This window comes from Cajanus cajan, chromosome 9 (assembly GCF_000230855.2).
Source record: "Cajanus cajan strain Asha chromosome 9, NIPB_CcT2T_4, whole genome shotgun sequence".
Classification (NCBI taxonomy): domain Eukaryota; kingdom Viridiplantae; phylum Streptophyta; class Magnoliopsida; order Fabales; family Fabaceae; genus Cajanus; species Cajanus cajan.
The window spans coordinates 22730168-22802256 of NC_138525.1; the positions used below are offsets into that span (position 1 = coordinate 22730168).

The 72089-nt window shown below is 33.9% G+C and overlaps 2 protein-coding genes across 5 annotated transcripts; both read right to left on the bottom strand.

The window, feature by feature from the left end:
* Window positions 1-12628: 12628 nt before the first annotated feature.
* Window positions 12629-16254, bottom strand: UBP22 (ubiquitin-specific protease 22). 4 transcript variants are annotated; one of them, XR_002241223.3, is made up of 5 exons: window positions 15134-16254; window positions 14481-14599; window positions 13214-14039; window positions 13042-13138; window positions 12629-12914 (listed from the first exon to the last, which is right to left on the bottom strand). XR_002241223.3 is itself a non-coding variant. In XM_020380844.3 (3 exons), the coding sequence occupies exons 1-3, from the start codon at window positions 15895-15897 to the stop codon at window positions 13264-13266; spliced, it is 1659 nt and encodes a 552-aa protein (XP_020236433.1). In that variant the 5' UTR covers window positions 15898-16253; the 3' UTR covers window positions 12629-13263. The 4 variants fall into 4 exon arrangements, 1 of the variants encoding a protein (XP_020236433.1); XR_002241221.3 differs by having other exon boundaries at window positions 12629-13138; XR_002241222.3 differs by having other exon boundaries at window positions 13042-14039; window positions 15134-16253.
* A 10991-nt stretch (window positions 16255-27245) lies between these two features.
* Window positions 27246-40789, bottom strand: LOC109816001 (sister chromatid cohesion protein PDS5 homolog C). The gene is made up of 14 exons (XM_020380846.3): window positions 40425-40789; window positions 36995-37198; window positions 36719-36900; window positions 36002-36128; window positions 35698-35895; window positions 35551-35598; window positions 34391-35452; window positions 34162-34269; window positions 30700-30773; window positions 29356-29410; window positions 29052-29138; window positions 28929-28972; window positions 28243-28314; window positions 27246-28166 (listed from the first exon to the last, which is right to left on the bottom strand). The coding sequence occupies exons 1-14, from the start codon at window positions 40530-40532 to the stop codon at window positions 27629-27631; spliced, it is 2907 nt and encodes a 968-aa protein (XP_020236435.1). The 5' UTR covers window positions 40533-40789; the 3' UTR covers window positions 27246-27628.
* Between the last annotated feature and the right edge of the window lie 31300 nt (window positions 40790-72089).

The following is a 72089-nucleotide window of genomic DNA, read 5'->3' on the forward strand; positions in this document are numbered from 1 at the left end:
ATATGGAGTGTTTTAATATCAATTGTAATACATTGTCCAACACATGCTTGACATATGGATACAATTAATCAAATAATTTAGGCATGAATCATACTGCATAATATGATTGTTGAAGACAAACGGTTGACATATGTTGATAATTCTGAATACGATAATATTAATAATGGCATTGACAACTAAAGTATATAATAGCAATCATATTCCTGATTTTGCAACATATTTGCAAAGGAGAGCACATGTTTTTGAAAAGCAAATGCATCAATAACTTCAAGTAAATTTGGTGGAAAATATTTGAGAATGATTTGGATGTGAGAATAAGAAAATTTTGTTTTAATTATATTATTATGTATTTCTCTTAATTTTAATTGATTGTTATAAATAAAATGAACTTGTAAGATTTTTTATTTTGACATATTGATTATTTAAAAATTATAATATTAATAAAGTAATTTAAACTAAAAAGGTAAGTAAAAAATATACATGTGAAAGCTTAATTTTGGGACCTATAAAAGCAAGTGAAGAACTTTGTTAAGAACTATTTTCATTGGAAGAAAATTTTGTTTGAATTTTGAAAGAAGGATGTGGCACCGTAAGGTATTAGCCTACATATGTATATAATATTTTTTATAAATCTTGTATATAATAGGTCACATAAATAAGCTTTTAAGTCAAGTCGTAAAAGAATATTTGTAACATGTATACACTTCAAACTCAAACATAGTAATTTTGTTGTATGTCCAACTCAGGCTTGTTGTAGTCAAGCATGACCTATTTCTACTTAATGATAAAGGGATAATCTACATAAATTTACAGATTAGTTATAGAATATGTTAGAAGAGGTATATATATCTTATGTTTCATTTAGTATAAACTAAATAAGAGAAAAAATAAGGAGAAAAAGAATAAATAGTTAGGAACTAAGCATGTGGTATTATTTGATAGTGTGAAAAACGTGCATGGGATTTCTTTTTATTTACACAAAAAATCTATAGTAATAGCTAGCATTCACTAACATTGATACTCAATTATGAGTAAAACATAATCGATCTTCACTAATATTTTACACATAAAACCACTTACGAAGGCTTGATTATTTTTTCTTTTTGGTTAATTCAATTAAATTAAAACAATTGATTATTTTTATTTAATTGATTAAATAAAATATAATCAATTATTTTATTTAAAAATTATTTTTTAAAATATTTTATAATTTTATATTTTAATTCTTTTCTATTTTTCATAAACCAGATATTCCTATTTATTTTTATTATATTTCTCATTTATTTTCGTTCACTTATTTTTTTATTTGTCATATATTCCCTCTGGTTCTAAATATAAGCAACACAAAAATAATTCGTGTTAAATGATTTTTTTTGTTTATTATTAAGAAGTATTCCCCTCAAGAGTTTGACAAACACCGAATAGGCAAACATTCCCAGCAAGTCAATTTTTTTGTATTGTAAGAGTTAAGATTTGAACATTTATCACTTGGTTAAGCAATGTGAATCATCCTCCATTCACGCCAATCTAAGTTGGTTAAGAAAGCTAGTTAATATCATTTAATTGCACTAATCCAATTTGTAACAACTTAGACATAGTAGAATGAGAGAGGTTTAGAGATTTGTACAAGTGAAATTGTACAATTGAGGATGACTTAAATGAATTAATTTGTACTTACTATACTAACAAAATATATATACTTTTTGGTAGTTCATCACTTAAGAACTCCAAAATCAAGTATGTTTGGCTTGGAGCAATTTACGAATAGTGACCTTTTGAAAAGTTTTTCAAAAAGTGTGTGAGTGAGAACAATGCTTAAAAGTCGTTTGTTGATTTGTGGGGTCAGTCGATAATCTTAAAAGCAGACGGACATCTCAGAAAGGGCTACTCATGAAAGATTTTGACCGATGAAGGATTCTGACAAATGAGGAGTTGTGTGATAGAATGGAACCACTAAGACATCAAATATGGGGAGTGTTACACAATTTAAAAAAAAAATAACTTAATTTCCTAAATTGTGCTAACTTGGAGCTTGATATTAAGAATAAAAAAATCTTTGAAAATATCATCCCAATTAAACAAATGAGTATATTGTAGTTAGTAACATTAAATAGAGTGAATTTAATTGAGATTTGCTTATATTTAATACCAACAAACATAAATTTTTTGTTGCTTATATTCACAATCGAAGTAACATTTCCTTTCAATGTATAAAACACACATTTAGTATCAAATCTTTTATCAAAAGTCAACAATGTATGACATGGTTGATAGGTAACCTTCTCTCTTAAGCATGTGGTCACAAGTTTGATCCTTAATTGATGTGTATGGAAAAATATTTATTAGAAGATTCAAATTTTTTTAAATAAATCTCAATATCACATAGAATTAGTACTTAGAAGACATTTGTGATGGAATCATGCTTAGGAAGGCAAGAGGTGACAACCTAAAAGATTCAAGAGGAGTGGGCTAGGCATGGAGGTTTGGGGCAGTCAAGGCCCAATGGGCCCGATGGGCTTGGAAGGCCCAAGTCAAGTTTCTCATGGGCCTATCTTGTTATGATCATTCTTATTATGTTTTTGTTAGTATAGTTTCCATATATTTTGGTCTTGTATTTTGGACCACATAGAGTAGCATTTTTGGGTTGTAGGCTTATTGGGCCTAGTTTTGGGCTTCATGGGCCTTTGGGCTTTTGGTACCCAATATTGGGCTCATTTTCATTCTTGTAATTTTTCCTTTTCATTGTATTTGTTTGGCCAATGTATTTAGGCCATTAGAATAGGAAAATACAAGGAATACTTAAGTAGACGAATTAGGTTAAATTAGGTTTAATTTGGAAGCCATTTAAGTTGCATTTGAATCACATGTTCTTCACCACTAGTGGCTGAACATGTGCTTGCTCAAATCAACCCTAAATGCTATCTAAATTAAATCTAAATGCAAAGGCTCACCTAAACTCACGGCCAAGCACATGTGGATTTAAATTTGAATTCAAATTTCAATTTGAATTCAAATTTAAGGTGCCAACTTGTGTAGCCTTGGTTAGGCGCCAATGCTTCTCCAATTCCGTGGCTACTTAAGTGAATTCTTCACCTTGTAAATACACTTTTGAATATATGAAATTTGTGAGCAATTTTCTTCCAAATTTCCTCAAGAGTCACCGAGAGCATCACCTTCAAACCCTAGGAAAAATCACCTTAGTTCCTACCTTTTGAAGTAAGCTTTCCTTTGTTCATTAAGCTTGGATGCTTCCATCCATAGTTTAGGTAACCTTTGTCTGAAAACTTCCTTCATTCAAGTGACTTTCAATCCGGTTCTACATCTTCAAAGAAGAGGTCCAAGCCTAGGCGAATCCAAGGAGGAGAACACCTTCCACTTCTCCTATTTTTGCCATCAATTTTGGTATCAAGAGCAAGGTTCTTCTTGAAGATAAGTGTTTCTTGAGTTTGTCCGTTTGTTTTTGTGTTTGTGGTGTTCTTGTTTGTCTTTGTTTGAGTTTCTTTCGGATCTATAAGTTTTTGAAAACATTCTATTCATAGATCCATTGGTTGATTGTATTTTGAATTTCTTTCCACAATCAATATATTTAGGACCTATTTGCTTGTGCGTTTTTGTATTTGTTTGAGTCTCTCATTTCCTAAGCATGTGTCCGTGATTGGACTTCATTACATTGCATTAGATTTTGTTTTTGAATCCTTGTTTTGTCTTAGAAAGTTATTTGTAGTTCTTATATGTTGATAATTCCTAGAATAGCTTGTTTAGCCTAATTTTTCTTTTGTGTTGTGTGTCTACTATTGGTCACGGTTTTGCTTATAATCTTTGTGCCTACCTATATGTGCTTTTCTTTTACCTATTTGAGTTCATAATTTGCTATTAGTTCTAGCAAATTTCTTAGTGTTAAGTTTCCATTGTGTACTTAAGTTTTCAAATCACTTTCTTTAATTCTCGTGAATCAACTTTGTGTAACTTGAAAATTTTAAGTGAATCATCTTCTTCTAGTGCACTATTTGTTTTGGATTCAAATTTTAAAAGTTTTGTAGCTGGAAAACAGATAAATACAGATCATTATCATTCAAAATAGTTATAAATAAATAAAAAAAGAATCCAATCTAAAGCCTAAAACTAGTGCACTAGTTCATCAATTTTCACTTGAAATTTTTCAATCTAGTAGTTTCGGTTTCTTTATTTTGGAATTGTGAAAATTTTGAAACCAAAAGGCAAGTATCTTCTCTGGAATATACATTTGAATTCAGAAAAAGAAAATAATAAAAAAAATATATAAAGCATATTTAGAAAGCAAAAGCCGAGAAGAACAAGTAAGACAATTCACTTGAATTCCATGAAATTTTTGGACTACTAGTTTGTTTGTACTTGTTCAATTACTTCCAAAAAATTTTTGTTTTGTTAATCTACTCTAGTTCCTATATAGGAACCTTCCTAATTAAGTGCTAGCCTTCTTTGGAGTCTTATTTTTCAGCTTTCATTTTTGGCTATCTTTGAGTCTTGTCTTAAACACATTATTCTTCAATTTTTGGTATAAGCTTGTTAAATTGTGCTTTTGTTGCTTGTCTTGTTTTCTTTGACTAAAAATTCTATGCTGGAAGTAGCCTCAAATCCTTGCCTAAGGACCAAACATTGACTCAACAAAAAGTAGGAAAAGAATTGGTTACAAAAGACTTACAAATTTGACCTAATTAAGTGACCAAAATTTCCTAAACCTACCTTCACAAGAGTGATCTCTCCCTTAACCTTGTGAGCAGCCTACATTCATCACTTTGTTTTGTTCATTGTGCAGGGTCCAGGAGCAACTAAAATCAAGGATTAGTGGCAGATTGGAACACTTAAACAAGTGTTGAAAAATTTGGACAGCAAATTCGTCACTAATTGGTCACTAAAGCCGCCACAAATTGTTTCTAGTGTAGTTTTTTAAATTTTTGCAATTTCTCTTGTATTTTAAATCAATTTGTAAAGCTTGGAGGGAGTATTAAGAAGCTGGTCAGGTATATCTAACCCTTGGTAGCTCACTCACGTGTAGTACTAGTGGAAGTGGCTTGGAAATTTCATATGTTTCAAGCTTCCACTTAGGGCAAAACGACTAGTTGCTTAATCTTGCTTCCTTTGAGTTGTTTGATCTTTAATTGTTTTGTTTTACTGTCCTAATTCGTCTAGCATTGTGTAGAATTACTTGTCCACGTTTAGATAGTTTCAAAAACAATTGTGAAAAGCATACAACATAAAAATCTTTGTGAAAATTTTTGTGGAATTGAAAATACCACAAGGGAGTTTAGTGATTTCCACTTGAAAAGGCTTGGTTATTAAGTGGCTCTTAGTAGCTCACCTCCCTTGATAGTGCAACTTGTACACTTAGACTTCCAAGTGTTATTTTTGTTCCTAGAAAAGACCAAAAATATTTTTGTCTCTTTTGCATAGCATATAAACTTCTTATTGCTTTATCATGAGTCATATTTCTCAAAGTGATAGTGATCTTGAATCTCCTAAAAGTTTTTCTAGAATTGTTAAGGAGGTTGAGGCACTAAAACTATGGAGACAACAAGAGGTACTTCAAAAAGAAAGAGAAAAGATTGAAAGAGAAGTACAACTTATTGCTCTTGAGGAAGAGATAAACAAAATTAAGCAACAAGAAGAAAAAATTTTGGAAAAACTTAAAAAGAGAAAAAGTCAAAAGAGTTCCACTAAGAGTTCCAATGGCTCCACAAGCCAAGAGGATAGGGGTAGTATGAATGTAGATGAATATTATCAACCCATACCTAGAAGAGTCATTAAGAAACCCAAAGTTAGGGAATCAAGAGTTGATCTCCCTTACTTTCATGGAAAAGAAGATGTGGATGCCTACTTGGATTGGGAAATGAAAGTGGAGCAAATCTTCACTTGTCATCAAGTAGGTGAAGAAAGAAAAGTTCCCTTGGCCACCTTAGTTTTCCAAGGACAAGCTATGTATTGGTGGACAACCTTGGTTAGAGAAAGGCGACTTCATAATGACCCTCCTATTGCTTATTGGAATGAATTGAGGAGTGCTATGAGAAGAAGGCACATACCTTCTTATTATAGTAGGGAGCTTATGGATAAGCTCCAAAGACTCCAACAAAAGAATATGAGTGTGGAGGAGTATAGGCAAAAGATGGAGTTGTATCTAATGAGGGCTGGAATAAGGGAGGAAGAAAGATTAACAATTGCAAGATTCATGAGTGGTCTCAACTTTGATATAAGAGATAGAGTTGAATTACTCCCTTATAGGGACCTTGATGACTTGGTCCAACTTTGTATAAGGGTTGAGCAACAATTTCTTCAGAAAATCTTTTAAAAATACCAACTCTAAATCTTATAACAAGGAAGAACACAAGAGGGAGGGAAGTTCATTTAAAAATTTTGCTAAAGAAAACCCCTCTAAAACTCAAGAACTTGACAAAGATGAGGAAAAGAAAAAGGTCACCTCACACACTAGTTCAAAAACAAGTGAGATCAAATGCTTTAAGTGTCTAGGGAGAGGACACATTACCTCTCAATGCCCCACCAAAAAGACCATGATCTTAAGGGGTAAAGACATTTATAGTGAAGAATCTTCATCATCTTCCTCTTCTAGTGAGAGTGAAGATCAAACTAGTGATCATGCAACAGAAAAGCTATATCCTATTAATGGTGATCTTCTGATGGTCAAAAGGCTTCTTGGAAGCCAACCTTGTTCCACTTCATTATCACAAAGAGAGAACATCTTTCACACAAGATGTTTAGTTTCTAAAAGACCTTGTTCTCTCATTGTTGATAGTGGATCATGTTCTAATTGTTGTAGTACAAGGTTGGTCAACAAGTTAGCTCTTACCACCATTCCCCACCCTCAACCTTATAAACTTCATTGGCTCAATGAAGGTGAGGAATTGGAGGTAAATCAAAAAGTGAAGGTCAAGTTTTCTATAGGAGAATACAAAGATAAATTTTTATGTGATGTGATTCCTATGGAAGCTTGTCATATTTTTCTAGGTAGGCCATGGCAATTTGATAAACATACTATACATGATGGCCTTACTAACAAAATATCCTTCACTCATAAAAATAAAGAAATTGTTTTTAATCCTTTAACACCACCCCAAGTGTTTGAAGATCAAAAACAAATGAAAAGAAAAAGAAATAAAGAAAGAAAAGAAAGTAAATTAGGAAAGAGTGTGGATGAAGGGGACTCCACTAAGGCCTTTGCAACCAAGGAGAGTTATTTTATTACCAAACAAGACTGGAAAAGAACTCTCTTTATTCATAAAATTCTTGACTCTTATCCTAATGCTGCCACTAATCTACAAGTTGAAAATGAGGAACAAAATAAATTTCAAGCAAAGAATTTTCAACTTCGAGATATAGTGAAGAAGGAGTGGACTATTTCTAGTTTTACTCCTTATACTACTTCCTTGGAGGTGCACAAGGGAGGAAGTATTTCTGTGGTCTTAAAAAAGCACCCAATTTTTTGTTTACATTGTTTGGTGGATACAACTTTTAATAATCTATATTCTATGTTTGCTCTTATCGGAAGATCTTACTCTTTTGAACTTAATATAATTCCTTCCCTACAAGACAAATTTAGCTTATGTGATTATAAGTATCCAATAAACAATCAAATCCAAAATTGTTTAGGAAGTTTTCTAGTTATCTTTTCTTTATACTCTAGGAAAAGCCTAGGTTACCATTTAGGGTACTTTAGGCAAGATGTTGTAGTTTTTAAGAATCACTCTTTTCATTGTCTTAACCATAGTGTCATTACATTTTTAGAATTTCATTCTAGGTTATACTTAGAAGATGATCCTATTTCTACTTTTAGGGAGTCTAATTTTGATAGCTTAATTTTCTTTCTTAGGTTAGATAGAAGGACTCCTCTTAGGATCCATAATCCATTTTCTTATCATGAAAATTTTACCTCTTATACTTGGCATATTGTGTATGTAGGTGATAATTCTTATTCCATACATCCTCGAGATTTGAGGACAAATTCTTTTCAAGAGGGAGGGGATGATGGAATCATGCTTAGGAAGGCAAGAGGTGACAACCTAAAAGATCCAAGAGGAGTGGGCTAGGTATGGAGGTTTGGGCCAGTCAAGGCCTAATGGGCTCGATGGGCTTGGAAGGCCCAAGTCAAGTTTCTCATAGGCCTATCTTGTTATGATCATTCTTATTATGTTTTTGTTAGTATAGTTTCCATATATTTTGGTCTTGTATTTTGGACCACATAGAGTAGCATTTTTGGGCAGTAGGCTTATTGGGCATAGTTTTGGGCTTCATGGGTCTTTGGACTTTTGGTACCCAATATTGGGCTCATTTTCATTCTTGTAATTTTTCCTTTTCATTGTATTTGTTTGGCCAATGTATTTAGGCCATTAGAATAGGAAAATACAAGGAATACTTAAGTAGACGAATTAGGTTAAATTAGGTTTAATTTGGAAGCCATTTAAGTTGCATTTGAGTCACATGTTCTTCACCACTAGTGGCTGAACATGTGCTTGCTCAAATCAACCCTAAATTCTATCTAAATTAAATCTAAATGCAAAGGCTCACCTAAACTCACGGCCAAGCACATGTGGATTTAAATTTGAATTCAAATTTCAATTTGAATTCAAATTTAAGGCGCCAACTTGTGTAGCCTTGTTTAGGCGCCAATGCTTCTCCAATTCCGTGGCTACTTAAGTGAATTCTTCACCTTGTAAATACACTTTTGAATATATGAAATTTGTGAGCAATTTTCTGCCAAATTTCCTCAAGAGTCACCGAGAGCATCACCTTCAAACCCTAGGAAAAATCACCTTAGTTCCTACCTTTTGAAGTGAGTTTTCCTTTGTTCCTTAAGCTTGGATGCTTCCATCCATAGTTTAGGTAACCTTTGTCCGAAAACTTCCTTCATTCAAGTGACTTTCAATCTGGTTCTACATCTTCAAATAAGAGGTCCAAGCCTAGGCGAATCCAAGGAAGAGAACACCTTCCACTTCTCCAATTTTTACCATCAATTTGTTTCAAAGAATGATATTGTATTCCCAATAAATCATAACTTCTAATAAGAGATCAGGTTATAGAAAATAACTTTCAATAATTTCATAAGAATATCACTTACTCAATCCTCCACCATGCGAATAAAACACCCCTACTTATAGAAATATCACTATCTCGAGAATAAAAGATATCCTCAAATGTTATTACTCAACTTCACATTTTTTGAGAATAGAGAAAAATAATCCGAAACAAACACCCATTATCTTTCAACTAAGGAATATCTTGTCTCAAATGAAAATTTTTATTTATTGAAGATAACCGATAAAAAAATTTAACAAAAAAATTCACTTCTTTAAGTATTAGGTGGTGGTTCACCTAACTTGGTTCCCAGTATTTTTTTAATCACTTTTTCCCAGAATTGTCTTATGTTTGGTTTCATTAATAATAATATATTTTCCGGTCATGTTGTTACCGGTTATAACGGGCTCATAATATGAGGTAAGCATTAATAAATTTGTAGAAATAGGGAATCCACCCAAATTGTTCTTTTTAATATATTATTATGTTCAATCCTATGGGATAGAAAACGTCATATTATAAAATATATAAAAAATTGTTTTATGCACATACCTTTAAATTTGTATTATGATATATATATATATATATATATATATATATATATATATATATATTCGTTCAAGAAAACTTCAAAGTTATACAAAAATCAATTTGAGTAAGATACCTAGATACCAAATCATATAAAATGTGTAATTTTATTATTCATTCATGATCGTACAAATCATTATTTAACATACGAAATGTTACTTCAAAAAAAAAACATACGAAATGTAATTAAAGAACTAATTTATGTGATAAAAAATTAATCAATGATTAAAAATAAAAAAAAATATATTAAAAGAACTTAAAAATTTAATTCGTAAGTTGAAGGACAAAAATTTATTTAATCCTTTAAGAAAATATCGAATAGCATAAATACTAAAATGTGTAAGACTTATTGTTTTGTTTTGAAACAGTGTAAGATCCTCTAAGCATATAATTCTTGATCTGATCCATTTGGACTTTCTTGAAAGAAATGGATGAAAACTTGCAAAGGTGGTGGATAAAATCTTTTCTTTAGGAATTATTTCTTGGACTTTTTTCTTTGCCTTATTTCAGTAAAAGGAAAGAAGAATCTTCGAAGTGCACTAAATTCACCACTAGAGTAGTACCATGATTTATCCCAAAGTGCTGAGGATAAAGCAGTAAAAACCCTTGTGATTCACTCACCTAACACTCAAAACACTCTTGAATAACCCAACATGACTCATTTGTCGTTTATTCACTCTATCCTTGAAAGGTGAAAGAAATAAATGTACTATAAATTATTATTATTATTATTATTATGAGCAAGAGACATTTCAAGAGAGATAGGCAGTTTTAACAAGAGCTATACTACTGATGGTTGTCTTACCATAGTAATCAAGATCAAAACATTAGTTTGTAATTCTTTCAATTTAATTTTGATTATTTATATATAGTTGTATGGTCAAAATTTAACCGTATTTATTTAGTAATTTTGGTTAGTGCCTTGGTCACTTTAATATCATAGGCAAATTAGTAACTCACTAGAACGAATTGTACGAGGTACTGGATTAAAATCTCTTGTACCCGGTAAAAAAAAAAATAGATTCTCTGAATTTAAATAATCATGCATATTTATGAGTTGAAACCATCGGATGAAAATGGAGTATTCACATTTGGAATACATGTTTTAAGTTAGAAAAGGTTATAATAACACCGGTATAAGTTTTACTAAATATTATACCGCTCAATAACTTTAAATTAATTATGAATTTTGTAAACTCAACTGTTAAATTGAAAGTTCATATCACTTTATATGTGTATATTAAATTTTGTTAAAATCGAACAACAACTTAAAAGTTATTAAAGTGTTCGTGTTTTAGTATATTTTGAAATGAATACATTATGTCAATTTTGTTTTATAAGAATGAAGTATCAAATCATGTTGGATTAATATAAAATTTTGTATATATGATATAAGAGATATGAACCTTCAATCTAATGGTTAGGTTTGTAAAATTCACATTTAATATTAAAGTTATATTTATGAAAATAAGATGAATTGTTTGATATTCGTTCAATGGTCGTGATTATCTGAATGCGTGAATTTCCAACCTGGAAATCCCATTCTAAAAAATAATCGAAAATTAATTGTTGGCAGAATTAATATTTATGCTACCCATCTACACTACCTGATTCCACAGAATATTGATAATAGTTGCCAATTTTATAGGTTAAAACCTGGAATCCTCTTTCACACGGCATTTGTTATGCCCCAAAACACATCCTTTATAATATTTTTGGTCCATATCCTAACACCCATCTAAAGATCTAAGTTGTTAATTTGTTGTACTCTTTTGACTAACGAGTATGAAGTGGAAGTAATAATAGCTAAGGACACTGAATAATGGATAGTCCCAACGGTGGAGGGCCACTTTTAAATCAAATCATACATTTAAAAGAAATAAATAATAAAAAAAAAGAGTATATTATCACTCCTGAACCCTCGGCTATCAAGTATCAACTATACCCTATCTGCCTAGAAGATTATCACTACTTTATCTTTTTGTGGGATGCCTCACCATTTCTTCATCTTTAAGCGTGTTCTTAAACTTTATATCTTTCTTTTTATATATTTACTTTTTATTTTTATGTTTTAGGGTGGCCCCATTTGAAGGAACCGGAAATGAATTCATACAGGTACAAACCCCATCATGTAACCAGATTTTTTTCTTTTATATATTATGTAATATTTGTTCCCTGCCTTCGTTATTGTAATAATAAGCACCTATCCTAAAATGGTTTTTTTTTTTTTAATTATATTATTGATTTGAAATATCACTAATTTTATTAATGATTAATCTTCATAAGAGAAACATGAATCTCTTTTTTTAATTACATTTTTTTCATATAAAAGATTCAAACTTAAAATCTTGTTTAAAAAAATTAAATTCAGTACCACTTAGACTAACAACCATATTTTCTTCCTATTTTAAAATTTTACTCTATGTACCAACATCCACATCTTCCTGGTATAGACAAGGGGATACCAAATTATTATTACTAAGAAGATACATGTTCAGAACTTTAAAAACCATCAAATCCTGAATTATAATCAAAAGTTAACTTATATGCACTGTTTGTAAATTATTTTTACAAACATCCATTAAGATTTAACCACTATCACATTATCATATTCAATAATGAATAATGTGATTGATAAGATAAACTCCTATGCAAAAATATTTCACATTATCAATGTATATAAATTAAAGTCAATGGTATATGTCAAATAACGGTGGATGATAAAATACTAGAGTCGGATATAGTAAGTGAAATCCATTTTCACCCTTTGATTCCAAATTTATCTTGCACGTTTGAATGTCTAAATTTGTAAAAACATATAGAGAGAGAGGCATGTTGTCATCTTATTATCAATTAACTACTTTCTTGAGATGAATCTAAGATATTATTAATCACATATCAGCATTTTTCACTCAATCAGCAAACATAACTTCGAGTTAGAGCGATAATATTCCTCACATCACCTTTAAAAGAATAAACATGTCTTGAACAAAACCCTTGTCTATTGTGCACCAAAGAAGCAACCCATTAAAGTAATTCGAATTCTCACAATAAAAGGCAGACATAATGCAATGTGCACATAGGACATGAGTATTATTACACTGTCCTTGTTAGACACAGGAATTAGAAACAGTCATCCACTTAATCTACTTTTTGCCCTTGCCTTTCTTTTTCTCCATACTTCAGTTGGTGGAGACAGAAGAGTAACAATGGTTGTTGAACAACTTTTGTTAGCATCAGTTGAAAAGAGTTATGTACATGACTACCTGCGATTAAAGAATTTGAGTAAGCATGTTGTGAAAAGTTGAGTCACTTCTAGCTCCTTGATCTTTGTTTCAATGCTGCCAATGACATAACCACATGAAAATATTTAATTAGAAACAAATTAGCAACCTGGCTTCTTGTTCCCAGATCCAATTTTTAACAGTCTGAACTTTTAAGATTCATATTTCAAATCCATCTTGTTGACTGAAAATGTGATTCTTCAAACCTGAGGGAAAATCAGAAAAAAAATAAGTTCCCTCTCTGAGCATCAAGCTGGCTTTCAATGCTATAGAAAACATACATTGTAATTCACTCTTTGATTGTCATGTACTCCCTTTAATATACTCCTCTCTAGCAACATCCAGAAATAGGATGAAATAGTTCTCTTCCAGGGGAATTTGGCACATGATTAAGGTCTTCATACGCTTTATCCTGCATAGTTTTTTGCACATAGAAAATCATGTAACACTGTGAAGCTCTGACTGTTGCCTCGTCAACCTCGGTTATCCAAGCATCATCACATCTGTACCATTGATTCCTTAAACGCACGAAAGAAACATAATGACCAGACTCAAGCGTCCCCGAATGTGTCACCACAGCAAAAATCTCAAACTCAGAAAACATATCTGATTCATCACCCCCAAAAGTATAAATCCTGTTCCCATATCTGGCTCTGAGGATTGAGGAGGACAAATATGGAGCCATGTCTAAGGAAAATGGGAAGTGTAGGTAGCGGTCTATTTTTCTAGAACACTTCTTAACAAACGAGTGCTCAAATCGTTTTACGTGCAAACTAAGTACTAAAGGAAGCTTTCTAATGGACATTTGCTTCAATGAGTCCTGCCTTTCCTGACAATTCTGGCAGTACAGTTTCTGGTCTGACCCCAACTTCTCTGGCCTAGTGAACAAATCTAAACAACCCGAAAGTGTAGACATTCCGCCATCCTCATTCTGTTTGGTAAACTTTTTACCCTTTTCTGTTGAAGACACATGAGTGTCCAAGTTAAGGGAAATGTCCACACAAGGGTCATAGGTTGTTGAGGTGAATCCACATGCCATACAGGTAACATCTGATCTCAATAACCCATAGAACACCCTATGAGCAATGCATTGACAGTCTCCATTGCCTGTATAAAACAATAACCATGCATCATGCATTTGAATAAAACATAACAACTGAATAATATGTTTCTTAGTTACAATGTTTCCCATACAGCAAAAACTTTGGAATGAACATTTGTGGTTAAAGTCCATGTTTTCATGGGTTAAACTTCCAAGAACTGCTAGGGTCAGTCTAGTGGTGAAGTATTGGAGGTAGTATGCATAAGATCTTTGATCACGGTTACTGTCATTGTAATAACTACTGATTGAAAAAAAGAAGAAAAAAAAAAAAAAAAAAAAAAAGAGAGACTAAATTTTCAGATAGCCGCATTATTATTATTATTATTATTTCAGATAACATGTGTCATTATGAAAACAGCTACAGCTATAATTATAACACAAAGCAGCATTGTGCATATAGGACAACAAAATTGCAGGAAAAACACCAAATCTCAACATTTAATTACCTTTGCTTCCATTCCTTGTTTTGCCCTCTTTCTCATGGATTGCATCTAACATTGAAATGAAAAACTCGTGAGCATCCTGCTGCTCATAACTTGCTAAATTCGCTGAATGCTGCCACCAGCTTGAAACAAAAACAAAAAGTTTCACCATTCAAAAGAAACAAGAATTTGAGCACCAAAGTAACACAATGGGTGGGTCTAATCCCAAGCCATGAAAAAGTTTTTGGTTTCAATTGGTGCTGCTCTGGCTAACTTGCAACTAGATTCATACAACAGACTATCAACTTAAAACTTATCATGAAAAACTTCAAGTTAAAACTGTCACAGAAGCCTTCACTGGAGAACATGTTACTTTTGCAAATTCAGTCAGACCAAATCGAATATTTCAGAATAATTGACCAGACATGGAATCAATGAATTTCCTTTTTCCTATACTTACTCAAACAAATGCATCTCCAGTTGGTTGACTATCATAAAACTCAAAACCAAGCAATTCACAAATGAACCAAATTTTTTTTTATCACGAACATTTTAATCAAACAAAGCTGAAGCAGATCATTAGTAGTCCCCTCTAATAAATAACATCCACTATTTTTCACGAGACAAAGTCTAAAATGCAAGAGTATGTATGAGTATGACACAGAGCAGTATCAGACCTGTAGAGAAACTGAGCAGGACTATACGGATTTCGATCCCCCGAATACACAGCTGAAAAAATAGCGTTAACATCACAGAGCAAACACATCAGATCCGAGATTCTTCTCTGATGACAAGTTTCCAAACGGTGTCCACCACTCAGGAAATAGTCCCTGAAAGGAGGTGCATGTAACAATGCTTGCAGCACAGAATTCATGAAACACGTGCTACCGAGATTGTTCAATCCTCTCAACCCCATAGGATAACACGATTTAGCTCTCAGATCTTTGGTGGAAACTCTACACTTAGATTTTTGCAAATCCAATCCAACCCCAGAAACCAATCTCCTCCTCTTGATCAACCTCTGGCCAATGCTTTCATTCCCAGTGGCACCACCTGCCACCCCCATTGAGTGCTTAGACATCACAACTTGGTCAAAATCAGGGTCATACAATTGATCACGGCACACCCCACAATAAAGTTCAGCCCTTTCAATGTCCACAAAAACAGCATGACCAGTTTCTGATTGAGGATGCAAAAGGGTATGATCCAAACACGAGAATGAAGAACAAATCAGGCATAAATAGAGCCTCCCTTCACACCCATTACAGAAACTGCATCTGGGTACCTTTGTGTTGGGTTTCTTCACACTGGTTTTCCCAATTGGAGAGGTCACTAGGAACTTTTGAATGACTTTGTAACCATTGAAACCATGCTTGAGTTTGTACTCAGCAAGGTGCTGGCAGGATTCTGGGTTTGTGTAGGAAGGGTTTCTTAGAAACATAACGGTGCACGGTTTCAACGAAGGTTAATTGAATGCTTGCAAACAAAATTAAAAAGAAAAAATTATGATTGTTGCGGAAACTCAAGTGTTGTTGTTAGTATCTTTCTGAATGATGTGATCGGAAAAGAATGAATGAAGATGAAAAAACAAAGACAACAACAACTATTAAACTTGAAAGAAAGAAAAAGTAAAAATTAAACATGCACTTTCATTAGTTATTGGTTTTCCTGAGGAGGAGATGATCTTGATTCATAATACAAAAACAATTAAAAAATAAAAGACAAAGCATGATTCAATACATAAACAGATGCTTGCTTTAGAGTATGAAGAGAAGACCAAGCAAAAAGTATGGACACTAAGTCATTGGTCATATAATATAGTAATTATTTTTATATAACACATAACAATCTTTTTGAAATCTATAAGAATTATAATGTTAGATAAACATTTTTATAAAATATTTAATTTAATATAATTATATATCTAAAAATTTTATTTATAATTATTATTTAAATAAAAATAATGTTATACTAATTATTTTATATATTAATTATTTTATTTTATTTTAGTTATTAAAACTAAAAAAGTATATTTTGTGTTTCTATAAAAAAAATATTGTTATTATTTTAAATTAAAAAAAAGGACAGTTATTTTTTTAAAAAAAAGATAACTATTTTTAAATTAGATAATTATTTTTTTTATTTTTTTTATTTTATCTTTCAATGTATATATTAAAAAAATTAAAATACAACGTATAAATATACTTAATCTTTAAAAAATAACCATTAAAACAAAGAAAGTATTTTCTTTATACATTGTTATAAATAATAATAATAATAATAATATAAATTTAAATTTAAAATTTTATATATATTATTTGAATAAAGTTGAGATTATCATATAATAATATGATATAAAAAGAAAATAATAATAGCAATAAAACACACAAATAATGTAATAATAAAAAAAAATTATCATTATTTTAGATCAAGATGTGTACTGTAGATAACCAGGACATTAAACTTGTGATGAATTAATGTAATAATAATGTGAAATTACTTTATCCAAATTCCTGTTATAATGTGTTCCATGAAAATTTCAGTAATGATAAATATTTAGTTTAATTTAGAAGGAATATAAAAATGAAACTCTAGAGGAATCTGAGGCGGTGGTGGACGATTGAGAGAGTTGCGTGTCTTTGCTTCCTAATTTTAGGGTAAAAATTTGTTGGTCATCTTATTTGTGGCTGTGGGCCATTTCTTTCTTTTGTTTTTTGTCACGTGTCTCCTCGCCTATTGTTGGTATTTGGGTTGGATCAATTTAAGGCCCAAATTTACAATTTAGTAAGAGAGTTGGTAAATTTATCGGTAATATGGTTATTTAAAAAATAATTTTCCATTGTTCACTTATTTAACAAATTAATAAAATATAAATTTATTATAATATTAATATTAATTATAAAATCTAATAAAAATTATATTAACTGATAATACAATATGTAAGTTAGTTAAAAAATAGTCTAATTCTTAGATATAAAATATTGCACATTAAATTTTATAACTTAATTAAGAAAGTTATTTCATATTTCTAATTTTAATTATAGAAAACAAATATATTATACACATATAATATAATTTTCATATATACAAAATTTTATGACTAATTATTTATATACAAAATAAACTTTTTTTATACATCAAAAATACATTATTCATAATAAATAACTAGTATTTTAACTTGTGCAATACATAGACATGTTTATTATGTATAATATAATTAAAATTTATAATTAATTATATAAAAAATATCATATGAATATATAAATTATATTTAAAATAAGTGTATATAAATATTTTAGATTTATAATAAAAAAATTATTGTAAAAAAATATTTTTTATTTGTTGATAATTTACTTTAATATATTAATATTTAATTAATAAATAATTATGATAGATAAAACTTGAATTAGATAAGAGGTTAAAAAAATTCTAACAAATTCTCTTGTCAAAAAAAAGTCCTTAAAATATTTTCATGAAAATAGAAGTTAGTGTTTAATATATAGGAGTTGATTAAGCATGAATCTCTATTTTGGACGAGAGTGTTTTTATGTAATTTTCTTTAATGAAAGAGTTTATAGAGATATTTTTAACTTCTTATCTAATTCAATTTTTATTTGTTATAATTATTTATGAATTAAGTATTAATATTTTTAATTAAATTATCAATGAATAAAAATATTTTTTATAATAAAAATTATTTATCATAAATTTAAAATATAATTTATATATATAAGTACTTATTTATATTAATTTTAAATATAATTTATATTTTAAAATATAATACTATATATATAATTATAAATTTTAATTATATAATAAATATTTAATATATACATTACACATATTAAAATTCTAGTTTATAAAGATAAAAATAAAAAAAATGCAAAAACATGTATTCACATTAATTCTTACTTACTCTGCATCTAATTTAACACTTAACAAACACACACATTTATGCTAATGTAATCATGGATATCAAAGATACTCTCAATTGTGAATGGCAAGTCCAAATATTTCACACCTTAAGAGAAGCAAACAAAATTGTTGACTTCTTAGCTAAGCATGGACCACAGAGAATGCTATGTTAAAAATCTGCAATGACCAGCCTCAAGGTGTCCTCCATGACATTTTAGCAGATGCTAGCGGAACTTGGTTCCATTGGGTGTAGTTTTTCTTTTTTTTTGCCAATGTAAAAAATGTGATTTTCTTTTATCTTTATGTTATAAAAGAATATATATAAAATTACTTGTGACAAAAATATTATGATTTTGGTAAATTTTATTAAGTATATTTGCATTTTTCTCTTCATAATATATGAGAAAAGAAATATGAGTTAATCCAAATCTTTAAAGTTTATATTGAATGTGAACCAATATTGTAAGAGGGAATAGAAAATAAATATTTATTTTATATAATTAAAATTTATAATAATTTTTTGGTTAAATACTTACTTTGATCTCTTATAATATTTAAAATTTTAATTTTGTTCCATTTTAATTTTTTATTTCAATTTGGTCCCTAATAATTTAAATTACTGTAATGTCAGACCTTCCATCCAAATTTCTTAAACGGAGTTAACTGTTAGCCACCTGGAACCAGAACGGCCCGTTCTGCTTGCACATGTGATGTGTTAATTTTGCATCTGGAACGGCCCGTTCCAGATACAAAGTTAACACACAACGAATGCAAGAAGAACGGGTCGTTTTGATTTCAGAACGGGTCGTTCCGTTCTATTTCCAGAATGTCAAACACAAACGGTCAATGATTATAGTTCACGCCCATGATTCTAAATCACGGTTGTGAATCGTGCAAGGAAAAAAAACTCAAGGTACAAAGCATTTCAAACACTGGATTTGGTAATATTGTCAATGTGGGATTTATAACTTCAATTGCTAAACATTTGAGCTATACACCATTTTTGAACCAATTGTAGGATATAGGAGCTCCTAGAAGTATTAGTTATAAGAGTTAATCACTTATACACTACCAGTGTAAAGTTTTTTTACACCGACAACCAATCATATCTTTTGATAGTGTTATGTCATATGCTTATTTAATGAAATAAAAATAAAATAAAATAATTTAAAAGATATGATTGGTTGCCAGTGTAAAAAACTTTACACTGGCAGTGTATGAATGATTAACTCTGATTATAATATTTGTTATGCAATGCAGTATATCACTAAGGACAATGGTGGCAGGTTTTATTTCAGTTAGTCAAACTGGAGTGAAGCATTTACTACCAAATCGAAACTATAAAGTCAAGAATGAAACGACTCAGTAATTTCTTTGAACTTTCTTAGTATATATTATGTTATGAATTTTTGTTTTCAGTCTCTGAACCATATTTCAGTCTTTGAATTTATGTTATGTTATAAATTTTTGCTTTTAATCTTTGAACCACATTGTTGTATTTTGTTGAACGCACGTATGTGGTTAGCGTTCTGGAACGACCCGTTCTGAATCCAAAACGGCCCATTCTAAAACCAGAACGACCTGTTCTGTTTGCACTCATTGTGTGTTAACTAATGCATCTGGAACGGGCCGTTCCAGATGCAAAATTAACACACCACGAGTGCAAGCAAAACGGGCCGTTCTGGTTTCAGAACGGGTCATTCTAGTTCCAGATGCATTAAAGAAATTTGGCATCCACCTATGTATCTACGTGGCATCCACGTGACCAACAGTTAATTCCGTTTAAGAAATTTGGACGAAAGATCTGACATTGCAGTAATTTAAATTATTAGAGACCAAATTGAAACCAAAAATTAAAGTGAGACTAAATTAAAACTTTAAAATATTATAAGGGATCAAATTAGGTATTTAACCTAATTTTTTTAAAATATATAAATTATAATAAATTTTTAACACATAAATTATATTTTTATCTTATGATAAATAATTTAAATTGTGATACATTTTTTAACTAATGATTATTTTAACAATTAAAATTTAATTTAAAAGTTAGAAAAAATTAGGGGTTAAGAAAAATAATGTTGTCATTAAAAAGAAGGATATACCTATTTTAATTTATATATGGAGAATATATTTAATAATGTAAATATGTTTATCTTGAAAGGAACCATGCATAATAAAGTTTTTCTTTCGTAATGATTGTTATCTCTCTTTTTTTTCTTTCAAATTAATCCTTACATTACATTTTGCTTAAATTTTAAGTAAATTATATAGATTTCAATTAATGTTGGTCATCTAAGTTGTTTATTAATTTACTTATTTTGTGTACAATGACATTTGTTTGAAATCTCGATTTCACTTCATAGATTTATTTTATTTTATCTTTTATGAAAAATATTTTGTAATATAAATTTTTAAATTAAAGAAATAAGTATCGGTTGAAAGTTGAATTATTATTTTAAGTATGTTCCAATTATTTTAATAAAATTTTAAATGTCATTATAACTTCAATTTTTATTATTTTTTTATATTTTGAAAATGTGTAAGCAAATCATTTTTTTGTTATATTTTTACAATTAAGTCTCTACTTATTGTAACATTTTATAGTCAAATAAATAATAATAATAATAATAATAATAATAATACAAAATGATTTGCATATTATTTTAATACAGACAAATTAATCATATCAAGTATCAAATTTTTGTACTAATTTATTCCGTTTAATAACTTTTTTAAGAATTCTTATTTAATTCATAAAAATTAAATGTTATATCAATGGGTTAAAATAATTGACACACATTATTCAATCCATTGAACTAAACTCCTATAATACTTTTTGTATATGAAATTGATTAATTAAACTCTTCAACTGAAAGTCCATATAAAGTAAATTAAATTAATAATTTTAATGCAAATAAAATAACTAATTATATTTCATTTATCTATTTTATTAACATATAATATATTATTCAAAATATAAATAAATATCGATTGTCAAAAGAACATATAATCAAATATTGAATATAAACAAGGTCAATCGTTAAAATCTATTTTAATTTTTTTCTATAAAATATAGGATTGATTAGAAAATTTTAAATAATAAAATCAAAGCCGAACCAACACAAGTTTAAAGAAAATATTAAAATGAGATTTTTTTAAAATTATTAATAATATTTTTTATTAAAAAAATTATTTTAAATATAAGCCTTAAAAAATAATTATATTTATATATTTTTTAGATATGAACTTTTTAGAGTGAATTTTTAATAATAAAAAAAGTAATTTTTGAATTATAGGCTTTGAAAAAATTATTTTAAAATAATTTTTTTTGAAGGGAACTCAAAGTAAGGGTCTTACTAGTTTCATGTTTGGGCTGATTTTGAATAAAACTAACTTAATATTTAATTTATATTATATAAATATACAACATGATTTAAGAGTATCTCCAATGCAAAGTATTTGTGATGTATATCTTATTTTACTTTAAATGGGATTCAACATGTCATATTATTTTTAAGCAACTCACTAAGTTTTTACAAATTTTGCTCCAATGATGGGATCTTATTAGCAACTCATACTTTTATAATTTTCTTATTTACATTTCACTTCTTGACAACTTAAAAAATTAATGTAACTATTATAATTAATATTAATTTCATTAAACATAATAAATAATTTTTTAATTTATGAAAGTGATTTTTGTTCTAAGCAACGTTTTTTTATCTAAGAGATGTTGCTTATTTTCAAGCAATTTTCTATGTCATGTCATCACACACTAATAAGAGTTGATAATAAGTATTGTTGCTTATTAATAAGATAAAGTACAAGCACTCTACATTGAAAATGCTCTAACCTAATTAATAAGATAATAGTAAAAAAAAATTTGGAATCAAGTCTAAGCTTTTTTAAGAAAAATCAATATAATTTAGGATAAATTTTGTAGCCTTTAATTGATTTTTAATTATATTAAGAAATATCATACTTAGAATGTGAGACCCTTCCCTCTTTTCCCATTCTTCACTTCCACTCACTCTTTTCTCACTCAACTCTCGTTCACTCACTTTCTTCTTCTTGTTGTCCCAAGGTGGTGGTACTGAGTAAGTGATTTGAAGCTTTTCTTCCCTCCGTGTTTGCTCACGATTGTTCTTCACCGTCCTTTCAAGCCCTTCTTCAACCTTCTTCTCCGTTTCTCTTCCCGGAAGCTCAAAATCTTTGCCCCGAGGTAAGGGAAGCTGGTTTATCTTGCTGATTGTTTGAGAGTGAGCTTGAGACTCACTTGTTGATGGACTCTTTTCGGATTTGAAGGTTGTTTGTTAAAAATGGAGTTTTAAGGTTTTGGGGTTTTGGGTGAAAATTTAGTTTTACTTTGATTGTGGTTGCATGTTGAAAAAGCTGGCATTTTTGAACTGTTTGATGAAAATGTAGTACTTTGGCTGGATTTCATGTGGGTTTTCTGATTGATTTCGCAGGTTTTGGTGAAGATTTTCGAAACTTGGTGAGTTGCTGCTGAGTTTCGCGCTGAGTGCCGTTCTTCGCGCCGGGCGTGTGACCACCAGGGGACTCCATTTGGCCAAGCTCGCTGGGCGAAATGATGAGTGCGTCGGGCGCGTTTGAGAATGTGGGTCTCTGGCTGGCCCGCGTTGGGCGTGACTTGGACCGCGCTGGGCGCGATACTAGTTGCAGCATGTTTTGGGGCTTTTAGTTCTACGCTGAGCGCGACCCTTGTCGCGCTGGGCGTGAGACTCCTTGGGAGTCTCTGCCTTGTGGGCGCTGGGCACAATTTGATTTGCGCTGGGCGCGAGACCTTGGGGAGATCTCTGCCTTCCCCACGCTAGGCGCGGGTTTGGGAACGCCGGGCGCATGAGACTCCTTAGAGTCTCTGCCTGGGATGCGCTGGGCGCAATAGGTATTGCGCCAGGCGCGTGTGAGCCTTGGGCTCTCTGGCTGGGTCCTGCTGGGCGCGGGTACGCTTGCGCCGGGCGCGCTGGCCCCCTGGTGCTCTCTGGTTGTACCGCGCTGGGCGCAACCATGAGTACGCCGAGTGCGGAGATGAGATTTCACTATATGCTGTTAAATGTTGTTTTAAGCTGTATTTGATGATATTGCTGTGTTATGATGTGTTGTGTGCTGTTATAGCCGCTATGTCGGTGTTGTTATTAGCCACTATTGTAGTGTTGTTATAGCCGCTATGTCGGTGCTGTTATTAGCCATTATTGTGGTGCTATTATAGCCGCTATGTTGGTGCTGTTATTAGCCACTATTGTGGTGCTGTTATTAGCCACTATTGTGGTGCTGTTATAGCCGTTATGTCGGTGCCGTTGTTGCTGAATGTTGTGATGTGCTGAGCTGGTTGGTCTGCTGATAGCTGTAGTTGTTTACAATTCATATTTTACCTATGTATGCTGAATTTTTTTTCACTAGCTTACCCTTTGTTGTTTCCATGTGGTTTGGACTGCTATGATCATACTATGTATGGGAGCAGGGCAGGGTTAGGTTGGTGCTTTGCTGAAGAAGGTCTGCAACTGGCAGATGAAGTTTTATTTTTTTTTATGTTTTTAGCTACTTAGTTAGCAACTGATGAATGTATTGTGTTTTGTACACTCTAACTCTAACCGGATTGGGACCTTGTATATAAATATATTCTAGATCCTATATTATATACTCGTTCTTTTCTGTCTGGTGTTTCCGGTGTGCGGTGCTGTGTGTAGTGACCAGCCGGGTCATTACATAGAAATAAACTTATCTATGAGAGGAAAACTAATTGATATAAAGTTGTATTAGTGACTTTGAATTTGATTTTTAAGTATGCAATTGCATTAAACTGAAAAATACATGTTGTCTAAAAAATAATTTTTAAATTAACTTTTACTTTGAATACAATTTTTTAATTGAGTTTCTTTCTAATTAAGAAGGTCAATTGTCAAAATAAATAATAAAAAAGAAAAATTCTAAATGGAAGATATAAAAAATACAATAAAAACATCTTGTGGAGACACCAACATTCTTCAAAGCTCCTCTAATGAGATTTTTTTTTACAAAAGTGGCCTCAAACAAGTTTTAATATACCTAAGTGGCCCTTGTAAGGTACATAAAAATCTTCATGAGGCCACTTTTGTAATTCCATGATGGAGGTGAAATGGATAACCAAAAAGGTATCTCATTTAGAGATAAAAATACTTAGGTCACAAAACTTGTATCCTAGGAAGGATTGTACGAATTTTATTGATAAAAAATTCTTCAAGATTATATAGATGAAAGAGATAGGTTGTGACCAAGGTACTTTATTAAGGAGAGAATTTTGCAGGATTTTGGCTCCCCTAGAAGGATGTTGTGATCGTTAAGTTATTGGGAAAAAAATTAAAATATGATTCCTTATGATGCGTGCTCGATTAAAAAGCATTTGGAAACTAAATAAAATAATTTAGAACAAAATAAAAGTTTTCAAAATATCCACAGAAAAATCCATGAGTAATTTAGAACAATCCGTACGAAATCATGAAAATCTCCCTTATTTTTTTTTTTTTTATGTTTCTTCTCCTTTATTTCTTCACACCTTTTCCCCTTTCTTGGTTACATCATTAACAAAATAAAGATTTTATTCCAATAATACTATTCAAGCTCTCGCTTCATCTTTCTCTCATTCTCAACCCTATCCACAAGACTCACCCCAAACTAGACTTAGACTCTTAGTCACAAGTTACGCCGCAAGTTGGAGGACTTCATGGACATGGAGGACTACCTCAATGATGAGGACAAGTTTGATATCACCTAAAGGTTGAGTATTTTCCTCTCCAAAATAGACAATTAAATAGAAAAAAGCCTAGTAAGGAGGAATGAGTTGAAACGCTAAAATAAGATGAGTTGAAAATCCTGCTTATGCTTACATACTTACTTTAACAAATGTTTGTTTGTTAAGCTACTTGTTTCTAGTGATAGCCCACTTTTTTTGTAGGAAATTAGAGACTGTCCATCAACATTTCATGTGTTGTATCTTAGAGACTTACATGAGAGTTTGTAGATAAGTCCTTTAAGATTTATTCCATGCCTCAAAAATTCAAATCAATTCATGTTCTCAACATTTATGGACAACATTATGTCTAGTCCTAGCTTATTCCTAAACAAAAGAACTTTGTTTCTATTTGCAAGCCTTAAAAAATTGACTTAGAGGACTTGAAGATAACAAGTCTGCAACTAGGATATTCATGGATCATATTTTTAAGAATTAAAACTAAATTGAACTATTCATTTTATAAAAGTGGATCAATTAATTGATTCATTTTTATAAAGTGGATCAAATTGGTTTTTAAAAATATAGATCAATTTTTTTAAAAAAACAAGATTAGTTTGGTGTAGTGTAGTGCAGTTATCCACTTTTTACTCATGTGGATCATTTTTTTAAAAAAATCGAACCGATCCATTTTTACAAAATGGGTAAAAATGGATCAAGTAGCCAAATTGATTTTATAAAGTGAATAGTTTAAATTTTTTTCTCTAAATGGATCGATTTTTTTAATATGAACCGAATCAATTTGAATTTTTTGCAAACTCTTATCTCTAACATCACCCTTGGAGAAAAAAAATTATGTGTGGAATGGTTTTGAATATGACATGGATATGTAAGAATGACTTGTTTTCTATCAAAAATGGATGTTGGATTTTACTATTCTAAACCAATGGAAGATTTCTAGTCATAGATATTTAAAAGAATATGGGAATAGTTGATATTATTTTCAATGGATCAAAAGATATCATTACTATGACTGATTTTCCAACTTTAACTTCTATTAAAATGAGTTGTCATATATCATTCTCAGTAAGTGAATACGTAATGAGTATAGTGATTTAAAATGTTAGATAATTTATTAAGGTATATCCTTATGATCTGTTTGGATAAAATATCTCTACAAACTCTTATAAAAAAAATTAAATTAAATTAAATTATCAATATAGTAAAACTAACTTATACATAAGTTAACAAATGTTCAACAAGTTAATAAATTTTTTTTTAGTAAAAATCGAACTCAATACTAAAAAATACAACAATCAGGCACTTTACTAAATCAAATAAGCTAAATTACTTGCTTTTAAAAAAGTTAATAAGAGAAATTTATACAAATTATCTTTTTGTATAAATTAATTTTAACGTGAAAAAAATTATTTCAGTTTTTGACATATCTTCTTTTTTCTACTTATATCTAAACAGTCTTCAACCAAAATTAAGTCCAACATGACGCAAAAGAACACAACTAATTCTCAAGTTGTTCGGAAGGTTGATCCCCATGGCTGTCTCTCATATCACATTGCTAACCCTTAGGCTTCAATTAGGCCGATCGTGTCTAAAGGGATTGATACGATATCAAAGATGCCCTTACAAACTTTGGTTTAGCCCTTAAAATTTGCAATTGAATTTCCTAAATCCCGTTTTTTAAATTTACTCGCCCTCCACTTGCGATTCGTTAGCAACTGCATTTCATTGATAATTGTCTATTGTTTATCCACTATACCGAATTTTTTATATTCAAAAAGGTTAATTGAAGTAACATTGCAATTTACCTTGGCCCTAATTTCGCAAGCATGCACTCAAATGATCCATAAGCATAATCACAACCTAGACCTGAGCACCCCTAATAATCTAACACGTTTCCTTGAAAAATTTTAAATTAACCGCTTCCTAAAACAATCTTATCAATTGCTCTCGCATTAGCCTAATGGCATATTTACTTCAATTTAGCTAGTACACAGAGCTAGACACCTAGCCCATAAAAAGATAGAAGGCATGGTTTTGAAAAGAAAAAATAAACTAAACTTCCCTTGCTGTACTAATATAGCACTGTGATTTCCATTTACTATGACATGAACATCAGAACCAAATAAATCGGGCCAAGTTATCCTCCACGGCTAGTGCCCCAACTCTAATGTATACTGCTTAGCGCACATTATCATACAAGACTGTAGGAAAGTATTGTCAACCTGTCATTATCAGGAAGAACCAAAATATTTTTTGAAGGTTGCTAACCAAATGTTCTCTTCAACCACCATAAAATAAAATCCACCTAGAAAGGGGAGAAATGAACAGTTGATACTAGCTTTACTAGCACTAAACTAGCCTGACTACAGATAAAAATGCTACCAATAATTAGGGGATTAGCACAAGTTTAAATAGAGGGCACAGACAGAAAGGAATATCCAAAATGTTGATGAGCAGAAAATGAGCAAGCAGCCAAGGAATGAACAGTGAGAGTAAATATGAACTTCTAGTTTCTTCCACGTTTCTTTCCACTCTTGACCTCACTTCCAGCCTTGGATGAACTTGATGTCTTACCCTTTGTGTATTCTAACTCTTTCATAGAATCCTCGGACTGCTCGATCTCTGAATCGGCTGTTTTCAACAAATTAGATTTCACCTTGCCCATGCCATTAGTATTAGACTTCCCACTACTTTTGGTAGATTTTGCTTTGGAGGATGAAGCAGTCTTAGAAGTTTCTTGCTTGGATTTTCCAGTTTTCGAAGTTTCTTGCTTAGACTTGGCAGAGGATTTTGGTGTGCTAACATCATCCTTCGATTTGCTTATCTTGGAACTATCCATGTTCTTCGATTTTCTTTTTTGTGAAGCATCAATAGATTTACTGCCACCACTTTTCGGAGAATGATCCTTAGATTTTCTACTAACTTCATCCTCAGATTTCACAGAAGTCTTGGAATCTTTTGATTTACGACTAGCTTTGCTGCCATCTTTGGACTTGCCAGACTTCACGGATACACCTTTTGATTTACTGGAAGAGGCTCCTCCACTGCAAGAAATTAAAGTAAAAAATTGAGACATCAAACAAAGAATGAAACAGATATCAAGTCATGTCATTCACAAACCTTTTAGAAGAACCCCTCTTTCCTTCCTTTTTAAATTCACCAGCACTTGTTTTCCCTTTCTTTTTAGGCAGCCTGATATAATCATAGAAAAATGTAAACTAAACGGAGGCAAAACTCAAAATTGAAGATAATATAAAAAGCGCAACTAGAAAGCAAGGCCAATAAATACAGAAACAAATAGATCATATCCAATTGAATCTTTTTTTGACAGCAAACCCAAATTCTAAATCAATGCACTACACTTAAAATTTTGAAATATTTCAGGTATGGTCAATGATACTTTAGCACTCATCATTCGTCACCACATTCACCTGAAAATACACAGCAAGACTTCTACATACTAGTGCTGTTTCCCACACACAGACACTTCAATAGGCACATAGAATGGCTATGCCATAATATACAGCACAGCAACACCACAACAGAACTAACAAATTGAAAACCAACTTCAGATCATTTGTTCAAAACTATGACACAGGAAAAATCATAAGAAAAAACCATATTTTTAAATTCACGACGCACAAACAAAAACATATTTGCATATACAGTAATAAAATCAACCAACCGACCATGGATAAATGCCAACACTGTTCACAAGAGGGTAACATTGGACAATTAAGATAATTTTTCAAACAATAAAACAGAAGAGACATCTATAACAAATGGCATCAACAAGTGGCACATACAAATCAGCAGAAGCAACAGGACTTGTGTGATCAGTTCCTTCTCCCTGTTAAAAGAAATAATTGTCATTAATATAGATAGATGTAGGCAAAATTTAATATACAATATTCAAGACAGAGACTCACCCTGTCCGAATCAACACCAGTTCCAATGAAATCCCATCTTTCTTCTTTAAGAACTAGTATTTCCTCATCACCATCATCATAAACAATCTAAAATAGAGAGAATTGTCAGAAGAGAATAAAAAGGCTGGTGGTAGTGGCAAATTAAACAAAAAAAAATAAAAATTAAGCCATCTTTGTTTGCTATAGAACAGAAAACACATTACTATTCAAATGAGTAAAACAATATAACAAGTCAAAATTTTACTGTAATACATATATGAAAGGATGGGATGATAGAGAGATTATAGTATATCTTCCAAATCACCTGGTGCCTCTTATGGGGAGAAGGATAATAATAACTGACAACACCTTCATAAAACCTACAAAAGACTGTGTGTCAACAAGAATACATAATTTATATACTTACAATGTACTTCACAAGCGAAGAAAGAAAAAAAAAAAAAAAAAAAAAAAAAAAAGCAGTATGCAGAAAGAATATGCATGTGTGATATAGAGTTAAAAGCCAATAGAAAAAGCATATCCCCAGGTTCAATGCTTCTATTTAAATATATCTTTCCAAAATCTCCACCATTCACCCAAAAGCTTTTTTACAGCAAAGTTCACTGAGAGCAACATAAACAATTCATCGCAAGTAATATTGGTCTAAATACAATAAAGCATAGATAACAGATTAATAAGAAGTTCAAACAGGAAAAATACAAAATAAGCCAGAAAGGGATATGTTGAGCTCAAACCAATGAACCATGGTAACTTGTCCAAAAATTTAAAAATGAATATTTATTAAAGCAATTAATCCTAGATAAACCCAAACGTGCTTCAGCAGTATAACAGAATCAGATCACAAAGCAACAGCTACAACAAAGATATAGGCTTGATACAATGCAAAAAATTCAAGTACACAGAAAAGATGCTCAAAACTAAAACATACTCAAAAACCTAAGACATGTTTAACAAAAATTCCCAAATATCACAGCTTTTCTTAAAGACAGAATAATTATTAATTTAAGGTATATGGGAGGCAAGCTTGGCCAAGAAAGAATGAAATAGAGGCTAAGAAACAGAGTGCACAGATAGAAAAAGGACAAGCTGCACTGAAGAAATGCAGGCTTCTGGGCATAACAATGAAGAGTGCAAAACAGGTGTAAGCTGCAGCATATTGCCAAAAGGAGTAGAGGGCTATTGGAATCAACAAAAGGTAGCTATGCAACTCTATACAAAAGACAGAAGATGGACAGGTTTGTGCAAACTTTCTATGGCACTCTGATAAGGATATGTGTAAGAAAGAGGCTGCTAGCCCTAAAAAGGAACACTGCATGCAACGGGTCTGGGATACCTAAAAAATAATCCTTTAAGAAAGTTGAAAACACAGTGATGGCTCCACTATCAATTACTCTTGTCTGGGATATCAATGATAATGTAATTGGCACACAAGTTAACAGTATTCCAGATCATAGAATTATAAGATCATGCAACCACACATACCAAAGGAAAGAAACAGCTTGAGCAACCAGGTATGCAGAATGTGTAAATCACAAGCAAAATGCCTGACAATATATATAAATAACACTCCCTGTCCCTGATCTCTGCTTAACCAAAAATCTTGGTCACAGCATGTAACAAAATAAAAAAATAAAAACGATGTACTTACATTTCATCGTCTGGCCACCAAACTTTAACCCGTTTACCAACAAGGTCTCCATCATATTTAATGGTATCAGGCATCTGAGATAGCAGTGAGAATATTAGCAATCAAAGCGAGACACTACAATTAGCAAGAAATAGCCTTATCATGTGCTTTAGAACTACATAACAAAAATGAAGATTTCCAACATATAAGATACAAATAAGTGTAAAGATAATAATTACTTCCTATGCCATAATAATGGAGAGGAAAACCAGAAGAAAGCCAATATGGTGCAAAAAGAAATATATATATATGAAACATTGAATGACAATGTTTCAACAAATCAGTAGTTCATTTAAAAGACTCCCAACAGGGTTGTTCATATTGAAGAAATCTGTTAGGTGTCCATCAGTATTACATATTAAATCAGAGAGTTTACACAGAGGCAGTTTGGGTTGGGATGAGATAAATCAAGGCATGTTACCTACAAATAAGAAGAGGAACTCAGAAGGAGGGAAATCTTATCATTTGTGAGAGAATTGGAGCCTTTGGGCATTGGGAGGTGCAGACAATCAAATTTCTGCAAGTTAGGCAGTGTATTAAGGGAGTGATCCCTTATTCCTTCTTAGTAAAGATACCAGATTTCTATCAAATATCAAGTGATCAAAGTTCCAGTCATAGAGCTGTGTAGAAATTATTTGTGAAAATGGTTGCAAGATTTTATGGGAAGGAGGCTTATTTGGCTGATCAAATTAGATCGGAATTTTAGAACCACTAGACTACACAAGGAGGAGAAAGTATTGTGGGTTGCTTGCTCATTGAGAGAAGCACTCCAATGGTGATGTTCCTGGAAAGAACAACCAGAAGGCTACATGGTTGAACTTTGAAAAGGCTGTGCTCACGCAGTCACAATCAGAGATTTGGGATAGCTGTCTTCAAGATTCAGAGGAGGAAAACTAAGTGAACATGGAGTTCTAGGCATCAAGAGCCAAGAAAAAAATTATGGCTGTAGAAGAGTGGATGGACCAGGAAAAGAACCAATAACAGCAAGAATAGAAGAATTGGAAGGTGAAAAAGAGACCAGAGAACGAGGAAATTGATGAGGAACACACTATCATCGCAAGAACCACCAGAATCATCTTCAGTCATCAGAGGGGATGGGTCATCAGTACCACTGGAGTTTTGAGTCATGTCCCTTGGATAAGTTTCCTGCCCTGGAACAACTGTGCAACACTAGTAAGAGATGGGAAAAGAGAGGAATACCAGCATACAAGGCAAAACTGCAGCAGAGATTATTTCTCTTCAAGGGTAGGTGTCATGGATGATGGTGCCAAAACTGGATGAGAGCATTGAAAATGGAAGTACAAGCTAGAACCTTGGAGAGGTGGGTCTCCTGCAGGCCAGGCAACCCTGATGCCACACATACCACAGGATTTAGGCTTGCCAGCAAAAGGGGGCACCAGCAGCAAGGAAGTTGTGGGCATTAGTGGATCTAGTTGATGTTGCTTCATAAATGAAGTCAAGGGTTAAATCCTAAAACTCCATAATAGCAACATAGCTCATGAACCCACACAAGGAAATGCAGAAATGAGATCCAGTTCATTGAAAAACACATTCCAGCTAGAACTGCAACACTCAAACTCGGTCAGAGGTGGACAGGTCTCCAAATTGAAGCACAAAAAGTGTCAACTAGAAGGGCTTCTGAAATAGAGAAGGGATGGAAGGGGCAGATTGGAATTACACAATCTAGACCAATCTTTTGACCAAATAGATCAGGGCTTGGTGGTTGAATCAAGTTTCAAATGGTGAATCAGAATTTATCATGAATCATAAGATTCATGGTCAATAATAAAAAAGTGCACATACACCTTAAAAAACATCAAAACAAAAATTCATGATTAATAACTAAAGAACATAAACGTAGGAGCTTTTTAACATAGAGAAACATATCAATAGCAAAAACACATATAGTGTCAAAGGAGAAACACACAAGTAGCAGACAGATGCCAGAACCCACAGTAAAATTGTGTGAGAAGAAAAACACACAAAGCAGAGGGAGAGACGGAGAGGCAAAGAAGATAACAAGAAATGAAGCAAAAGAGACACATAAGAATGGGGCACCCTGGATCTGATTGGAGGGAATGAATCAGCTGATTCCCCTTTCTACTAGTTTTTTGAGGTTAAAAAACTAGTATTTTAGGGTTTACAGAAGCAGGCATAAACCATCCCACTTAGATGTGTTACCCAGTTGTGGTAGAACCATTCAATTCAGCCTCAGAATCATAATTCCTGCAATTCAGGCATTTCATCATGAAATTCAAGCACCAAAGCAAAGCAAGTCACCAGCCACCAAAATAGTATCAAATCACACAAATCATATCATGAATCGTATTGAATCACACAAATCGTATCATGAATTGTATTATACCGATAACAGGGGACCAGGCAATAGTGAATAGCAGTGTGTGGCTAGTCGGTGCTGTATCAGTAACAAAGTGAAGGGGCAAACCCTAAAGTGCCATAACAACAACATAGTTCATGAAACCACACAACCCAGGGGCCAGGGGACCCAACCACGGAAGTTGATTCTCTCCAACCAAACACTCATTGGCCAAACTGAACAAAGTAAAGCAAAGGAATGGACCTTAGTGATGAAGGATGAGAGAAAACAGAAGAGGCTGAGCTCTTCTTTCTAAATTCAAGGATCAAGCCCAATTAATTCAAGAGAAGAATAATGATTCTGAAAAGGGAAGTTTCTGATATTAGTAGACTGGGCCCAATAGAATGAAGTCAAGCAACAGAACCTTGTCAAACTTGCAGTTGACGCCCTGTTTTATGGGCAAAAATCCTGCAAGTATCACTGTTTTACTGACAAAAATACTGCCAAAAGTAGAGCACCAAAGGAGAATGAAAGAACTCTCAGAGTCAAAACTATTTTAAGACTAAAGTGGTAGGATTTGGCTTGGAAATCCTGCTTCAAACAACCAAAACACAGAAGGGGCTTCATTTCACAAGCCACAAGCTGTTCACCTTGAGGAAGGTGAAACTTTAGGGAGGGTATTGTAGGTTCCTTCTAGCATTGGATACTTGTTATCATTTATAATTTGTAAATGAGGGAGTTAGTTGAGATGATTAGAAGAATTAATGTATGTTGCCTATAAATAAGAAAAGGGGTCGCGAGAGAGGGATATCCTGTAATTTGTGAGATAATTGGGGCATTGGGAGGGGGGTTGTGAGAGAGGGATATCTTGTAATTTATGAAATAATTGGAGCATTGGAAGCTGCATAGCCTTGGTGTTCTGCAAGTTAGGCATCATATTAAAGGGAGAAACCCCTTATTCTTTCTAGTAAAGATGTTGAATTTCTATTGCAATCCAGCATACAAACCATATAGCTGACTAAAAGATTTTCCAAAAGGACAAGTGTCCAACTGAATACAACATAAAATTCTTTATAATTGTCATAACACAGGAACAGGTTACATACATTTTCTTTTCCTGGAGTACGTTTCCTCTTCAAATTTGTCTTAGGAGTCTCCTCCAAATGGTTGTCTTTAGTTGATTTTGTGGCAGACTTCGGTGAAGAGACCATTTCCTGAATAACTTACAATAATATCATGAATTTTTGAAAAATATACAAGCAAAACAAATATCATGTCTGAATAATATGAATAAATAGTAGCAATGGAAAAGTTTTAGAGTAAACTCAAAATTACCATATCTTCATCCATAGCAGAAGATTTTGCTAGACCCTTTCCAGTGGTAACTTTTCCCCGCCCCTTTTTTTTCTTGTCCTCCAACTGTGTAGAAGACGAACCAACACCAACCTTGTTTCTATCTTCGGCTTTCTTAGCTGGGTGCTTTTTTCCATCTGGTGGATCACTAGTAGCCTCACTTCCTCTTTTAACTGTATTTACCACAGTAGTTTTTTTCACAGAGGTATGACCGGTTCCCTTTTTGGCTGATGGTCTCAAAGGCTTTGCTTCTGAATCACTTTTTCCGTCAGAAACCTTTTTTGAAACAATTTCTGCACCTGTGTCCACTTCTTTTGCAGAGTTTTCCATCTTCTTTGACCGCCCACGTTTCTTTGAGCGATCTTCATTGTGTATGCTTTCACTTGGTGACGGAGAAGCAACAGCATCAGATTCACCATCACCTGCTTTGGGTGATGAAATCTTAGCATCATTCTCTTTGTCATTCTCTGAAGGACCTACAGCCTCAACGCAATCATCCTCATGAGGAGAATTGGGAACTTCCTTTCGATCACTTTCAGAGTCAATCATTTTCTCAGCTTCCTTCTTGTTAGCAAGATTTGAACCCTTAGAAGGCTCCGACAATTTTGAATAACTAGGTTTCCTTCCTCTTCTCTTGGTGGATTTTTCTGGCTTTTGTTCACTATTGCCAATTTTGTCATCATTATTGTCAATTTTTTCATTATTATCAACTCTTTCATCATTATTGTCAACTTTTTCATCATTGTTGTCAACTTTTTCTTCATTATTGTCAACTTTTTCTTCATTATTGTCGACTTTTTCTTCATTATTGTCGACTTTTTCGGTGTCCACATCATTGGGCTCCTCACTACATGATATATTAATACCTTCAGACTGAGCAGGACAATCAGTATCATCATGCTTCTTTAAGGACTTCGGATCTACCATAGCATCATCTTCTCCAGCTTGTGCAATGCCATTACTCATGACTGACTTAGGAGACATGTCACCAACAGAATTATCCTGTTGAGGTGGTGCAGCTTCTTTCAAATTCTCTCTGTCCACCTGATCAAGCAGAATAAAAATGTTACAGTATCCAATGTCTGAGGATAAAAACAGAACAAAGGAAAAACAAAAGGATAAAAGGATAAAAAATAACACACCTGAACCGATTCCTCCACTGGCTCTTTCCCTGATTTGTTTGCATCTTCCTGGACCAAAAGCAAAGTTGATCACAAGTTATCTCATGAAAGTTTTCCAAGCCAAGCAAATATTTACAAACAGGACATGTTGACAACAAGAATAATTACCACGTGATCACTAGTAACACATGCATCATTTTGCTCCAAGCTACCAGATGTATCTTGGCATATTGAAGCAAGAACATTACTATAATCATCCAAGGAAATACCCAAGGTATTCACTGCTTGCCTTAAATAAGGTCTAAGCCTGGTTGCACAACTTTCAAGAACATTCTCCCCCAACCTTCGAGCAATTGGCAAAACATCCTGAATTGTGAAGATAGAGACAATGGCAACAATAAGAGATTGAGTAAGAAAATGGTTCGATTTTGAAATTACAATTGACTAAAGAGAACCAATTGCAAACTTAAACCTCATTGTCTTTCTTTACACTTGCTAAGATTGGAGAGAGCAAGTCCAAGGATATATCTTCACTTTCCTCTAGAACAAGGATCATTATAGTTTCCATTGATGAAAAAACATTCTTTGGATGATGATCCCTGAAAGTTACAAACAGACCTGGTTAGAACCATGTCCACAGATTTTGCTTCTAACTGGCTAAAGAAATCAGAAATGCTTTTGTATATATGCAACAAAGATATGGAAGAAAACAATTTCTTAAATCAACACAAGAGTACAAGGTATTAAGCAGAAAAAAGAAAGTAAATAAATGTTAATTCCATATAAATAAATATTAGCTAAAACATGTCAACCACCACTTCTAATATTAATTCTATATATTAACTTCAAACAATTAACAAAAGCTTTTCACCTAATTTGGCCCACTAGAATCAAATGTCTAATCAATTTGTAAAAAAAAATAAAGTTACCTCTAATATTTTTCACACTATGCAAAGAATATAATGACACGTGCAATAAAATTGCAAACCAGTTACAACAAATGAAAGAGAGACAAACCATGGGAGGAACATTATGATCAATATTTAGAACCAAGAATGATATCATTCATCAGAATTCAGAACCAAGTTGAACTTCAGCCCTAATAATATACATTTAAAGTAACTGCTCACTCAATATAACTCATGGTTAAAGCTGATATAATGCTGGGCTTGTATGCAGCAGCTCTTACCTTATTGCCTTAAAGAAATGCTGAAACATCTCCAAAATCAGATCATCACATTCAAGATCCAGCATTACCACACATGACCTAACTTTGGAAACTGTCTCGAGAATTACAGTCCTTTTGGTATATGATTGGCTTAACTTATCATGTAGATTTTCAAATGAAGATACAATTAATCGAAAGACCTCCTGGAAGAAAATTATATCCAAAAGTCAACAGATATACTTTGTAAACATAATGATAGAAATCAATTAACTTATAGTAGAATATGGTTGTATGCACCTTCATTTGGTCATCATCATAAGGTGCTTCAGGTGCAGTGATTCTTGTTATCTCACTTATGCAAGAGGCAACTGCAACTTTGACATCAACATCAGGATGCCCTAAAAGTGTATCAGCAATTAATGCTTTCAATGACGGTGAGAGAGCATTTTGCATAGATTTGCTAGGGGATTGTTCAACCCTTGATAGGCAACTCTCAACCCGCTGCATTTCCAAGACAAAAAAAGAACAAAGAAAGTAAGATCAAGGAAATGTGATCAATATTTTGGCCGTTAATAAGGTTAAGAGTACATCTTGAGATTTCTATAAATTTTACCAAAGACATTCTTGAGCTAACATTTACTTCAAACTCATGTAGTACTCAAAAAGAGTTACTAGTTGACAACAAAAATTCAACATAGCTTTTCACATACTTGGACTAATTGTTAAAACTACCTCAATAAAACATATATACAGCATCAATTGCTCATGGAAATTATGAATGTAAAGAACAAGTGACAAAAATCTCAAACTCGATGTCTAAGACAAGTACTGTACTAGGCATTCAGAACAAACACAATTAACAAAAAATAACCAGTGAGAGAAACACAAGTAGTTACATGAAACTTCAAATTTAAATGATATATTTCACAAGAGGGGGATTTCATCAGAAGGCAAGTAAAATGAGGCTCTTTGATAGATGTGAACAGCCTGTTGTATCATTAAACAGTAGCCACTGATGGCCATATTTTGCATCATTTCTTTTTTCTTCATATGGAGGAATCAATTCACAAAGTATGCTCACTCTCACAAGTCCACAACAATAGTAAAAAATTTAACTTATAACCTAATATCAAATAAGAAAGAATCCATTTACTCCAAGAGTAACTTCTGGTAGAATTACTCCACTCAATAACTCATTGTCTACATTGAATCTCAAAGGTCCAACTATTAAATTAAAAGTTTTTACTGAATAGATCAAGTCTATAAATTTTTGCAGCAAAGTTTGAAAATCATATCATACTTGTTATATAGATTCAAATTAACATACAAAATGCTTTTTTGAATGCATGTTATTTTACATTAATGTAACAAAATATCAAATAATTTGCAAATTTGTAAAAATTTGTAGAGTTGACCTATTCATTAAAAACTAAATAAAATTGTTAAAATTCAATGTAGATCATGAGTTATTGAATGGAGTAACACTAGTTACTCTCGGAGTAAGTGGATTCTTTCCCATATTAAACTATCTACACTCTACACCAAGAAAATCAATTTAACCTAATGATTAATGAATATAATTGCCCCATATTTTTTCCATGTGATATCTAATTTATATATTTATATATTGCTAACAATTTATAGCAATGATATCTAATTTCCAGGAGGATTCAAGGCTTTTTAGTGCTCATTAATTATTTGTATATTATTCTTATTTTTATTTTAATTTGTCTTTGGAGAGCTTGTTATCTCCCACTTATTGTATATTTCTATCTTCTCCCAGAAACAAATCTAGTTCAGCTTTAATCATAAACATATTTACAACAAATGCAGTTATAGCTTAAAAACCACAGTCCATGCCAGGCTGTATCTTCAGTATCTTGATCATCAATGCTGACAATCAATTAAAAAACCTGAGTGAACTCAAGATCAGCTTTCAATTCAAATTTTCCACCTATACCACTTGCTTAAAACAGCCTAGTTTAGTAAATGCTGGCCAGCATCCAAAAATAATTTGCAATTTCTTAAGAAAACATAGACAATCATGAAGACTAATGTTGAATAAGGTTATCAATAACGGATAACGGTCTATGGCGGTAAACCAAAAATCCGCCATAAACATATGGCGAATGGCGTGGTGGCTTATGGCAGACGCCATGGCGGACAAAAATAATACATATATATATATATATATATTAAAAACAAAACCAAAAATTAAAAAAAAAAATAGACTTTTAGGATGCATGACTTTAGTGTTGGGTGCTTACTACTTACCATTGTGCTATAAGTGAAACAAAATTGGGAACAACTTTGTAGGTTTAATATAGAAAACAACATAACAGAACATGATAATGAAATTCTAAAATATACATAACTAAATTCCAAAATTTTGAAAAACTGAGAACAAAAACATTGAACAGATGAAGAACAAGAAAGATCACATAAAATAAGAGAGAGAAAGAGATGATGAACATCTGAAGAAATGAAAAATAGATGGAAAAAAACAGAAAAATAAAGAATGGAAGGAAGAAGAAAAAACAAAGAGAAAACAGAACTCTTATGGGTCACTGGATTTGTTGGCCGGAAAACTTTATGGAGCTTAGGCCGCTAGGGTTTAGGTCGCTGGAGGCTGGTGGCCTAAGAAGGCTCACCATGGTTGTTTGTTCGCAATTTAGGAGCTTCACAAGAGAAGATGAGAAAAAAAAAAAAAAAAAAAAAAGAGGATGAGGAGGAATTCCGCCATGAGCGCATGGCGGATATGGCGGGTTCCATGGTGGATATGGTGGGTTCCATGGTGGATATGGTGGACGCCGCTATATAACAGGAAATAACGGATAGCGAATGGCGGAGGGGTTCAAAAACGCCACGTTATACCTTTATGGCAGCGCCATAAAGGTTATTTGATGACATTTGAAGACAACCCATCCCAGCAAATTGCAGGCTTAATCTTATTGCAATTAAACCTCAGCTCATTTACAAATCAAATCATGTATCAAACCCGTTTAGAATCAAATTAGTTTAAGAATCCAATGGACTTACATCATCTCGTGTGTCACCAAAGAGGATTTTACAAAAAGTATATGAATCACATAGGAGGATCAAAAATGGGTATCAACCATTACGAATTCACTACCTAATTGATGTGATCAATGATTTAAAAAATGGCCACAGTTTCCTACAATATCAAGGAGGCAACAAAACACCGAGATCCCAATTTAAAAACCATGGAAGTGATGCAGTTGAGGCGTCACTATTGAAGATTAACAAACAAGCAATTCTCATATTAAAAATCAAAGAGTTCCAAACAGTTTCCGAATAGAGGATTCGGAAACAAATTATTCTGAAATTAAAAATCAAGGAGTTCCAATCATTTTACAAATTGAGGATGCACAAACAAATTATTCTCAAATTAACAAGTAGCGAGTTCCAAACAGTTTTTGAATCACGTGTAAGCAAGGATAAAAAGACGGTATATACCATTCCCAAAACATAGATATTCTCCAATACCTAATAAAAATGATGCAGTTAGGGCAAAAACAACGTCAACAAATCCATGCAGAAACACGCGACTCATAATCGATCCACGGAACCCTCGGGAAAAGCCTCGTGCATCAAATAAACGAACAAACAGTGCAAAAAAATAATGGAAAAATGAAAACGCAGCACGAAAACATGCATTCCACAAAAAAAAAATAAAAAAATAAAAAAATAGAGAACATGTGCTTACATCCAGAAGTTGAAGTAGTTCTTCGACGGAGGAAGGAGGATCTACGAGCTTGTTTCCAGCTTCTAGAAGTTGCTCTTCGAGCTCTTGCTCCTTATCCGCCGAAGCCATAGATGCGTCGTTTCGAGAGTCTTCCGTTGCAGATCTTGTGCCCTCTCACTCCATCAAAACCCTAGAAATCCTCCAATCGAAGCAGATTCAACACAGTTTAACCCTAAATGCTGGTTTTCTCAAGCACAATTCAAAACATTAGGGTTCTCTTCGTTTTCTCTCTTCTTTCTGTTTGTTCCGTTCTAATGCAGAGAGACGGAGCCAGCGAGAGACAGAAGAGTAAAGTGAGTTTTCTGGGAAAATTTTCCTCACTAAAATGAAAAATCAAATTCCAAATGTGCATTTATATTATAAATTATTAAATGAATTCAAGTTTGATATTTAATATCTTATTAAATTTATTAAGAGATGGCCTTTAATATTATTTTTAAATGTCATTTTTAACATTTAATATAATGTTAATTATGGCATTAAATTTAAATATATTAAAATTGGCATTTAAAAAACTATTATAGTATTTTTTTTTCTTTCCATTTTGTTGTGATTTTAATTTGGGCGCTTCAAATAAGAATGAAAATTTTAGAATCCATGATTTTAATTTTGGTTTTGAAATCCGTCGTTTGGATTTTCATGGCTTCGGGTCCACGTGCCTTTCGCCTGACCGTGGATATTGTCTCTTACCATTTAATAATTATTATTATTATTATTGGTAAGAGAAAAAAAACCCGAACCAAAATAATAGTCGTAAAAATTAAAAAATTGAGATTTAAGAATAGATATCCATATAGATTTTTATATAAAGGGTAAGTAATTTTAAAATTATGAAAACTAAATATAAATTATAAAATACGTAATATGAATTAGAGATAAAAGTGGATGTAAGAATCAAAAATTAAAATTTTTACCAAAAATATTAAAAGAAAGTTATAGAAAAAGTATTGTCTTTATATATTATTGTTATTATTATTAAATATTTTACATGGAAAATGTTAGTCATCTTCATTTCGACATGGAAATAATTAGTCTAATAATATTTGGTGCGACAGAATAATCCATGGAGAAATCTATGGTGACACAACTAGTTTGGTAAAATAAAAAATAAAAAAGTTCGCTGTGAAAATAAAACCTGATAATAATTTAAGCAAACTCTTTTAATTTTGGTTCCAATTAGAAAAAATCATACGTATAATCATGAATGTGATCATTAATAATTTATTTTTACATCTTGAATTTATTATGAAACTATTTATGAATTATCTATTTATCTTCTATGAAAATAAATGTATTTATTAAATAACAAATTTTATAAGTCTCTCATGTTCGATTCTGATTTAGATTAAAATTATATGCCTGACCGACAGAAATCACCCATGTTTTATGAATATAAATTAATCTTTTAATTATTACTTTTGAACACTATTTAAACTATATTTATGAAAAATATCATTAGTTAAAAAATTATTTTTTTTAATATTTTAATAATATTATTAAATATAATTATCATTTATATTATTTAATTTTATGAGTATTTTTAATTTAAGATATAACATTATTAATTACAATTATATATAAATACGTAGATAATGTCTAAATTCATTTCAACTTTGATGGAGAATACTCGATTTGACTGGCTATGGATATGAGTAAAATTTAAAATATTAAATTGGGAACGGGGACGGATATATATTTACTCATCTCATCCCTATCTCTATCGTTGTCCTGTCCCTACTCCCGATTTAATACTCATCATCGATTTGATTATTTTAAAAAAATTTAATATTTAATTATATGTGATTATTTATTATGATGTGAAATATTTGTGGTTGTTTAATTATTAAGAAGTCTCTCAATTAAAATATAAGATAGACAAACAATTCAATTACAATTATAATATAATAGAAAGATAAGCTAAAAATATTATGTATATTTTTTGCAAAATAATTAATTAATTAATTTTGTACAGGTATGGGTACGAGTATGGGTATATCCGATACTCGACGGGGACGGAGATGGGACGAAAATTACATACCCAACAGGTACGAAGACGGGGACGAGGATGAATTTGAATCGTAGGGACGGGGACGGACATCATGAAACTTGTACCCGACCCGTCTTGTTACCATGTCTAGGAGAGAGAATGAGTGACTAGGAGAGAGAAATGAATTTTATTTTTTTAATTAATTAAAATATGTTTTCTTAATTTGATAAAATATATTAATTATAATTTTTTTAAAAAAAACATACACTCTAATTAATTTGGAGATATATGAATATTAATTGAAAAAATATTATTATAAGGCAGTTATATAAACAAATGTATAAATTGGACAAATTTATTGTTATAAATTAAATTAACTACTTTTTTAAAGAAAAATTAATTACTTTTTATTAATCTTAATGAATTAAGTAATTGAGTTTTATATATAGAAACAAGAGTAAGTCTACATAGATTAATTAACTTCATTCCATAAGTGATGTTTTATATCAATTTTAAACAATTTAACCATTGAATTAAAAATTTATAATCCATAAATTAACTCTGCAAATTTTAAAAAAAATATTATTTGATATTTTGTTTCATTAATTCAAATCAACATATAAAATATTTTCATGTTTACTTGTCAACTTGAATTAATAAAATGCAATATCAAATAGTTTTTTAATTTTTTAAAAAATTTGTAAACTTAACTTATGTATTAAAACTTTTAATTTAATAATTTAATTTTAAGATTTGTTGTAGAATACGAGTTATTAAGTAAATAAATTTAAGTAAATTTACTGTTCAAATACATAAATCCCTTTTTCATATATATGATAAAGGCTCAATCATGTAAAGAAGATATATATCTAATAAAAAATAGTCATTCACCTGACCAAGAATTAGATAAATTTGTACACGATTTTTTCATGTTAAGCGGTGTATTAGATTGAGATTTTGAAAGAAAATTTTAGCATGAAAGAGTTAATCACCTATACACTGTCAGTGTAAAGTTTTTTTACATCGGCAACTAATTATATCTTTTAATTATGTCATATCACTATTAAAAGTAAATGTCTTTATAGTGACATGGCACAATTAAAAAATATAATTGGTTGCCAGTGTAAAAAAACTTTACACTGACAGTGTATAGGTGATTAGCTCAGCATGAAAATGTCTTGTGAATTTTAAAAAACTTTGTAAGAATGTCATAACTTTTAGAATTTTTTTAAAAAGACTTTTAAAACTTGGATTTTAATTAAGACTTCGTAATTTTGATTTTAATAGATTTTGATGAATTTATATTATAATATTTCAAAGGATTTTATGGATTTCATAAGAAAACATGGATTTGCAATACTATAAGATTTAATAATAAAAAAATACAACACAAATAATAAAGAAAAGTAAAATTAATATAATTTATTTCTCGACAAATAATTATTTTCATCTTTTGATAAATAATTAACTTTAATATTCTCCTAACTAACATTTATTTACATATATAAAGTTATATTAAATCTTCATACATTGACATATCTCTTTTATGCACTTGAGTCTAAACAATATATTTAAAATTATGGTCTTCAATCTTCATTATTTAGTAGTATCGAATATGAGAATTTATTCACTAATTCAATTGAAAATTCGTTAAATCAACATTCTTTGCAAATAAAGTTATGTAGTGTTACATGCTAATACAAATTTAACTTGTGTCTTGAATAAAAATAGAGGTTCTGACTTAAAAATTGTGAAGTGTGATTTAAAAATATTCAATATTATTTCAATCATATTTATTAAGGATGCATAATGTAAATTGAAAACTTAATTTTTATTTTAAGGGTCATTATCATGACCTACAAAGTCTTTTTAATATATGTTCCAAAATTTTATATTTCAATATTAAACTTTATTAAAAATAAACGGTTAAATTTTAATTATTAGTTTTTTTACAATAAATAATATTTTAATAATATAAAATTTATTTTAAATATTTAATAATTAAAAATAAAAATTGATGAATTATATATCAATTGATAGATTAAAAAAAAGAAAAGAGAAAAAGAAGAAGAGATGAATGAGATGGATGAATAAAAAGAAAAAATAAAAAAAGATAGAGAAGAAAGAGAGAGAAACAAGAAAGGTGAGAGAGGATGAGGAAAAAAAATAATATGAGACGATGAAGAAGAAGAGATAAATGACATAAATGAATAAAAAGTAAATGAGAAAAATAAGAAGAAAAAAAAAAAGAACCAAGAATTATGAGAGAGAATGAAATAAAAAAATGAGGGAGAAACAAAAAAGGCGAGAGAAAATATTTAAGAGACAAAAAAAAAGAAAGAAAGAATATAAATAGAAGGGAGAAAAAAGTCATGTAAAATTATAAAAGTTTTAGAGAAATTGTTTGATAAGTAAATTACATGTAAATTATATTAAAAAGTCTCACAAATCCCAGTATTCAAAATAATTCATTGAAATCTCTATATTTTTAAATATCAATGGATTTTTTTAAGTAAAAAAGTTTTAATTGAATATCCCAAAATTTTGATGAACTCCTAAAGAAATTATGATTGTCTTAATTGAATACCATCAAATTTTGACAAACTCTTAAAAATATCCGGATTATGTTGATTAAATATCACGTGACTTTTTAATATTAAAAAAATATTAATTGAATACCACAAAACTTTTTTATAATAAAAAAATATTTTAAAATTCATTAAAATTTTAATCCAATACACTAACTAAATATTGGTTCAATGTATTTTAACTAAATTTAAACAAACTAATTGAGTTATATTTTCATTTTATTTTTATTTGATAATAATAATGAGACATCTCATTTATTGTGTTCTTTTGTTTAAATATAATAAACTCTTTAAAATATCATTCTGAAGGAAAAAAAAAACTCTTTGAAATAATAGTCTTATATCGTCATTTAAATGTGATAAAATCTTTAAAATAACAATTTTATATTACATGACATCAAATACCAAAAACAAAATATTATATGACTTTATCTTTAAATTTTATTAGATAGTGAAATATTATTTTAAACATGACATTTTTCTACTCTTAAAAGCGTTTATTGTGAAATTATAAAGAAAATATTTTTTAAGATGATATAAAACAAACTTTTTTACCTATAACATAAAAAGATTTACATATCTTAAATTATTGAATAAAAACTTTAATTTTAATATATATAAAGCAAAGAAGTTCTTTCATTATATTTTTCCATTTTTCTCTCTTCAATTAATCTCATTTATCTTTTTAACTTATATATATTTATTAAGTGTCCACTATTCATTTAAAATTAATTGTTACATCTGAAAATTAATTTCATGCAATTTACTAAGCAATCAATCTTTTTTCTTTTATAATCGTTCATTTATTGTGGTATTGATTCTCTATTATAAATACGTATAATTAAGTAATCAAACTATCATTCTTCTCTTCACATAATCTTATTACTAAAAAAAAAACTATTCATACACGTGTGATATTTGACAATGAAATCTATGGTAAATCTTTGCACAAGAGGGCTACCACTTCCCAAAAGCACATGTTTTTGTAAAGGATAATTTCTTTCATTCTTGTCCTTTATATGAAAGAGTTCATAGCTTCTATGTAAATAAGACCCAAAATTGATATTTTTCTAACTCATTGAGTTAACTCTGTTGTCGCTTTTTTTCTCTACTAATTTTCTACATCGTTACACTGTGTCTACCTCATCAACATGTGGGGACCCCTTTAAGCTCAAAGCTTTTGAGGCCTTAAGCATTTTATTTTGTTTTGTTTTATTATTTTACCTTTTAATTCAATGTAATTATTTTTCATGATTTTGGTGAGAATCATATTTTGTTGTCTTCTAAAATGTGACTTGATTGATGGAGTATGATTTTTTTAAATTTAAATCTATTAGTGGTTTTTGATTAACAATTTTTATTTAGATTTTGTTGAGGTGATTTAGTTACAATCAACAATTGGTAACATGGTCTAATATTACGTTGATAATATTAAGATAATGGTTTCTCATTGATTAATCCATTCATTTATTGATCTTTTTTATTACAACAAATCAAAAGTTCAAGGTGAAGGTCTAAAAATGAGCAACTATATTATTGTTTTATTTCATTTTCGTTTACTTATTAAAAAATATTTATTTTATTCATATATTATAATGTAGTTGTTTGTCTATACTTATCTAATTGTTAGAGTTAAAACATGTTGCTTAACAAACAACTTTTTGGTATACTTTTGAACAACCTAATCAATATAGTTCATTAGACAATAAAATATTAAAATTCAATAATATGGAATAACCTTATAAGTGATTTTCATGATGAATTGCCCAAAAAATGGTATTAAAAGATACATGTCAATTGTGAATAAAAAAAATGTAAGAAGGATAATAATGAAATAAGTATGAGGACATCCTTTTTTTCGTTTTGCCCAGAACACCAAAAACTCAAGACCAAACCTATGCTTAACCTCATATAATTAATCAACTCTCACATGACATTTAGTCTAAACAAAAAACACAACCACGAAACAATAAGAAGAGTGAGGATGTATCTTACATATGTATAAGCTCATATAAGACATATAGACAGTGGCAGACCTATATTATAGTGAAGGTAGGCAGATGCATCCCCTCACTTTAATTAAATTATTAGTATATGTTTAAAAATATTGTTTTACACACCTAAATTTATATATTGAACCTATTGATGATTGTTTTTGACATTTATATTCTCTTTTATTTTGTATATGTAATGATGATTATTATTAGTTTATACTTTTTAAGAAAAATTGTTTCCATTAACCTAGGGTGTTGGATCTGTCACTAATATGGATAACATACTAACACACTAAACAACCACAACTTATATCAATACAGGCCATTCAATCCTCAATATTTATAATACTTTATTCAATACATTAAACTCAAAATCATTCACATCATCATTCAATAACTCATGCAACTCAATTTGCTAGCTTTATATGTATGTAGATTGTAGTACCAATCTCCAACATTCCCAAAGGCACTTTAATACAAGGTAGCCTAATCAATTTTCGGTTTAATCGGCTAGCTTGAATTAATTTTAAGAGCACATGGACCAGATCACCACACACTAGGTGACCCTCTTAACCCACTCTCCTAGGAAAGATCATCAAGATCTAGTTGGAGTATTATAGTTAGTCATGATTACCCCCATACTCCTTAGAGGTTCCCTATCATAACGCCCCTAAGGTTAAGGTAGAAAATCATAGAGACTTTTCTTGTATAGATTCACACCACCTCCCAATAAATCAATTCATGAATGCATGGACTCCCATACAACATCATCAAACACAATAAATAATGTAATGTTTAGTGCTAACATCATCAACTTGTCATACCTCTATGTATAGATTTCTCTACAATATACCAAATCTCTGTCTAGATTTCACCACTACCAAGCCGTTACTTATTTCTTCATCTCGTCATCAATATCACTTTTTTACTCTTACTATCTCTATCATCATTCTTACTCATCCTCTTTAATTACTTAATTATGGTTGTTCTCAATCCTTTTCTTTCTACTATTTTCCATTATTATCACTTTCATTTCTCTCTTCTTCTTAATTATTTACCTATGATTATTCACTTTCTTTATCTATTCTTTTAATTCTTAATTTTATCACCCCCTCGTAGGCTCCTCCGTTAATTATTGTCTTCTAAGACTCACCCTCTTTCTCTCTTAGCGACATTACCTTAACGAGACCAAACTCACACCCAATGCGAAGAGGTTAGAAACCTCACTGTCACATTTGCACCTGGGGTGGCTACTCCCACACCTAGTGTTGAGGGAAACAAGAACCCTTCTTATGTTCTCACTCTTGATGTAACCCTGACCATGCCCAACGTCATCCCCTTAGAAAATCAACGTCAAATTGCGCCAAGTGAGACACTCTTTGCCCAATGCCAAGAGGTCAAAGACCTCTTTGTAGCTCCCATTCTTGACATTGGCCCTCTCCACGCCTAGCATGAAGAACTGCACTTACCACATTTGGTGCTACCACAGATCCTACATTTCACAGATTACAACTCAAGGTTACCTAACCTTTTAAATCCTTTTTTAAGGCTTATTATTTTGGATTCATTCGATTAATCATTCTCAATTCACTAACAAAATACTTATTTGACAACGGTTATCACCAAATCATCTAATTCATGCAAAATCTTCAAATCATACATCCAACCATAACCCTCAAATATTCCAACACATGGCATATCATAACTTAACATCATAATTCATGAAAATCAATATCGTATATACTCAAACAACAACAATAATCTCATATCAACAACAAATTCACCATACACATACAATTATAAATCCTAAGGAGGCTTAGGGGTTGCCTCTCACTACTCATAACCCTTATATGTGCCCATAGTGAGTCATTCTCACTCCCCTCTTACCTTAAGGGAGGATCTTTGAGACAGAAGCATGCTTCTCCGCCACCTTAGTAGCTATTTTTCACGCTCCTAAAGTTTCCCCTCTAGGATTTATTTTGCAAGCATTCATAGGGTTTAACACTAATGCAAAAAAACTGACATAACCCGTTTTCTCTTATTTTAATAAGACTCTATGATGGCATATTGCCCGTAAATGTCTTATTATAAGGGCAATGTCAAAAAGGATGTAACATGAATGAGCTTGTGATAAAGGTAGAATGCTTAAGCTTTTTTTGAGTTATAGGTTAATTTTTTAGTCCATTTTTTTGTATACTTTTTCATTGTAAATATTTTCTTAATTTTGACCTTGTATTTTTTTGGGTCAATTAGTATAGAAATTTATTTTCTTATATTTTTATTTTATTTTAAGGGATGTAAATAGTATTTTAGGGGGAGTAACAAAAAAATAAGATATGTGCATATTGAGCTTGAATGCTCCATGAGAAATTGGATGGGTGTGTGGTCCATGTAGGTGGACATCTAATTTGTGGACAAGGAGTTATCATGGTTATTCAAATTCCAACAAGTCACATGTGTCATACTTAATCACACTTTTAGCACATACCCTATTTGGCCTTTCTAAATTTAGAATGTTGACATTAGATACACTTCTTGCATCTTGCCATGTGACATATTTATATTGGCTCTTTCAAATCTAGGATAGTAACATTTTTAGGAGAAAAATTCAAATTTCAAATTATAACTAGAATTAATAGTTTTGAATATAAGTTAACCTAACCTAAATCTTGGAGCATTTCTTTATTATGATCTTTTATCAAGAAATTTCTCCTTGCAGTAAGTTCTTCACCTCTTGCTTATCTTCCTATTGGAGTGACACATTATTCTCTTGTCTCTTCCACCATATTTGTTTCACCTTTGAAACTTGATCCAGTGATTGGAAAGTTAGTATTGCTTTTATCTTTCTTGTTGCTTAATTACTTATCCTGTAGTCTTTTTTTTCTTTTCTTTTCTTTTCCCAATACTTTCCTGGTATTTCCATGAAGTGGATTTTTAGCCATACTAGTTTCCTTACATTTGCACTTGTACTCCTTTAATTGTTACTCCTCCACTTCTTTAATATAAAAAATAATAATACGATTTTACGTATATAAAAAATTAGTTATTTATATTAAAATTTATTAATTAATCTCATAATATTTTTTTTTAAAATTGTCATTATTTTAAATGTAAAAAAAAGTAGTACAATTGAAAAGGCATATATTAAAAAATATATTTTATGGAAAATATTATTAAATAAAATAAAAATAGTTAAAATTTGTTTATTTTAAGAATTAAAAATATATATTTTTTCTTCTTATAATAAAGAAGAAAGAGAATGTTACATCAAGAATCTATTTAAATGCAAATTTATAAACATTTTGGAGGACCTCTAGATAAACTCTTAAAAGTATTTTTAACTTGTATTCAAATAAAATTTAAATACATAGTGAAATTGCGATTATTCATCACTGTTTTTGTTTGTTGTATACATTCTGATCTTACGCTGTTTAACCTCCTTTTGCCATTGTTTCCCACACTTTCCTTATTATTTTGTCCCATCTTGACTTTCTTCATACTTAACTGCGCTTAAGGAGATTTTTTTTTCCTCCATGGATTAAGTCTTTGGAATCCTCTATCCATCATTGTAAACCTTGCACCAATTTTTTCTTAAAATGTTGGTATGTATGATAAAATGATCAATTTTTGTATGTGTTCTTACCGGGGATCCGCTGTAGAGATGGTCCACTGGGTAAGATCGGTGAGCCTCCTTCGTTGGTACGTTGGTTGCTCCAAGATGGGGGTGGTACCTCCAAAAGAGACTCCGATGCTAAAGTTAGTGTTTGTGGGTGTATGAGTCTCGTATAAGTAATGCACGTACCTTTGTGTGAATTAGGGTTTCGTTGGGCCTTGAGCCTAAGATCAGTTATGACCTATTCAGGTAACGGACCTCGTCTTAGCCGAGGTCTCCCAGCGCGTGTCCGAGGTGCGTATCCGAGGTCGTTCTGCACGGTGATGCCGAGCTAGAGCTCAACTTTACGGTACGGATAGTACACTAGCCCCCCGAGCTCTAAAGACCGTGGGTCAAGGAGTTAATGCCGAGCTTGGAGGGGAGCCGTGACTCTTCGCGTACGCTTCCTTGATATACTGCCATGTGTCGAAACTGTCACCTTGTTCCCATAACGCGTGGCCGGCGCGTTAATGGGAAGTGACGGTTACGCAATGATGACTTGTGCTCGTCATAATGGGGCTTATTAAATGTGTCGTCAGTTGTGTTCCCTGGCCGACACGTGTCCTGGCCGTTTTGAATTTTGGAGGTTTGTTTTCTCTCTCTCGCGCCTCTTCCCCTCTCACTTTACTCTTTTCCTTTGTCTTGTTCCTGACGCCTCTTCGTTTCTCTGCTCCATTCCCCGTCTTCACCTTTCTTGGTTCCATTCCCCGTCTTAGCCGCTTTTACCCTCATCTTCCGAGCTTCATCTTTATCCTCGGGCAAGGTTCCCAACTTCAAGTAGTTCCAAATACCTGTCATCCACCCTAGTTCTTCGCTGTTGCTGGCGTTGACGATCTTATCGTCCAAGCTGGGCGAATGCAAGATTTCTTGGATAATGGTTTGATGTTGTCCAGGGCACTTGGTACTAGCGAGCTTTGATAGGAGGTCGACTCTAGTATTTTGTTCTCACGGTACATGCTGTATAGTGAACTCGTCGAAGGATGAGATCTGGTGTGATGCGACGTGGAAGTACCGCTGTAGAAGAACATCCTTAGCTTGGTACGTCCCGCTGAGCTGTTCCACCATGAGTTTTGAGTCGCTGTTGCAACTCACTATTCGTGCCCCGAGGTCGCGAGCTAGCCTCAGTCCTGCGAGGAGCGCCTCATATTCCGCCTGGTTATTGGTCACTTTGAAGTTGAACTTAAGGGATTTCTCCAAAGTGACTTGATTTGGCCCTTCCAAGAAGATACCTGCACCACCACCTTTAGAGTTGGAAGACCCATCAACATGCAAGGTCCATACTTGTGGTTCATTGGCCGAGGTCGGGGTCAGTTCGGCTACGAAGTCAGCCAAGCATTGAGCTTTCAGAGCTCCGCGACTCTCATACTGGATGCCAAACTCAGACAACTCGACTGACCACGCTATCATCCGCCTAGCGAGCCCTGGTTTTCTCAGGATTTGCTTGATTGGGTAGTCGGTTTTGACTATTACCTGGTGACTCTGAAAGTAAGGCCGGAGATGCCGAGCTGCGATGATGAGTGCTAGCGCAAGCTTTTCAATCGTCTGGTATCGTTTCTCGGTGTCCTAGAGGACTCGGCTGATGAAATAGACCGGTGTCTGGATTTTTTGGTGCTCTTGTACGATAACTGCGCTGATCACGCCTTTTGCTACTGCCAGATATAATAGGAGGTTGGCCTGGTGGTCCGACCTCTGAAGGATTGGTGGGGTCGTGAGGAAGGTTTTGAAGCTTCGGAAAGCTTCCTCGCACTGTTCCATCCACTCGAAGTTTTTTGGCTTCCGTAGCAGGGTGAAGATTGGGCCTGCCTTCTCCGCCAACCTGGGGATAAATCGGGAGAGGGAGACCAACCTTCCAGCGAGACGCTGGACGTCCTTCACAGTTTGGGGGCTTTGCATCTGAATGATGGCTTTACATTTCTCTGGGATGGCTTCAATCCCCCTGCTGGTGATCATGAAGCCAAGGAACTTACCCCCCTGGACGCCGAAGACGCACTTCTCTAGGTTGAGACGCATGTTGTGCTTCCTGATCTAGCTGAACACCTCGGACAGATCGGCAGCATGAGCTTCGGCTGAGGTGGTCTTGACCATCATGTCATCGACGTAGACCTCCATGTTTCGCCCGATCTGATGATGGAAAACCTTGTCCATCAGCCGCTAGTAGGTGGCTCCTGCGTTTTTGAGGCTGAAGGGCATCACTCTGTAACAGTAATTGGTGTGGTCGGTGATGAACAACGTATGTACCTCGTCTGGTGGGTACATCATGATCTGGTTGAACCCGGAGTAAGCATCAAGGAAACTAAGAAGGGCGTGTCCGGATGCTCCGTCAACCAGCCTGTCGATGCTCGACAAGGGGTATAAGTCCTTGGGCATGCTTTGTTTAAGTCGGTGTAGTCGACGCACATGCGCCACTTCCTCGATCTCTTCTTTACCAGAACCACATTTGCCAGCCATGTGGTGTTCCTGACCTCACGGATGAAGCCGGCGTTTAGCAACTTTTGCGTCTCGGTGATGATGGCCTCCCGCCTTTCGCCACCGACCTTACGCTTCCTCTAAGCCACGGGCTTCGCCTCCTTGTGAATTGCTAACCTGTGACAAATGAAGTTAGCGTCTATACCTGGCATGTCGGCAGTAGACCATGCAAAGAGGTCGGCGTTCTTGAGGATTTCAGCTTCAAGTTGTTGCTGTAACTCCGGGCTCAACTGCCTACTAATTTTCATGCACTGCCCGGAGAGTTTTCCGATCTGGAGGTCATCGAGCTCATCGATGGGACTCGATCGCTCATCATGGGAGTCGGACCTCGGATCGAGGTCAATGATGTCCACGTGGGTGATGTGAGCCACTGTTGGGGAATCACTCTGGCAACGCTCGTCGGATGAAGAAACCTTCAGGCTTTCGGCGTAGCACTGCCGAGCTGTCTTCCGGTTTGCCTTGACAGAGATGATCTTGCCGTCACTCCCTGGGAACTTCATGGTGAGATGTGGGGTAGACACCACTGCTCCGAGTTGGTTAAGCGTCGGTCGTCCAATGATGATGTTGTAGGACGTGTTGGCCTCGACAAGGAGATATCGGACCATGATCCTCCTTGTGGCGGGAGAGGTTCCGAAGGTTGTCAGCAGGTTCACATATCCTCGAGTGTGTACTCGCTCTCCTGCAAAACCGACTAGGGGCTCTGTGTGAGGTCAGATGAGAGAGTGAGGGATATCTAACCTGAGGAACGTTGGCCAATACAGGACGTCAGCCGAGCTCCCTTGGTCAATTAACGTCTTGTGGACCTCCCAATTGACTACCTCCACGGCGATGACCATTGGGTCATCCTGGTTGGGGCTGACGTCAACGTAGTCTTCGTTAGTGAAGGTGATTGGCGGGGAGCTTTGATGCGAGGCCGAGGTAGCCGAGTGGACTTTGTTGATGCTGCGCAAATGTCATTTCCGCGCCGAGCTGCTAGAGCCTCCCCCTGCGAAGCCACCTGCAATTGTGTTGATGATGCCCCGCAAGGGGCTGACCCTATTTCCTAGCTTACGTCGGCCTGCACTGCACCACCGGTGTTTTGCTGAGAACTAGAGGGTTGTTCTGTGCGGGCTCCTGAACCACGACCTCTGCCCCGTGCTCGTTCATTGTAGCCTCCTCTGTGGCCTTGCTGTCCTGGACGTACTGGCCGTGGTGTCCCACCTGAATGAGTTCCTCAATACAGTCTCGGAGTGTGCGGCACTCTTCAGTGGTGTGATCGTGGTTTCTGTGATATCTGCAGTGCTTGGATTTGTCCGCACTATTGGGAGTGTGGCCTGGTGGTGGCAGAGTGAGCAGGTTTCTATTATTGGCCTCCTCCAAGATGTGAACTCGGGGCGTATTCAGGGGAGTGTAGAAGTCGTATCTCCCCCCTTGTTTGTCCTAGCAGTTTTCTTGAACTGGCTGTTGTTGTTGACTTTCACTTTGTCCTTGTGACCATTGTCCGGTTTCGCTTGTGACTTTCCGTGAACCTGATCACAAAAAGAGGAGTGTTCTTCCATCTGTATGTACCCAGCAGCACGGGCACGGAGCTCGTCCATGTCGCGAGGAGCTTCACGACATAGGCTGTCGACAAAGGTCCGGGCTTGAGTGCCATGAGCATGGCGTGTAGGGCGACCTCGGGATTCAAATTTCGAATTTTCACCGAGATGCCGGTAAAGCGTTCCATGAACGTCCGGAGTGGTTCGTCGTCGCTCTGTCTGAGACTGGCCAGGGCAGCTGACGTTATGTGATGAGGTCGGCTTGTTGCGTACTGTGCCGTGAACTGTCTGACTAGAGTGCCGAAGCTGTCGATCGACTCGGCAGGTAGCTGGGTATACCAGTTGAGTGCAGCCCCCTTGAGCGAGGTCGAAAAAACCCTACACAGAATAGTGTCCTCATTAGTGTAAAGGTTTACCTGTGTAGTATACAGGTCGATGTGCTCTTCCGGATCCGTTGTGTCGTCGTAACGGTCGATGTGGAGAGGCTTCCATCCGAAGGAGAGAGGCGTTTCCATGATGCCATCCGCAAAAGGATGACGGCGGAAGGTCGTTGGATTTCCCGGGACGTGGGCAAGAGCGTTGCTGACATCGTGGGCCGACCTGTTCGTCGGTGCGTGGGACCGATGTGTGGCAGGCCTGGGAGTCGGTACCCTAGTTGCTGCCGGTGGTTGAGAAACCGAGTGCCCCTCTTCCTCGTGTAGGTTACTCAGTTGAGGGGGTTGATCAGAGGGCGCCGAGGGAGCTGAGCACGAATACACTCATTCTCGGCGCGTAGCGTCGCTAGGTCAACTTCATTGGCGGTACGCATCGTTGCTAGGTCAGTTTCGTGCTTGGCACGCATGCTTTGCAGATCGGCGTGTGTTGCTGCGGCATCTGCTCGACCTGTTCGATCAGTCTCCTCAATGTTGCTTCGTTGTCCATGCTGGTTGCGTGATCTAGGTCGTCTGTTGCGTGTCTGCTATGGCTTCTGGTGAAAACCATAAGCGTGGCCGATAAGAGATGTCTTGATCGGCCCCACGGTGGGCGCCAAATGTTCTTACCGGGGATCCGATGTAGAGATGGTCCGCTGGGTAAGATCGGTGAGCCTCCTTCGTTGGTACGTTGGTTGCTCCAAGATGGGGGTGGTACCTGCAAAAGAGACTTCGATGCTAAAGTTAGTGTTTGTGGGTGTATGAGTCTCGTATAAGTAATGCACGTACCTTTGTGTGAATTAGGATTTCGTTGAGCCTTGGGCCTGGGATTAGTTATGACCTATTCAGGTAACGGACCTCGTCTTAGCCAAGGTCTCCCAGCGCGTGTCCGAGGTGCGTATTCGAGGTCGTTCTGCGCTGTGATGCCGAGCTAGAGCTCGACTTTACGATACTCGGCTTTACGGTACGAATAGTACAATATGAATATTAAATCTCTGAAGAATAAGTGAATATCTAATTTGACTTTGGAAAAACCAATTAACTTAATTTAGTTATTAAATAAAAAAAAGTCATCAAATAGTACGTCCTTTAAGATTTCAAATGTGAAACACTTTATTTATTTATTTTTTAATGTTAACATTTATAGAGTTGAATTTGAGTTAATAATATTTTAAGGATTCATTTGGTACATGTTTTTTTTTAATAATATTTTTAGGAGTTAATTAATTATGAACAAAAAAATAAAAGAAAATAGTTGAAGGATTAAAATACTTTTACGTTTACCAACATGTCCTTCATTAAAGTATAATTGAGATAAGATTCCTTAAACAAAATTTTAAATTTGAATTTTATGGATAGATTAAACATATGATTAAAAGAAAAGATTCTATTAAAAATGATTAACTAAATTTCACATCGAAAATTAGTCTTCCACATAATTAGTGGATACTTCATATTTACAAAATAAAACAGTGATTAAAAAAAGCTATTTGATTATTTTTCTTTAATCTAATAATATGTCAGTTAATTATTTTTATCGATTATATTGAGCGTTTATTTTTAAAATAATTTAAAATTTAGTAAGGGCATGTGCCTCCTTACAATATAATGTAAATCCATCTAAAAATTTTATCACCACACGTTAAAGGATTAATTCAGTGATAAATTAAATTTCAACGGGACTCATTCAATATCATTAAAATAAAATAAAATAATGATAATTTAAATATAAGTAATTGATTTAGTCAACAATCTTGGTCATCCCATAACTTTAACAAACCAAATTTTTTATATTACTCTTTTTTTTTTCTAGCTTGTTTGTCACCCATAAATTGTTCCAACAGTACTGAACAAATATATTATGATTTTATGCATGTTAGGGCATGGCATAGTCACCACGCTTGTCAATAAAAAATAATTGATGTCATTTACAACTATCACTCATTTGACGAGTGCAACCACGTTGTGTTGAATTTTAAATACCAAAAATCATTAATTAGTTTAATTAGTAGTTTGACACGAAAGAGTTATATCTCTTTAAAATAAAATAGAAAATAGAAAATACTATCATGACAAATGTAAACCTTTGTGAATCAAAAGGATGGTGACGTAACACTAGAAAGTCACCATATGCACAATTGCCAAGTGGCATATATATGCATTCCTTACAAGTTGCAATCGTACTCTATATATATATATATATATTTTTTTTTTAAAAAAAAAAAAATCAAATTAACATATGTAATTTTGGTCATTTAATAAATTTGAATTATCATTTAAAAAGGTAATTTCTTTATTTATTTTCCTTCTAACAAAATTTTATGATAAAATGATATCAATATTTGTAAATAAAAAATATTGCTCCATGAGAGTGATACAATTAGTTAAGTCCTTTTATTCTTTTTAATAAACATTTGAGATCAAATATCTTTATGTTTTATATTCTTTTGTATAGATTTGTGTTCACAATGAGATAAGTGGTCCATAATTTTATTGAAATTCTTAATGATGTTAGTGATTGACTGAAGTTGTAAAAGAAAAACAAAAAAAAATTCTTAATTTTTAATTTTTAAAGTTCTATATTTCCTTATGAAAGTAATAGTGTGTTTGACAGAGAAGAAAAAATAGATGAATATTAGAATTGAGAGAAATAGAGAAAAGAGAAATATGTAAAAAAAATAAAGTTAGAATTTGATTGTTTGATTAAAGAGAAATAAATGAAAAATAATATTATGTATGTTTAGTAAGATAGAAAAAATAGGTAAGAAATAAAATAAATAAAAAAAGAGAAGAGATAAATAAATAAATAAATAATATAGTAAAAATAAAATATATTTTAAAATTATTTTTTATTTTAATTATTTTAAAAAAATTATATAACTAAATAATATTTTCAAATAAAATAAATAAATAATTAAAAATAAGTAAATAAGTTAAAAGTAATATTTTTTTATATTAAAAATTAATTAAAATCATAAATTAAATTAAGTAAATAAAATAAACATTTAAAATAAGTAAATAAAATTCTAAACTTTCATTCAAATAAACCAAATTCGATTTGAATGAAAGTTTACGTATTCCAATGAAAGTTAACGTTTTCTTTAATTCTATTCCAATGAAACTTTACGTCTTTTTTTTTATTTAAAGAAAATGTATTTGAATAAAAAAATTATTTATTTAAATAAATAAAAACTTTTTTTTTGCATGAATATCGATTTCAATAACGTGTTATTTGAATTTGAGTAACGTTTTATTTGTAACGACCTGCCGGGTCTCACACTATCTATAACGTCTAGATACAAGTATAAAATAAAATCTCACTACTGAATAATTATATATATAATGAGAATACACAACTAAAAAGTCCCATAATATATATAATTGAAAGTAGGGAATAATACTCTATACAACAACTAGGTAGTCAAATGCTACCAATCAACTAAATACAACGTCAACCCTCCTTCTGAGTCCCAACCAAAAAGAAGCTCACCTAGTCCAGCAGAGCACCTAAACCTGATCTGCTCGCATACCAAGGTATGGTCATCGCAGTCCCAATCACAAGAGAAAACATGCTAGGGTAAGCTCACAACAATAATCATAAAAAAATAGCATCAACATATAATAACAGCAATAAAATTATACTTTCAACTTGCAACTTAAAATAACACAACACCTACAACAATAGATATACAACATCAACAACACTTTCAACACATCGCACTTTACTCAAATTGGCCGCTTGTAATCGGTATAGCTCGGCCTGACCCTTATACCGTGGTCGCTTCATACACGTGTGCTGTGAGACCCCGTAGACTCCCCCTCTCTTTTCTCTATTCTCACTCACTCTCAACCCTTAACTCTCACTCTCCCTTTTCTTCCGAAGGTGGTGCTGTGGGGAGTTTAGGTGCTGACTAGTGGTGTTGAAGCTAGCTGTGAGCTAAGGTGGTGCACATCTCGTGGAGCATGCTGAGGAGTGGAGCTTTCTTTTCTCCTTCTCCGTTTTCTCTTTCGTTTCTCCTTCCCGGAAGCTCGGATTCTCGCACCGAGGTAAGGAAAGCTAGGATTCATGCTGGTTGTACGAAATTGAGTCTAGAACTCATTGATGGTTTGATGATTTGATGATTGTTGGCTGTTTTTGAGGAAAATGGGTTTCCGGGGTTTCGGGGTTTTGATGAAAAAATTGGGGTTTTTGATGATTGATGGATGCATGTTGAAAAAGCTAGTATTTTCGGGTTGTTTGATGAAAATGTAATGTTTTGGGCCGATAGCATGTGCTTGGGATGTTGATTTTTGCAGGTTTTGGGTGAAATTTTTGAAGTGGTGAGGGTTACTGTCTGAAGTTGTGTCGGGCGCAGTTCTTAGCGCCGGGCGTGATTTGAAATGGGGAATCCCTGGGTGAATCAAGACCTGGTTGAGAATTGCACCGAGCGTGATTTTTATAGCGCCGGGCGTGCATTTTTCTTTCCGAATTTGACTTTATAGTCTTCATGAAAGTTGTAGCCTTGGATGTTAGCTTTCCAATGGCGCTGGAATCACCCAAAAAGGAGTTCTAGAACTCCGGATATGACTGTTTTAGTGAAGAGGGGTCAAGCTGCCAGCATTGCTTATAGCTATTGCGATTTTTATCATTTTAACAAGGTGGATGAAAGAATTAAGACTTGGTGTCTTCATGAGAGTTGTAGGAAATCATCTTATCTTTCATATGAGATACGGATGAGTATGGTAGGAGTAGTATAACTTTTTATACGCTGTTTTATGTGAAGGTTGCCATTTCACAGTTAGCGATTTGGTTGAGTTGAAAGTTATTTTAGGTGCTTAGGTTGATTGGTATTGTTTGGGTGGGTGATTGTGTATTGATGATGAGTTATGCTATGAGATGTTCACGCTGAATTATGATGAAAATTGTTGTAGTTGTGCTGTGAGTTGTGTTAGCTGTGCTGTAAGTTGTTTAGTTGTGCTGTAAGTTGTTTAGCTGTGCTGTAGTTGTGCTGTAAGCTGTGTTAGTTGTGCTGTAAGTTGTTTAGCTGTGCTGTGATGTGCTGTGAGCTATGTTAGCTGTGCTATAAGTTGTTTAGCTGTGCTGTGAGCTGTGCTGAGCTGGGCTGTCATTGATGATTTTAATGCTTATAGAATGTTGAACTGAGTTGTGAGTAGTAAGTTGTGTTGAATACTACTTAGTTGTGCTGTATGTTGATTTACTGAGCTGTATGCTGTTATGCCGCTATGTCGGTGCTGTCATAGAAACTATTTTGGTGCTGTTATATGTCGCTATGTCGGTGCTGTTATAGCCACTATTGTGGTGCTGTTATGCCGCTATGTCGGTGCTGTTATAGCCACTATTGTGGTGTCGTTATTGCCGCTATGCGGTGCTATTATTGCTGCTATGCAGTGCTGTGCTCCGTGCTGTTAGGGGCTGTTGTAGACCGTAAGGCTGAGCTGTTGATCACTAAGACTAGAGGAGTTGTTTTCGAACTTTACCTCATCCCATTGTGTGGATGCAGCGACTGTGGTGCTCATGGAGCCCAATTTGTTGAAAACCCTCCTTGGAAAGCTGACCCTTGGAGTGGTATCTTGCTATTCTCCTCTAGGTTCTTAGTGATCCCATGTATGGGCAAGGTCGAGGCACACGTGTACAAAGCGACCACGGTATAGGGGCCAGGTTGAGTTATACTGCTTACAAGCGACCAATACTAACTTATATGCGTGACGACACATTGTGTGTTTACTGCTGTTTACCGTTGTGTACTGCTGCTTTCTGCTGTCATTGCTGAATGATGTGAAATGTGTGCTATTATATATATTAAGCTGATGTTGTTAAGATGATTGATGTGCTAATAGCTGTAGTTGTTTATTATTCATATATTTATATGTGTATGTTGTTTCTTTCACTAGCTTACCCTTTGTTGTTTCCATGTGGTTTGGACTGCGATGATCATACTATGTATGGGAGCAGGGCAGGGTTAGGTTGGTGTTTGCTGAGGAGAGTCTGCAGCTAGCAAATGAAGTTTTATTCTTTTGATGTATTTAGCTACTTAGTTAGCATTTGCTGGATGTATTTTGTACACTTTGATTCTAAACAGATTTGGACCTTGTATATATATATATTATAGATCCTATATGTATATACTTGTTCGTTTCTGTGTAGTATTCTGGTGTGCTGTGTTGTGTGTATTGACCAGGCGGGTCGTTACACTTTAGTGGTATCAGAGCCAGGTTGAGTCTAGTGGACACTCTGTGGGGGTGGTTCCTTTAGGCTTTTGTTGTGCTGAGCTCTATGTTGTGTTGCTTTGCTGTGTTATTTTGTTGTGCTGATTTCTTCATTGATTACTGTGCTGTTGATGGTTGTTTGGTTTAGTTATTGTATACTGAAGATGTTGTTACTTCTGTAGACAATGACTAGAACTAATGAGCAGATAGCCCGTGCCATAGAGATGATGGCTATGGCTATGCAGCAGCAAAATGCTTATTTTGCTAGGATGGACGCTGATAGAGCTGCAGCTGGTGCAGCAAGGCCCGTGGGGTCGCAGGAGAGCCGGGATCTAGCTGAGTTCCAAAAATGATGTCCTCCACAGTTCAAGGGAGATGCAGACCCAGAGGTAGCTGACCACTGGATCTGTGAGCTGGAGAAGATTTTCGCTATGTTGGGATGTTCTCAGGAGAGGAGGCTGGCATATGCTGTCTACATGCTGGTTGGGGAGGCTGAGCATTGGTGGAGAGGTACTCACCATATGCTTACTGCTAGAGGAGGAGTTGTTGATTCAGCTGGTCAAGCTGAATCATTGTTGAGGGATGGGGTAGAGTGCTATCTTCTACTTGCTGCCATGAGTGTGGAGGCCGATAGGGTCATAGCTGAGATTGATGTGGTGCGGGATTTTGCTGAGGTGTTCCCTGATGAGGTGCCTGGGTTGCCTCCTATTTGGAGATGAAGTTTAGCATCAACTTGGTTCTAGGTGCGGGGCCAGTGTCGGTGGCTCCCTATAGGATGGCCCCTGCTGAGTTGGTTGAGTTGAAAGGTCAGTTGGAGGACCTATCGAAGAAGTAGTTGGTGCGGCCGAGTGTTTCGCCGTGGGGTGCTCCTGTGTTGTTAGCGAAGAAGAAGGATGGGGGTAGTCGACTGTGTGTTGATTACCGGCAGTTGAACAAGTTGACCATTAAGAACAAATATCCACTTCCTTGGATAGATGACTTAATGGATCAACTAAGGGGAGCATCGGTGTTTTTTTTAAGATTGACTTGAGGTCAGGTTATCACCAGATCAGGGTGAAGGAGGGTGACATACCAAAAACTGCTTTCAGGACTAGGTATGGTCACTACGAGTATGTTGTGATGCCGTTTGGTGTGACCAACGCCCCGGCAATGTTCATGGATTACATGAACAAGATCTTCCGGCCCTTCTTGGATAAATTTGTGGTGGTATTCATTGACGACGTCCTTATTTATTCAAGGACCCCGGAGGAGCATGGTGAGCACTTGAGGTTGGTGCTGGAGATTTTGAAGGCGAAGCAGCTGTACGCTAAGCTTTTAAAATGTGAGTTTTGGTTGAATGAGGTGAAGTTCTTGGGGCATGTGATCTCAGCTGAGGGGATTGCTGTTAATCCGGCTAAGGTGGAGTCGATGTTGCAGTGGGAGCTTCCAAGAACTGTCACTGATATTAGGAGTTTTGTGGGTTTGGCGGGTTACTATAGGAGGTTCATTGAGGGATTCTCCAAGATAGTAGCGCCTCTAACCCAACTGTCAAGGAAGGAGCAGCCGTTCATTTGGACTGATGCCTGTGAGCGGAGTTTTGATGAGCTGAAGAGGAGGTTGACTACTTCTCCTGTGCTGGTGTTGCCCGACTCTGATGAACCTTTTGATGTGTACTGTGATGCTTCTCACCAGGGTTTGGGGTGTGTGCTGATGCAGAACAGGAAAGTGGTGGCATATGCTTCAAGGCAACTGAAGAATCATGAGAGGAATTATTCCACTCATGACTTGGAGTTAGCAGCAGTTGTGTTTGCCTTGAAGATATGGAGACATTACCTTTATGGTGCTCGGTTCAGGGTCTTCAGTGATCACAAGAGTCTGAAGTACTTGTTTGATCAGAAGGAGCTGAACATGAGGCAGAGGCAGTGGATGGAGTTTCTGAAAGATTATGATCTCCAGTTGATGTATCATCCTGGTAAGGCCAATGTTGTGGCGGATGCGTTGAGTAGGAAATCCATCCATTTGTCTAGTATGATGGTGAAAGAGCTAGAGCTAGTTGAGGAGTTCAGAGATCTAAATCTCTGTGTGAAGTTAGCTTAGGATCACATTAGTTGTGGGATGATTACCATAACTAGTGGGTTCTTGAGGCAGGTTGGACAGAAACAATTACAAGGTGTTGAGCTGGTAAAACTTCTTGGGTTGCTGGGTACCGAGAAGGCTGTTGGTTTTGAGCTGGGTGAAGATGGAATCTTGAGGTTCAAGGGCAGAATTTGCCTACCTCATGAGGCTGAGTTGAAGAAAGCTGTGTTGGAAAATTTGCTGAGGGCTTGTGTGTTAAACCACTTGGAAAGCTGGGAGGAGGTCCTACCACTGGTTGAATTTACGTACAATAATAGTTTTCATGCTAGTATTGGGATGACGCCGTTTGAAGCCTTGTATGGCAGGAGATGTAGGACTCCTCTATGCTGGTATCAAGATGGTGAGTCAATGGTTGTGGGACCGGAGCTGATCTTACAAATTACTGAGAAGGTGAAACTGATTCAGGAGAGGATGGAGACTGCTCAGAGTAGGCAGAGATCATATGCTGATAAAAGGCGTAAGCCTTTGGAGTTGCTGAAGGGGAACATGTATTTCATGTGTCCCTGCTAAGGAGGTATGTTCATGATCCTGGTCATGTAGTGGAGTTGGATGATGTGCGGGTGAAGGAGAATCTGACGTTTGAGAAGTTGCCGGTAGCAGTGGTGGATCATAAGCTGAAGAAGCTGAGGGGCAAGACCATTGCTCTGGTGAAGGTGTTGTGGGATGCAGCTACAGGTGAGGCTACTTGGGAGGTGGAGCAGCAGTGCAGGGAGCGGTGTAACGACCCACCCTAGGCCATCACATCCAGAACCAACCAAAATAAAATAATATATAATAAAGAAAATAGAACAAGGGCCAGCTACGCTAGAGTGTAAATATACAATAACATATAAAATTATTTCCAAAATATATAACATATTTTTATAATAAAGTCATTATCCTCAGTAAGGTTATACATTAATACAAAAAGGTAATATAATTACAACGCCATGAAGACATCAAAATAAGACACCCTAGGTGCTGGTCAAGCTCTAAACCTAGCCACTTCTCAAAGCAGTTATCCAAAAGACTTCTTGCTATCCCAAGGCCTACCTGATCTGCTCCCCCACATAGTGAGATCATCACAGTCCATCATGGAAATATAAGGGTTAGCACATATAAAACCAATCATAGTACATCATAATAAAATATCATTAAACAGATATTTATCCACAATATTTATCCAGACCAACAAGTCATTTCCAAGCTAAATATAGACCAATCCAAAATATAATGTATACACATCCATGCCAATGCATACATATTTTATGATAATAAAGAATCCATAACCAATGTATACAATCCATACCATATGTATACATATTTCACATCCAAAACAAAGTCACACCACTGTATAATCCATGATGTAACCAACACATCCAAACCAAATGTTGGTCTCAACACATCCAAACTAAGTGTTGATACGGTGAAACATGTCATCAACCCATGTCTCACGCCTAACCTCTCATGGAAAATATACAATTGGATTACGTCGTCACGTAACCCTGGTGATCATGGCCACCTCATCCATCGGTAATGACTCGGCCTGGACCCATACCGGTAGCAAATAGAATACTTAGAGGAGTACTTCAGAATCCACCTAACATCTGAAGTGGTTTATTATACAACCTTTGGAAAAGTTCCATATTGGAATCCTCACCATGGGATTCCCAAATTCCATATTTTTCCAAAGATTATATCCTGATCTCACCAAGAGATCTAATCCATACCATAACCTTACTCCTCTAAGTTCTATTAGCTTTCCAAACCACACACATATAGCATATTCTATAATTACATACCCAAAATTTCCATAACCAAGCCAAATTATTCAATATAATAACATAAATAACTAAACACTTAAAACAACCATCAACTTAAACAAATGATAATCTTCATATAAACAAAATAGCATATTAAAAGTTATACTACCCTTATCATGCTCATTCATACTAGAATAAGTCTTATAAGTACTACCCTTACTTGGAAAAGCAGAAATCGAAACTAGGGCAGAACCTCCCCCTCTCCCTTCTCTTTTCTTTCCCCTGACAGAACCTCCTTCTCTAGATTTCTCTTCCTCTCTCTCCTCTTTTCTTTCTCCTCCTCTCTCTTTCTTTCTCTCTCTCTCCTCTTTCTCTCTCTAGGACCTTCTCCAAAAATCCACCTTTTCCAACACCCCAACCCCCTATTTATAGAGTTCTGCCTGCCTAACCCGGAACGGCCCGTTCCAAAAAGCGGAATGCCCATTCTGGGCCCGAAAAAGCTACGTAAGTTTTAGAACTGGAACGGCCCGTTCTGAGACTCATCCAAAACGGCCCGTTCTCCTTCCGGAACGGCCCGTGCTCCTTCCAGAACGGCCCATTCCAAAATCAGAACGACCCGTTCCAAAATCAGAACGACCCGTTCTCCTTGTTGGAACGGCCCGTTCTGGACCTGTTCCGAACTTAAAATTTAGTGTCTTTTTATTGCTTGAAACGGCTCGTTCCAATTTTGGAACAACCCGTTCCAAGTTACCCATTTACCCCTCAAACTTTAATAAAATTGCGAAAATGCCATTAATAAAAAAAAATTACAAAATACCCCTTTAAAAAGATGAATATTACAAGCGGTATCTATTCTATTTCCAAGTAAGTCGGTTTTTGGAGACGAAAACTCTTGTTGTTGGGGAAGTTGTGAGACCCCGTAGACTCCCCCTCTCTTTTCTCTATTCTCACTCACTCTCAACCCTTAACTCTCACTTTCCCTTTTCTTCCTAAGGTGGTGCTGTGGGGAGTTTAGGTGCTGACTAGTGGTGTTGAGGCTAGCTGTGAGCTAAGGTGGTGCACATCTCGTGGAGCTTGCTAAAGAGTGGAGCTTTCTTTTCTCCTTCTCCATTTTCTCTTTCGTTTCTCCTTCCTGGAAGTTCGGATTCTCGCATCGAGATAAGGGAAGCTAGGATTCATGCTGGTTGTACGAAATTGAGTCTAGAACTCATTGATGGTTTGATGATTTGATGATTTGATGATTGTTGGCTGTTTTTGAGGAAAATGGGTTTCCGGGGCTTCGGGGTTTTGATGAAAAACTTAGGGTTTTTGATGATTGATGGATGCATGTTCAAAAAGCTGGTATTTTCGGGTTGTTTGATGAAAATGTGATGTTTTGGACCGATTGCATGTGCTTGGGATGTTGATTTTTGCAGGTTTTGGGTGAAATTTTCGAAGTGGTGAGGGTTACTGTTTAAAGTTGTGTCGGGCGCAGTTCTTAGCGCCGGGCGTGATTTGAAATGGGGAATCCCTGGGTGAATCAGGCCGGGCGTGGGGAGAACCATGCCGGGCGCAATAGACCTCTGTAGGTCTCTGGTTGTGAATTGCGCTGGGCGTGATTTTATAGCGCCAGGCGTGAGTTTTTCTTTCCGAATTTGACTTTATAGTCTTCATGAAAGTTGTAGCCTTGGATGTTAGCTTTCCAATGGCGCTGGAATCACCCAAAAATAAGTTCTAGAACTCCGGATATGACTGTTTTAATGAAGAGGGGTCAAGCTGCCAGCATTGCTTATAGCTATTGCGGTTTTTTTTATTATCATTTTTAACAAGGTGGATGAAGGAATTAAGACTTGGTGTCTTCATGAGAGTTGTAGGAAATCTTCTTATCTTTCATATGAGATAAGGATGAGTCTGATATGAGTAGTATAACTCCTGATACACTATTTTATGTGAAGGTTGCTATTTCACAGTTAGTGATTTGGTTAAGTTGAAAGTTGTTTTAGGTGCTTAGGTTGATTGGTGTTGTTTGGGTGAGTGATTGTGTATTGATGATGAGTTGTGCTGTGAGATGTTCACGCTGAATTATGATGTAAATTGTTGTAGCTGTGCTGTGAGCTGTGTTAGCTGTGCTGTAAGTTGTTTAGCTGTGCTGTGCTGTTCTGTGAGCTGTGTTAGCTGTGCTATAAGTTATTTAGTTGTGTTGTGCTGTGCTGTGAGCTGTGCTGAGCTGGGCTGTCATTGATGATTTTAATGCTTATAGAATATTGAGCTGAGTTGTGAGTAGTAAGCTGTGTTGAATACTACTTAGTTGTGCTGTATGCTGATTTGCTGAGCTATATGTTGTTATGCCGCTATGTCGGTGTTGTTATAGCCACTATTGTGGTGCTGTTATATGCCGCTATGTCGGTGCTGTTATAGCCACTATTGTGGTGCTGTTATGCCGCTATGTTGGTGTTGTTGTAGCCACTATTGTGGTGCCGTTATTGCCATTATGCGGTGCTGTTATTGCTGCTATGCAGTGCTGTGCTCCGTGCTGTTAAGGGCTGTTGTAGGCCGTAAGGCTGAGCTGTTGATCACTAAGACTAGAGGAGTTATTTTCGAACTTTACCTCATCCCATTGTGTGGATGCAGCGGCTGTGGTGCTCATGGAGCCCAATTTGTTGAAAACCCTCCTTGGAAAGCTGACCCTTGGAGTGGTATCTTGCTGTTCTCCTCTAGGTTCTTAGTGATCCCGTGTGTGGGCAAGGTCGAGGCACACGTGTACAAAGCGACCACGGTATAGGGGCCAAGTCGAGCTATACCGCTTACAAGCGACCAATACTAACTTATATGCGTGACGACGCATTGTGTGTTTACTGCTGTTTACCGTTGTGTACTGCTGCTTTCTGCTGTCATTGCTGAATGATGTGAAATGTGTGCTGTTATATATATTAAGCCGATGTTGTTAAGATGATTGATGTGCTGATAGCTGTAGCTGTTTATTATTCATATATTTATATGTGTATGTTGTTTCTTTCACTAGCTTACCCTTTGTCGTTTCCATGTGGTTTGGACTGCGATGATCATACTATGTATGGGAGCAGGGCAGGGTTAGGTTGGTGTTTGCTGAGGAGAGTCTGCAGCTAGCAGATGGAGTTTTATTCTTTTGATGTATTTAGCTACTTAGTTAGCATTGGCTGGATGTATTTTGTACACTTTGATTCTAGACAGATTTGGACCTTGTATATATATATATATATATATATTCTAGATCCTATATGTATATACTTGTTCGTTTCTGTGTAGTATTCTGGTGTGCTGTGTTGTGTGTATTGACCAGGCGGGTCGTTACATATGCCTTGACCTTGCCCACACATGGGACCAACCAAGTCCTAGAGGAGAACAACAAATCATCCACTTTAAGGGACAACTTTCCAAGGAGGGTTTTTTAAACAAATTGGGCTCTTAGAGCACCACAACTATCTCAATCTGCACAATAGGATGAGCAACTTTGAAAACTTCTCCTTTAGTCCTAGTGATCAACAACTCATCACAACACAATCACATAGTATTTATCACAATAGCTCAACTATCAACTCATTCATACAACATTATATACAACTTGAATGCAACAACCCATGCAACATCAACTAATGCGTCGTCACGCATATACAACTAGGAGATCTCCAACAACTGAAGTTGAGCAGTTTAGGTGACATAAACCCTATCGAATCCAGCGTTTGACCTATCTCAACCAGGTCAGGTATAAGGCATTGTTAGGAACTCCAAAGAGAACCAGGTAAGACAACAATAAGCAATTGCTCAGGTGTGTCACTTAGACTCGGAGGTCTAATACTACTGTCAGGACAGAAGGGTTTGGGTATAAGCCTACCACGACCTTGGCTAGCATCACCAATCCACATATGGAGTTAGCCCAGCCACTGTCCTCCAAGTACCACACACCCTCCAATACCTAGTCAAAGAGTACATCTCTAACTAGATATCTTACTCAAATTGGTCATTCAACCATAACATGGATCGACTACTTCCATGTCGCCCGCATAGTACTAATGGATTCAACTTTAAAACAACTTTCAACTTATCTCCTTAGTACTATGTATCTCAACATAGGACATATATCTTCACCATATGTCCCCAACTTTTCAACTTTACAACAATAGGCAGCTTTACAACTTTACGACAATAAACAACTTTACAACTTTACAACTATAAGCATCATAACAACTTTACAACAATAGACATCTTTATAACAATAAGCAACTTACAACAATACAACAATAAACATCTTACAACAATAGGCAACCTACAACAATACAACAATAGACATCTTACAACAATAGGCAACTTACAACAATACAACAATAAACATCTTACAACAATAGGCAACTTACAACATTACAACAATAGACATCTTACAACAATAGACAACTTATAACATTACAATAATAGGCATCTTACAACGATAGGCAACTTTCAACTTTACAACAATAAACATCTTTATACTACTTAATTAAACAACTATAGTCAACACAATATCAACTTTACAACAATAAACTACTTCAGCTTATACATCTCAACTTATTAATAATTAAACAATAAACAACATAAAAACAATTTAGTTTCACCAAATACACAACATATAGCAACTTTAACAACATATAACATATTATCAACACACAACATATAAACAACGTAAGTCAACAACTACTCAACTCATCTTCATCAGACAACTTAGCAACTTAATCACGTCATAAACAACTTCTAAAACACAAGAACAGCTACATTCAACTACTAATTTAAATCAATCATCTCTTTTCTTTTAAACAACAAAACCCAAATTTTTTACTAAATCTGCACCCAACAACTCAACCATTTCAAGGAAAACAATGCATGAAGCTTCTCTAACCTGAAGATTGGCTCAGCATTGCCAAGAGCTGAGAAGAAGCGGAATTTCCTTCTGATGTTCAACCCGGGAACCTCAATCTTCCAAAAGCAAGCTTCCTGGCCCAGAGTCTTTCTCTCTAAAACTTCTCTCCAAAATCTCTCTCTAAATTCTCTTTTTCTCCCCTTCCTCAACGCCTATTTATAGAGGTCAGGAGTGACCAGAACGGTCCATTTTGAATTCGGAACGACCCGTTCTAGGCTCCTTTGTCATGTGTAAAATTTACATGCAGAACGACCCATTCTGAAACTAGAATGACCCGTTCTGGCACGTCTAGAACGGCCCGTTCTGGAGTTGAATTTAACTCACAACAACCATGTTTGGAACGACCCGTTCTCAACTAGGATTTACAGGCCTATTTAGTAGTCTGGAACGGCCCATTCCAGTTTGAGAATAACCCGTTCTAGACTACTAAATCACCCTTATTTAGTAGTTTGGAACGGCCCGTTCCAATTTTGGAACGCCTCGTTCCAATCTACCAACTGCGTTACATTATTCGAATATATGAATGAGTTTTAAACGTATATCATTTAATTTCACGCTGATTTACGAAGACACAACTTTTTTTTATTTCTTCATTGACAAATTTCTTTAATATCAAATGATTATGAATTTTTTTGGCTAAAAACCTAATTTGGTCCCTTATAATCTTTTTTTGTTTCAATTTAGTCCCTCATTAATTTTTGGTCTCAATTTGGTTCCAAACTAATTAATTGGTTTCAATTTAGTCCCATATTAATTAATTGGTTTCAATGTGGGACTTTCCGTCCACATTGCTTTAACGGTGTTAACTTTTGGCCACGTGGACGCCACGTAGATGCATACGTGGATGCCACGTGGATCAAAATTTTTTTTAAAACACCTGGACCCAGAACGGCCCGTTCTGAAACCGGAACGGGCCGTTCTGGGTGCACTTTTGGTGTGTTAATTTTGCATCCGGAACGGCCCGTTCCAGGTGCAAAATTAACACAACGAAAATGCAACCAGAACGGCCCGTTCCAGTTTCAGAACGGGCCGTTCCGGTTTTATTTTATTTTATTTATATATAAAATATTAATAATTTTATAAAATATATATTATTAATTATATTTTAATTATGTTATTATATCTAATAAAATAAATATATTAATATTTTTTATATTTTATTTTATTATGTTTATTTTATTAATTTTTATCATTTTATTCTTTTAATCTTAAATAAGTTGCAAAAAATTATAAAGTGATATTTAAATATTTCTTCAAACAGAAAGAGAAAGAAAAAATTATTACTCTATTTATAAGATAATTATATTTTATAAAAATAAGTAATTTTAAAATTTTTACCATAAAAAAATATTTTTCAAAATTATTATATTTTTTAATAAAATTAATCAAGAATATTGGTTTAATTGCATTTTATATCTGTCAAACAATTGTGCAATTTTGTGATCTCCAAGATTTTAATTGCATAATTTTAGTGCTTAAAGAATTACAATTGCGCGATTTTGGTCCTTCAATTTTTAATTGAACAATTTTAGTCCCTCGAATATCATAATAGTATGATTTTTGTTTCTCCCTTTAAAAATTAATAATTTTAATATATATATAATGTTTTAAAATTAAATAATTATTTATCTATTCAAATTAACATATATTATAATTTTTTGTAATGTATCAAATGATATATATTTATTATTACTAAATAAATAAAATTTATATATTATTAATATTTTAATATTACTAATAAATTAATATCAATAATATTTTTCCTATATTTATAAATAAACTAATAATTTGATAAATATATATTAATATATTTTTACAAAAATATAAATATATAAGATCAGATATATTTTTCTAATTAATATACTTATATTTTTGTAAAAGTATATTAGTTTATCTATAAATATATTAATAATATTATTGATATAATATCAAAAATTATAACATATGTTAATTTGAATAGATAAATAATTGTTTAATTTTAAAACATTATATATATATGTTGGATATCAGCACATATCAATCAGAATCTGTTGGAAATCAGC

Coding starts and splice junctions, on each gene's coding strand:
- UBP22 (XM_020380844.3), bottom strand. CDS start 15,897: ATGTTTCTAAGAAACCCTTCCTACACAAACCCAGAATCCTGCCAGCAC. Junction 14,600..15,133: donor CCTGCTCAGTTTCTCTACAG/GTCTGATACTGC, acceptor TTTTGTTTCAAG/CTGGTGGCAGCATTCAGCGA. Junction 14,040..14,480: donor AACAAGGAATGGAAGCAAAG/GTAATTAAATGT, acceptor TGTTTTATACAG/GCAATGGAGACTGTCAATGC.
- LOC109816001 (XM_020380846.3), bottom strand. CDS start 40,532: ATGGCTTCGGCGGATAAGGAGCAAGAGCTCGAAGAGCAACTTCTAGAA. Junction 29,411..30,699: donor TGGTGGCCAGACGATGAAAT/GTAAGTACATCG, acceptor AGTCTTTTGTAG/GTTTTATGAAGGTGTTGTCA. Junction 28,315..28,928: donor CCTGTTGCTTCTGCTGATTT/GTATGTGCCACT, acceptor TGATTATATCAG/GCTGCCTAAAAAGAAAGGGA.